Source organism: Rutidosis leptorrhynchoides, chromosome 2 (genome assembly GCF_046630445.1).
Source record: "Rutidosis leptorrhynchoides isolate AG116_Rl617_1_P2 chromosome 2, CSIRO_AGI_Rlap_v1, whole genome shotgun sequence".
NCBI classification, from domain to species: Eukaryota; Viridiplantae; Streptophyta; class Magnoliopsida; order Asterales; family Asteraceae; genus Rutidosis; species Rutidosis leptorrhynchoides.
The window spans coordinates 470,096,396-470,168,484 of NC_092334.1; positions in this window are offsets into that span (position 1 = coordinate 470,096,396).

The following is a 72,089-nucleotide window of genomic DNA, read 5'->3' on the forward strand; positions in this document are numbered from 1 at the left end:
AGATTGAAGCCATTGAAAAGTGGGAGACCCCAAAGACTCCAACGCAAATACGCCAATTTTTGGGTCTTGCTGGCTATTACAGAAGGTTTATTCAAGATTTTTCCCGGATAGCCAAACCGTTAACAACATTAACACACAAAGGGAAGAAGTATGAATGGATTTCTGAGCAGGAAGCCGCATTTCAATTATTGAAGAAGAAGTTGACTACATCGCCTATTCTATCGTTACCTGAAGGGAACGATGATTTTGTAATTTATTGTGACGCTTCGCGACAAGGTTTTGGTTGTATCCTCATGCAACGAAAGAAGGTTATTGCATATGCATCCCGACAACTGAAGATTCATGAACAAAATTATACGACTCATGATCTAGAATTGGGAGCAGTGGTGTTTGCATTAAAGATTTGGAGACACTACTTGTACGGGGTTAAATGTACTGTGTATACCGATCATAAAAGCCTTCGACATATCTTCAACCAAAAACAACTGAACATGAGGCAACGTAGGTGGGTCGAGCTGATAAACAACTATGATTGTGAAATTTGATATCATCCCGGGAAAGCAAATGTAGTAGCAGATGCTTTAAGCAGGAAGGAAAGAGAGCCAATTCGAGTACGAGCAATGAATATGAAGATTCCTACGAACCTCACTACCCAAATTAAGGAGGCTCAACAAGGAGCTCTTTCTGAAGAAAACTTTGGAAATGAGATGCTTAAAGGGTTAGATAAACAGCTTGTTACATGGGAGGATGGAACCCGATACTTCGCTGGACGCATTTGGGTACCGAAGTTTAAAGGGTTAAGAAAATTGGTTTTGGATGAGGCACATAAGACAAGATACTCGATACATCCTGGAGCTGGAAAGATGTATCAAGATCTTAAAGCACACTTTTGGTGGGCAAATTTGAAAGCTGATATTGCAACGTACATCAGAGAATGTTTGACTTGCTCCAAAGTCAAGGCGGAACATCAGAAACCGTCAGGTCTGCTTCAACAACCAGAAATCCCGGAATGGAAATGGGAATGTATTACTATGGATTTCATCACGAAGCTACCAAAGACTGCATGGGGTTACGACACCATTTGGGTAATTGTCGATCATCTCACCAAATCTGGACATTTCCTACCTATGAAGGAAATGGATAAGATGGAGAAATTGGTACGATTATATATGAAGGAAGTTGTTTCAAGACATGGAGTACCTATCTCCATTATATCTGATCGCGACAGTCGGTTTACGTCAAGGTTTTGGCAATTACTACATGAAGCTCTAGGGACTCGTCTGGATTTGAGCACTGTATATCATCCACAGACCGATGGGCAAAGTGAAAGGACCATTCAGACTCTTAAAGACATGCTTAGAGCATGTGTGATCAATTTCAGAAACGGATGGGATAAATATTTACCATTGACAGAATTCTCGTATAACAACAGTTATCATACGAGTATTAATGCTGCACCATTCGAAGCACTTTATGGAAGAAAGTGTAGATCCCCTATCTGTTGGAATGAAGTAGGTGACAAACAACTGACTGGTCCCGAGATCATACAAGAGACTACTGATAAGATTGTGCAAATCAAGGAGAGATTGAAGACCGCCCAAAGTTGTCAAAAGAGCTATGCTGATGTTCGAAGGAAGCCGTTAGAATTTCAGGTTGATGACATGGTTATGTTAAAGGTGTCACCTTGGAAAGGTGTGATACGCTTTGGTAAGAGGGGTAAATTGAACCCAAGATACGTAGGACCATTCAAGATCATCGAACGTATTGGACCGGTGGCTTATCGACTTAAGCTACCACAATAACTTGCTGGAGTACACAATACATTTCACATCTCGAACCTAAAGAAATGCCTTTCAAAAGAAGACCTCACTATTCCTCTTGAAGAAATCCAAATCGACGAGAAACTGCATTTTATAAAAGAGCCTGTCGAAATCATGGACTGTGAAGTCAAACAGCTCAAGCAAAGCAACATACCTATAGTTAGGGTTCGTTAGAATGCTCGAAGAGGTCCCGAGTTCACTTGGGAAAGAGAGGACCAGATGAAACAGAAGTATCCACATCTGTTTTCAAACACCGCCCATTAAATAGGTACTACTTCAAATTTCTGGACGAAATTTCTTTAACGGGTAGGTACTGTGATGACCCGGATTTTTCTGACAACTTGATTATACTATTTATATGATTTAATAATTTCGACATGATAAGCAATGAATTTTAATAAGTCTTGAACCTCCGGAAAGAATTTTATATAAGCAGTTGACCACCCTTTTATTCCTACGATTCACGAACGTCATAACTTGTATTAATTATATATATGTGTATATATACATATATTTAACTTAAAAATATGATAATTAAATATCTCATTAAGTATATTAACAAAGTATTATTTATATGTTACTATTTAAACGACGTAATTAACTTAAATTAAAATGTATTTACATACAATGTATTACGAGTGTAAATACATCCTTACAAGTATTGAATATACTTTATAATATACCAATACATATAAAGGATAGCTATACTCGTATTTCCGTTCAATTTCCTCAAGAATTCTACTCGCATTCATACGGTATTTTTACCCATATTATACACAGCTTCTAGAAGTATTTACTATTGGTATATACCAATAGAAATCTGCAATTATTTGTGTAATATGTCATCCATGACCTAATCAATTTAATATATCATCCATGAATTAATACATTTTAACTTATCTTAGATATTTTCACTAAAAACCAAATTTTCAAGCCTATAAATAAGCACCATTTCTAACTCATTTTTACACACACTTTCAAGAACTCTCTCAAGTTTTGTTCTACTACTTCTTTCCAGCAACTTAACATTCTAAACTTGAGGTAAAAACTCTACTTCAACTCTAGTTCAATTCATATGTTTATAGCTATCTATATAAGAGTTTATAAACTAGAACATAGTTTAGTTGATTCTAAACTTGTTTGAAAAACTAATTTAATCTTTCTAACTTAACTCTAATAAAACTTATTTATTTGTATTATGATATTATATTAAGTTAATATAAGAACTTATAACTTGTACATATGAAGAACACCTTGAAACTTAACATATATCCTTTAATCTCCATTCGGTAAAAAGCGGGCTGTTTTGAGTTGGGAATTAAAAACCTATCTTAGACTTTGAGTTCGAGGTTAAGACTTTGGAAATATGTTAATATATATAAATAAGGCTTTCAGTATTTTTTTCACGATTTTAGACAAAGTGGAAGTATTTGATCAAAAATCATATATTGGGTGGATGCCGGGATTTTTCCAAATCTGTCCACCAACACAAAAAGAGGGTAAAGCTCTAAAAATTACTACTTGTGATGAACTTTTCGAATTGGTTTTGTAAAATTTACTTCTTAAGGAATCCATAGCAATTTGATTCACTTTAAACATAGTTGTAATGAATATTTGGCGAGCAAAACAAAAATTGCTAAAATTAACGTTGTATGGACGAAATTTATATTATAAAAACTATATTAACCATATCCTTGTTAACTTTTCCTATATTCTATATATATTTTTACATGTAATCATTAGTATAACAAAATATTATAATCTTGGTTAATTCCGAGATTGTATATATATAATAATCTTGGTATGTTCCATGACAATACGTGCACAATACGTTTTGATAAATCCTAAGACAATACGTACACAATACGTCTTAGTTAATTCTAAGACAATAAGTATACCATACGTCTCTAGATTGATACAAGACAATACATACATAATACGCCGAGGGGTAATTCTAAGATTATATATATATATATATATATACCGATTAATGGACTTTTCGAACTATTTTGGACTACCAACATAAAATGTTAAAAAAATTATTATATAAGTATTCTATGAACTTTTTTTTTTCATATGTCGTATTATTATCTGAATCATTATTATTATTATAGGTTCGTGAATCCAAGGACGACGGCCATATTTTTAATAAGTTGAAAACTTATTATTAATATACTTTTACTACCGTGAGTATATAGTCCCATTTTTAAACTCTACAAATATTTTGAGATGAGAATACATGCATTTTATGTTTTACGCCATGGATACAAGCAATTAAAATATATTCTACGTTGAGTTGTACCACCTTGCATATCTTCCCTAATAGCTTGGTAACTAATATTTACATGTTGTAAGAACATGTAAGCGCGAATCCTATTGATAGATCTATTGGGTTTGACAACCCCAACCGGGCTAGTCGTTCTAGTATCGTAAACGGTTGCATAGTACTTCGTTTTTACTACACTTGTTACAGTGTAGGGAGATTTCATAATAAAGGGAATATGCCACATTAATGGTTAAGTATGGTTACCGAAGCGCTCAACAACTTATAGAATATCTTTATTGAAATATTTGTAACTATGAAATCTTGTGGTCTATATTTATATCAATGCTAGCTTTAAACCTATATATCTCACCAACCTTTGTGTTGACTGTTTAAGCATGTTTATTCTCAGGTCCTTAAGAAAGTCTTCCGCTGTCGCATTATCTGAGCAAGCTTTGCATGGAGTCTCATGCTTTTGTTTAAAAGAGGGTTGCATTCAAAAAAACTTTGGTTATGTATTATATTCAACTGTTATGTCACCTTTGTAATATTTGAAAATCGATGTATTATGGGGATTATTTTGTAAATAATCGCCCATATGTTTGAAACTCATATTATGTATAATAATGGTGTGCTTTTTATGAATCGAATGCAATATTTTCTAAAACGTATCATATAGAGGTCAAATACCTCGCTATGGGATCAATGAATAACATACTGCGTTTATAGTAATATGGACGGGTCGTTTCAAGAATGGTGTTGCAGAAAAAAGAAACAGAACTCTCATTGAAGTAGCAAGATCTATGTTGGCTGAGTCTGGGGCTGAAAAATTCATATTGGGCAGAAGCTGTGAACACTACATGTTTTACCCAGAATAGATCTTTAATAGTGAAAAGACATCAGAAATCTGCTTATGAAGTTCTCAAAGGCAGAAGACTGATAATGCTAAAAACGAACATATATTTCATAGCATTATCCCTCAAGAAAGACAAGCTTTTAGTTGCAATTGTTCTATTTACAAGTGATATTCGTTTAAAAAATAAAAGGAGAAGACAAAAGACAGATTCGATGAATTGAAGAGGCAAATGACCAAAAAGCTCAAAAGTACAAAGTACAATCAAAGTGGTTCAAATTATTGATGAGAAACGTCTAAAAGTTACAAGAGTACGAGCCGCAAAACGCAAAGTACAAGATATTAAATTGTACGCAAGGACGTTCGAAAATCCGGAACCGGGACCAGAGTCAACTCTCAACGCTCGACGCAACGGACTAAAAATTACAAGTCAACTATGCACATGAATTTAATATAATATATAATTAATTCTTAAAATTATATATATATATATTATATTATATATTAAAAACGTAGGCAAGCTAGTGAACAAAAGCACTTGGGCTGGATCCAGCTGGCCATTCGATCGTATGGCCTGGAAGAACAAAACCCATGCGATCGCATGGCCCCAAAAGTTGGGTCAGGTCCTATAAATTTCGCGTGTTTTGGCCGAATTTCATACCATTCATCAATCTCTCTCTCACAAATATATATATATATATATATATATATATATATATATATATATATATATATATATATATATATATATATATATATATATATATATATATATATATTTATAATTTTAATTTTAATTTTAATTTTAATTTAATAATAATAAGGGTATATTAGCGAATGTTGTAAGTGTGTAAGTCGAAATTCTGTCCGTGTAACGCTACGCTATTATTAATCATTGTAAGTTATGTTCAACCTTTTTAAATTAATGTCTCGTAGCTAAGTTATTATTATACTTATTTAAGCCGAAGTAATCATGATGTTGGGCTAAATATTAAAGACGGGGTAATTGGGCTTTGTACCATAATTGGGGTTTGGACAAAAGAACGACACTTGTGAAAATTAGACTATGGGCTATTAATGGGCTTTATATTTGTTTAATTGAATGATAGTTCGTTAATTTAATATAAAGATTTACAATTGGACGTAATTATAAATAACCACATACACTCGATCGGACACGATGGGCGGGATATTTTGCGTACTTTTGCGTACAAACGTATGCCATTTGGACTTTGCAATGCCCCCTGCAATCTTTCAAAGGTGCATGCTGGCGATTTTTCACGACATGATTGAAGAATGCATCGAAGTTTTCATGGATGACTTTTCAGTCTTCGGTGATACTTTTGAATCATGTCTAGTTAATCTTGAACGAATGCTTATTAGATGCGAACAATCAAATCTAGTACTTAATTGGGAGAAATGTCATTTCATGGTTAGAGAAGGTATCGTTCTTGGTCATAAAATTTCAAAGGAAGAAATTGAAGTGGATAGAGCTAAAGTAGATGTAATTACTAAACTTCCACATCCCACCAATGTTAGAGGAGTTAGGAGTTTTCTAGGGCATGCCGGTTTTTACTGACGTTTCATAAAAGATTTTTCTAAAATTGCCACTCCTATGAATAAACTCCTTGAAAAGGATGCTCCATTCATCTTTTCAGATGAATGCATCAAATCTTTTAATATTCTTAAAGAAAAACTCACTAATGCGCCGATCATGATAACGCCAAATTGGAATTTACCATTTGAACTCATGTGCGATGCAAGTGATTTTGCAATCGGAGCCATTTTAGGATAAAGGATTGAAAAATGATTCCAACCTATTTATTACGCTAGTAAGATGTTACAAGGAGCACAAACGAATTACACAACTACTGAAAAAGAACTCCTTGCTATTGTCTTTGCTTTTGACAAATTTCGTTCATATCTCGTTCTAGTTAAAACGGTAGTCTATACCGACCATTCTGCTCTTAGATACCTATTTTTGAAACAAGATGCCAAACCACGATTAATCTGTTGGATCTTACTCTTACAAAAGTTCGATATTGAAATCCGAGACAAAAAGGGAGCAGAAAATCTCACCGCTGATCATCTTTCTCGTCTTGAAAATCCCGAATTAGAAGTTCTAAATGAATCGGCCATACAAGATAACTTTCCCGATGAATATCTATTGAAGATAAATTATAATAAAATTCCATGGTTTGCAGACTATGCAAACTACTTAGTATGTGGATTCCTTGAAAAAGGGTTATCGTTCCAAAAACGAAAGAAATTCTTTACTGATATAAAGCACTATTTCTGGGAAGATCCACATTTGTTTAAAAGTTGTCCCGATGGAATAATACGCCGATGTGTATTCGGGGATGAAGCTAGTCAAATCTTAAATTATTGTCACACAGGACCAACAGGAGGGCATTACGGGCCTCAACTTATAGCAAGAAAAGTTTACGATGCTGGATTCTATTGGCCTACAATTTTCAAAGACGCACACCTTCTTTGCAAATCCTGTGATACTTGTGAAAGGGCTGGAAAAATAAATCAATGTGATAAAATGCCTCAAAATGTCATTCAAGTATGTGAAGTATTTGACATTTGGGGTATTGACTTTATGGGTCCATTTCCAAAATCTCATAATAATCTCTACATTCTCGTTCCCATTGATTATGTATCTAAATGGGCGGAAGCACATGCTCTCCCAACTAATGATGCACGAGTTGTAGTCAACTTCTTAAAACGTCTTTTTGCAAGGTTTGGAACACCGAAAGCTTTAATAAGTGATCGGGGTACTCATTTCTGTAATAATCAACTTGAGAAAGTTCTCAAAAGATATGGAGTAACTCACAAAATCTTAACCGCTTATCATCCACAAACAAGTGGACAAGTTGAAAATACCAACCGAGCATTAAAACGTATTCTAGAGAAACCCGTAGGATCAAATCCGAACTAATGGTCCATGAAATTGGAGGATGCACTCTGAGCTTTTAGAACAGCCTACAAAACTCCAATTGGAACCACACCTTTTAGACTCGTTTACGGAAAAGCATGTCACCTTCCAGTAGAAATTGAACACAAAGCATTTTGGGCTTTAAAGACATGTAATCTTGATTTACATGAAGCCGGACGTTTAGGGTTAAGTCAACTAAATGAATTAGAAGAATTAAGACATGAAACATATGAAAATTCGTTAATCTATAAAGAAAGAACGAAGAAATGGCATGATAAAAGAATCAGAAGTTCAAAAGAATTTAAAGAAGGAGACAGAGTTCTTCTTTTCAATTCATGATTCAAGCTATTTACTGGAAAATTGAAATCAAGATGTTCTGGACCATTCATAGTCAAAAAAGTTTTCCCATACGGAACAATAGAGTTAATAAATTCAAATGGGATTGAATTTAAAGTTAATGGTCACAGAGTTAAACATTACATACATGGTCCGATGCAAGTTGACAACGAAGTTAATCACAATTTCGACACCACAGCTAACTAAGTGTGGGGAGAATCAAGTCTTTTTAAGGGTAATATATGTTTCTGTTAGAGTTAGATATTTTGTTTTCATGTAGTTCTCGAGAATGGAATCCGAATGGTCTTTCCCTAGCAGACCCTAAAGAACTAGTCTTCTCCCTCTATTCTGAGTTTTTATTTTTTTTGGGTTTTACGAGATGAAGAATTCCTTTGATTTGAACCATTATCTACTACTACACGCTATGATTACTAAACGTAATAATGACAAACTTCCGAGTGAAGTGGTATCATTTATAAGAGGCAAAATGGACAGAGTAAGAAAAGAACTCCGAAAAGATCATCATAAGATACATTTTGGTAAAGGAAAATCAAATTCCGCAACAAAAAGAAGAGCACGACACCTTGAAAGATGTTATAAATGCGGAAAATGGTCACACGAAGGTAAATGTTCAAACAATCAAACATATTCAAATACCGAATTTGTTACTCTATGCAGAGAATGACCATTTATATGTTTAGAAGAAAAGATATTGAAGAATCGAGGTTACGCCTACGTAGCTATGGAGAACCAAATCACACGACTCTCCTATGAGTCGGCTAAAGCAGGTCTCTGAGAATTCTATCTCACAGGTAACTATGTACAGTTTTTATTTTTATTTTTATTTGCTTTTAACCTTTTGATAATAAACGCTGAATCGTTCGCTATAAAGTATTAAATTGGTATTCAATAAAATTAGGTATGCGTAACCGAAATTATTGATATCATACAAAAATTTATTACATAACTGCGAAATTTACCGTTTATTCTTAAGGTATAAATATCTTTAATCAATCAACCCAAAATATTTCAAAAATTAGTCAGGAGTAAAACTAGGTTATGGAACCGAAATTACTTTACCGAAAAGAGGGGCGTATATTTTTGAAAATATTTGATTGATTAAAGTGGGATAAAAGACCAAAAAGATTTTTAATTTTATTTTTACTATGTTTTTAAAATTAATATTGTAAATTTTTAAATCAATATATTTAAATTTGTAAATATTTGAAAAATTAATATTTTTAATATAAGTTTGTATGTATAAAAATATTAATAATGCGAATTTTTAATTTTATGTATTTTAAATTTAAGTTTGGTGTGAATTTAAAAACAAAAATTTACTTTATTTCATTAAGTTAAAAATTTGATATTTAAAATTCGTCGTGAGTTGAAGACTAGATCGTTGAACCAAAATTGCTTTACCCGAGGGCGGGACGAGAAATTTTATTATCATTATTTTTAATCTTATTTTATTTAAAGTATGCAAAAAAAAAAAAAACCTCAAAAATCTTTGCTTTTAAAACAATCGCTTTAAAAACGACAAAATTTAAATTTTGTCGAGGGACGGACTAGGTAAACATACCGAAACTACCTAAAGTAAAAGGAAACAAAATTTTAAAAAATTATTCATTTAAATTGTTTTATAAATAAAGATTTTATAAAAAAAATAATAATAAAAATGTTATGTATGTTTGTAGTTTATCTTATGTACACAACAGGGTAAAACATCACACTTTCAAAGACTGTCATTAAGTTCAGCAAAAGCTACTAATTTTGACGATAAAATGAAAAACAAATGTGATGTAACAACAAGACGGAATAAACAAATGATGTGCACCATTTATCATTCAACAAACAAACGCCAATATGTTTGAAAACTTTGGTAAAATTTAATCATTTTTCTACGCTAATCACCCTCAATAATTTAAATTGTTACTGATTTCTTGCAAATGAGGGCATTGCAAGATCTTAAGTGTGGGAAGGGGTTAAATTCTTTCGGATTTTTAAAATTTTTGACTTATACACTTGGTTACCATTAAAAAATACTAGTAACGCAGTAGTTGTATTAGAATCTAGTGCTCTCTGATAATAAAGAACAGCCCTAGTCTTATATACTGACTACCCAATTCTAGTAAAATTTTTCAAAATTTTCAAATAAATGAATTCAAAATCATGTTTATACATATTTATGAACGATAAAACTAGGTGTTAACACCGAAATTATTGTTACCTCGGAAAGGACATAAATTGAGAAATAACTCAAAATATTAGAATTTATTTAAAATGGAATAGAGGAAAATAAAAAGGTAAAGAAAGGAAAATAAAAGCCAAGTGTGGAAAAAATTTACCAAAGTTATTTAGAACATATGTCACATATTTTTGTACAAATAATTGAAGATACTTTTGTTTTGGACAAAATTAACTGTTTTACCCGATAAATTGTAATATATTTGAAAAAAAGATGGATCTACACGATGAATCAATTCCATCATTAAAAGGAAGTAAAGTCTTCCGAAAAAGACACGCGCTTCTTGATTTAGTTTAGGAAGTTGTCGTCCAGAGCAGTTGTAGAGTCTACGAAAAACCTTGAAAAGTTTTCTCAAAAATCAGCTGGAAATCCACGGACCTCAGCATCAAACAGGGTCGCCAAGTGGTCAGACTTATCCTAACCATGAGAGGATCTGTCTCGTACAATGGGGGGCACCGTGCAAATTAGCTTATAAGACTAATGAATCAGATCTCCAGAAAGGATAATCTCCTTAAAGATCAAAAAATCAGCTTTTAAGCCTGATATTACTCAATCCTTGAGATTGAGCTTAAAGATTGAGAATTACAAACTCATGGAATTCGATGATATCTAAACTTGAGCTTGAACGAGAAAATATTTTGATTAAAATTACAAACCGATTTGTTTTCTAAAAACCCTATTTTCAATGCGTTCATTACCATTGAACGTAAAATCCTAGGAATTCGCCTGGAATTCATTAGGTCACCTAAACCAAATCGGGTTTCAACCGTAAGAACGGTGGTTGCATAGCATGGTCGAAGACAGGACCTTGTGCCAGACCGAAAAATTATAGGGTGATCTTTACTATTGCTCCTACAAAGGATAGTAATTGCATCCGACACGTTATAGACCATAATCAAAAGCATGTCACGGGACATTGCCTTAACAGTTGCTTGTTCAACGCTTTCCTTTACAACCGAACGGTAGTTTACCGAAAGGTAATATACGGAGCAAGTAAACTGGACATGTTGCTTTCCCAATACAAGGTTAGCAAGTAGGTGACACAAAAGCATAAGTTTTGAGCTAAAATTTTCAAATCTGAAACCCACAAAACCCACAAAAACATTTTTCAAACATCGGTGAAGGGTTATTCAGGAAAACTTATCTAGGGTAAAAGCTAGATTGAATTTTCAAAAAGATCAAATGTTTTCATAAATATCCAATTTTCTAAAGGATCTAAATTTTTATAGTCACGTGGGACTGTAAACCACAACGTTACTATCATTGTTTATACCGCCAAATCAAAATCACTGATGTACAAAGTGTGAAGAATAAAGAAGTGATTCAAGTATGTTTTTATTTCAAGACTATATTGCTTGAGGACAAGCAACGCTCAAGTGTGGGAATATTTGATAATGCTAAAAACGAACATATATTTCATAGCATTATCCCTCAAGAAATACAAGCTTTTAGTTGCAATTGTTCTATTTACAAGTGATATTCGTTTAAATAATAAATGGTGAAGACAAAAGACAGATTCGACGAATTGAAGATGCAAACAACCAAAAAGCTCAAAAGTACAAAGTACAATCAAAGTGGTTCAAATTATTGATTAAAAACGTCTAAAAGTTACAAGAGTACGAGCCACAAAACGCAAAGTACAAGATATTAAATTGTACGCAAGGACGTTCGAAAATCCAGAACCGGGACCAGAGTCAACTCTCAACGTTCGACGCAACGGACTAAAAATTAAAAGTCAACTATGCACATGAATATAATATAATATATAATTAATTCTTAAAATTATATATATATTATATTATATATTAAAAACGTCGGCAAGCAAGTAAACAAAAGCACTTGGGCTGGATCCAGCTGGCCATACGATCGCATGGCCTGGAAGAACAAAACCCATGCGATCGCATGGCCCCAAAAGTTGGGTCAGGTCCTATAAATTTCGCGCGTTTTGGCCGAATTTCATACCATTCATCAATCTCTCTCTCACAAATATATATATATATATATATATATATATATATATATATATATATATATATATATATATATATATATATATATATATATATATATATATATATATATATATATATATATTTATATTTATATTTATAATTTTAATTTTAATTTTAATTTAATAATAATAAGGGTATATTAGCGAATGTTGTAAGTGTGTAAGTCGAAATTCTGTCCGTGTAACGCTACGCTATTATTAATCATTGTAAGTTATGTTCAACCTTTTTAAATTAATTTATCGTAGCTAAGTTATTATTATGTTTATTTAAGCCGAAGTAATCATGATGTTGGGCTAAATATTAAAGACGGGGTAATTGGGCTTTGTACCATAATTGGGGTTTGGACAAAAGAACGACACTTGTGGAAATTAGACTATGGGCTATTAATGGGCTTTATATTTGTTTAATTGAATGATAGTTCATTAATTTAATATAAATATTTACAATTGGACGTAATTATAAATAACCACATACACTCGATCGGACACGATGGGCGGGATATTTATAAGTACTAATAATCGTTCATTTAACCAGACACGGGAATGGATTAATAGTCAATGGACTTATTAAAACAGGGGTGAATTACATACAAGGAAAATTGGTGTAATTATAGTTTAAGTCCCCAATTAATTGGAATATTTGACTTCGGATATAAGGATAATTTGATGAGGACACTCGCACTTTATATTTATGACTGATGGACTGTTATAGACAAAAACCAGATGGACATATTAAATAATCCAGGACAAAGGACAATTAACCCATGGTAATAAACTAAAATCAACATGTCAAACATCATGATTACGGAAGTTTAAATAAGCATAATTCCTTTATTTCATATTTTATCGCACTTTTATTTACTGTCATTTTATTTATCGCACTTTTAATTATCGTACTTTTTAATTATCGCAACTTTTATTTACTGTCAATTTATTTATCACATTTTAATTTATCTCACTTTAATTATTGTCATTTACTTTACGCTTTAAATTAATTTATATTTATTTTAATATTTTACATTAAGTTTTAACTGCGACTAAAGTTTTAAAATCGACAAACCGGTCATTAAACGGTAAAACCCCCTTTTTATAATAATAATACTACTTATAAATTTATTTATATACAAATATAGTTTAAAATAAAATATAGCGTTAAACTTGGCTAGATCCCTGTGGAGCGAACCGGACTTCCTAAAAACTACACTACTGTACGATTAGGTACACTGCCTATAAGTGTTGTAGCAAGGTTTAGGTATATCCACTCTATAAATAAATAAATAACTTGTGTAAAATTGTATCGTATTTTATAGTATTTCGCAATAAAAATTTAACTATTTCGTATACACCTCTACGCACATCAAAGACCCTCAATTTCATTTCTTCATGTATTTGGCACTCCCTGTTTCATTCTAAACAATAGGGATCAGCTAGGCAAGTTTAATGCTAAGGCTGATGAAGGTATATTTTTAGGATATTCCAACATGTCAAAGGCATACAGGGTTTTCAATAAAAGAAGGGGCTGTTTTGAAGAATCCATGAATGTTACATTTGATGAAACTGCCCCTACTTCATCTTCTGGTCAAGAAGATGAGGAGTTACTGTTTAAAGAGCCAACTCAGCAAACTCTTAATGATGAAGAAGAATCAGTAGCAAATCCCTCACTAATCCATGTTGCTGGGTTCTATGATGATTAGATGAAACACTCTATTCCATCTGTGTCTAAACCAGGTGGACCTACTGGCTCTACAGAAGTGTTACAACTTGAGCATAGGTCTACTGGCTCTGAAGGATCTCAAGCTAGTACTAGTTACACTCATAATGAACAGCTGTCTCCCACTGCTGCTCATTCCTCTGAGCCAGCTGATGATCAAGATGTTGTGTGTTGCACAACAATCCCGCCTGTTCATAACACAAGATGGACAAAGGAGCATCCAATTGAACAAGTTATTGGTAATCTGGCAAGTGGTGTTAAAACAAGAAGACATGTAACCAGCAATTTCTGTATGTTGTAAATTTTGTATCTACCATTGAACCTACATGTCCTGAAGAAGCAATCAAAGATCCTAGCTGGGCAGGAGCTATGCAAGAAGATATCTCCCAGTTTGATAGGAATAAGGTTTGGACTTTGGTACCTCAACCTGATGATGAAACTAAAAAGATTATTGGTACCAAGTGGGTTTTCAAGAACAAGATGGATGAAGATGGGATTGTAATCAGAAATAAAGCTAGATTGGTAGCTCAGGGCTTTAAACAGGAAGAAGGATTGGATTATGGAGAGACATATGCACCAGTGGCTAGGATGGAAGCTATTAGATTGTTTTTGGCATATGCTGCTAAGATGAACTTTAGGGTATTCCAGATGGATGTTAAGTCTACGTTTCTAAATGGGAAGCTGCAAGAAGAAGTCTATGTCAAACAGCCTCCTGGTTTTGTAAGCAGTAAATATCCAAACCATGCCTACAAGTTAGACAAAGCTCTATATGGTCTAAAACAGGCACCAAGAGCATGGTATGAGACAATTCATGTGTATCTCACTGGTATAAGTTTTAAAGTTGGAACAATTGATATCACTCTATTCTCAAAAGAGATAGATGGTGATCTCTTGCTGGCACAGATATATGTGGATGATATTATTTATGGATCTAAAAATGAAAAACATTGTCAAGATTTTTCAAAACTTATGTCAAAGACATATGAAATGAGCTTACAAAGAGATTTGCAATACTTTTTAGGATTGTAAATTAAACAACTTGATGATGGAATTTTTATAAGTCAAGATAAATATATCAAAGATATGTTAAAGAAATTTGGTCTGACCTGTTTAAAAGATATAGGGACCCCAATGGCAGCATCTATTAAAATAGATGTTGATCCCAATTGTGAACCAGTCAATATCACTGAATATAGAGGTATGATTGAATCCCTACTTTATCTTACAGCCAGCAGACCAGATATTATGTTTGCCACATGTCTCTGTGCCAGATATCAAGCTGATCCTAAAGAGTCACACTTGCTAGCAGTAAAAAGGATATTTAGGTATCTGAAAGGTACTACTAAACGTGGTCTTTAGTATCCCAAAGACCAGGATTTTGAGCTAATTGGGTATTCAGATGCTGACTTTGCAGGGTGTAAAATAGACAGGAAAAGTACTACTGGTGGTTGCCAGTTACTGGGTGGTAGGCTAGTCAGCTGGATGAGCAAAAAGCAAAATACTGTGTCCACATCTACTGCTGAGGTAGAATATCTTTCTGCTGGTAGTTGTACTGCTCAAGTACTATGGATGCAAAGCCAGCTGAAGGACTATGATGTTCATGTTACAAAAACTCCAATCTACTGTGACAACACAAGTGTTATTGCTATTACCAACAATCCTGTGATGCATTCTAGAACAAAGCACATTGACGTTCGATATCATTTCATAAGGGATCATGTTCATAAAGGAGATGTGGAGCTACATTTTATTTCAATAGACCAGCAGTTAGCAGATCTCTTTACAAAGCCCTTAGATGAGAAACGTTTTAACTATCTCATCTCTGAGCTGGGTATGCTTGAACTTTAAAATAAAAGGCAACTTTGTTGGTGTGCTGGCTCTACAACATGTAGGGCAAACCAGTAAGTCACAAATTCTTTCACTTACTGCCTACATGTCAAACAGTCAGCACATCAAGGTCTTTTATATCATGGTTATTCAATGTTCAAAACGAAATAATAAATAGCTCACAATACTTAAATGATACCTTAAATCTAAAACTAATTTACTCCCAATGATTTAAAATTAAATTCATTACATATTAAATGTCACAAGAATTTTTGTATTTAATACAAAATTTATTTTATAGTTTTCAACTTCATTTTTGAATTGAAAACTGCTGCATTTAATGCTTAATGAGAGGTATGAGTGTTCAAGACAATTATACGTCATGTCAACAGTCTGTGTCCCGTCGAAAACGTGCCAGTCTGTCACATCTGCCCACGCGCCTGTAGATGACAGTTGCCATTTTCTCTCTCCTGCACTTTTTTCACCAATCCGAAAGGTTAAATAAGGCAACCGGTTTCTCATAATAACCTTCGGTTATTAACTCTTTGATTTACCTTTCCAAAACACACTCTTATCACTAAATCCCTAAATTTTCAAATCATTCATAAATTCATCTTCAACAAAATCATCAATGGCAGACCAACAACAATCACCACCCACCGAGAACCAACCGGAGGAACAACAGCAACAACAACTAGAACAACAACCTCCTCCAGTCATAGAGGAACAGGTTGAACAGGAACCATTGTTCAATCTTCACCCGAACCTGATCAGGACTGCTAATGCACCAGACCATGCACTGATTCGCCTTTCCAGAGGCAATGCCGCACACGCTCTCTCTATTCCCAAGTCTAAAGCCAACATTGGCTATGAGGCTTTGATCGAGTACATCAGGCGATGCCCCTTGGCGAGATCCATCACCGGAGTTCCTTCTCGCCTCTATCCGGCCTGTTTAGAGAGATTCTGGTATACTGCCACCATGGCCACCACTCAACAGAATGCTCCTTGTATTCGTGGCATGGTGACTGAAACCCTAAACTGCTCGATCACTATTGATGCCATCCGTCGTGCCCTTCAATTACCCGGTGGTCCATTTGTTAATTCACTGATGAGCGATGATTTCAGGAGGGAAGTGCTGGAGACAATCGGATATGCTGGTCCAATTGCTCATACGCCGCTAAAGAAGAACATGCCACCACTGTGGTATTACTTTTTTGGGCTGCTGACCCAGTGTATCAGCCAAAAGTCCGGTAGTTTCGATCAATGCTCAGACTTTGAGCTCAAAATTGGTCATAGTTTGTTGTTCAATATGAACATTGACTACGCAGCTGAGATCTACCTCAGCTTAAGGGACATGGTGCTAGCACCCAAACGAACACACTTAATCCGATTTCCAAGATTCTTGAGACTGGTTTTTGAAAATGAGCTGGGTGAAGCTTACCATCAGATCGCTAATGAATCATTTGACCTGCCTCTAAAGCAAGGGGGATGCCAAAGGATAAACCTACTGCTCCATATGCTGCTTTGATGCCAACAATGCTTGAGTATCTCGCTGCTCAAGGTGGAGTTACCCAAACGACTGCCTCTGGTGTTGCACCAGCTGAGGGGGAGGGACCTTAGCGAAAGCCAGCTGTAAAAAGGAAGAAGCCAGCTACCTCAACTAGTACAGCCACCGTCTCACATACTGGTAAAGCAGTAGTTGTATTAGAATCTAGTGCTCTCTGATACTAAAGAACGGCCCTAGTCTTATATACTGACTACCCACTTCTAGTATTGGAATTCGTTGCTTAACTGTTTCTTGGTAACAGGCAAATCCAAACAAGCTAAAGCTGGATCCAAGCACACCACATGAGGGATTGCCCCAGTCTCAACTGCTACTTCTGAAAAGAAAACAGCAGAAATCTCTAACTTAATTAAAAATCTTTTAACTACTGAATTGAAAAATGAAAATGGAGTTAAAGGTATAACCTTGGCTCCCAAGCTGACTGGTTTTAAAACTAGTGTTAAGAAGAGTAGCAACCCATACTCTTCTAACCAGGCACTTCCACATTTTTCTAAATTGAACATCATGCAATATCCTCTACTGACAGTACAATCAGCAGAGAACATAAATGACCCCCAAAGCAGTCTTGAGCTTGTTCCTCATAGTGTTGAATCAGCTCCGGCCACTGCACAACCTAAATGTTACTTGGATCATGTTAAGAGTCTCACTCCTACATCATTACCAGCCAAAACTCTTACACTATCTGGGTCAACATGTGTTGCCAATGAGTCAGCAGAGTCACAGTTGTACTTACAGACACCTAACTCTGTCTCAATTGAAGGGCTGACTAAATCACCAGTCTGTCCCAGAGACCAACAACAGATGCAATTGTTGAGTCAAATTTATTTGGTTCTATAGTTGTTAATATAAAATGTTCTTTTGTTTCAGTTCTTAGCAGGGTAGATGAACATGCAGAGGGGGAGTAAGAAAAGGATGTAATTGTTTCTACTGATGAGCTCTTTGTTTCTACTACTGGTGTTGGTACTACTAATTTGTCTACTGGTGGTACTGATACTCGTACTGTTGTCTCTACTACTGCTGGCTCTACTGGAGACAATGTGGCTGCTGGTTCCACTGCTCTTACTGATAATGAGGAGCTAGCTACTGCTAATATTTTTGCTACACCTCCTACTGTCTCTGGTATTACTACTTCAACCACTGATTCTGAAGTGGTTGAGGAGATGATAATGGAACCTCCTCCTGTACTTGAAAAGGTCATTGATAATATTGTTAAGGAGGTTCTTGATGTTGATGCTGCTGCCACTACCACTATTACTCCTCCAACTGCTACTACTACTAAAGTGGTTACTGGTAGTGGCTCACATGATGATGATGATTCTTCCTGTCCTTCATTTCTTCAGTGTGTTGGCTATGTTCCAAAAGAGTCATCCGCTGCTGCTACTGGTTCTAAGGAACCCATTTTGGATGCTGGTACCTCTGCTACTGCCACTACTAATTCTTCTCAGGCTACTGCTTCTGCTTCTGCTGTGAAGAAACCATATGTGTGCCAAATACCAGATCCTGATGAAGTTGTACCTAACTTCATCTATAGGGGAGCATCTATCTCTCCCAGAGTTGCCTTGTTGGTGGATCAGCTGACTATTGATCTTCAAATTGCCTTAGTGTCAGCCAGCAAATTACCTAGAGAAGAGCTGACTGAACTACTGTCTCAGCTTGATCGACCAGCAAGAGAAGAGGTATATGAGAGGTTGGCCATGTTACAACAAGTTAATGAGCAGCCATACTACCATTACTTTGGTATGGCTCCAGCTGCTTCTCCATGGCCTGGTACTTGGAGGTCTCTCAAGTTCATCATCGATCCTACTACAGGTAAGTGTGTGATGCAGAATGTCCCTGATTTCCCAGTACCTTCTGATTCTTCAGCTTTTTCCTCATCATCTTCTTCATTTGATGGTGATGCTAATAAAGGTGCTGGTAAGGGTGAGCCAGTCACTCATGATAATGTGACTGGCTTCAAAGATAAACCAGTGGATCTAACTGATGATGCTGATAATGATGCTGACAAGGATACCAGTGGTTCTAAACCTTCGGGTGAAGGTAAAAATGATGGTGATCATGGTGATGAGTCAGATTTTGACCTTCCACCTCCACCACCCCACGGAGGTAGTCCTATTGTCGCTGCTAGTGATCGCCCCTCAACCAGCAGTTTTGATGCTAATGAGGTGGCTGCCATCTCCACGCTGGCTGTCTATCGAACAGTAGCCATGATCACACCAGATCTACAATGCGCCATCCGCACTACTCTTGTTAATAGAATGACTGAAGCCATATGCAGAGCTGGGGAGGTTACAACTTCATCTATTGAAGTCCAGCTCAGACAAGTATGTGCTTTTACAGATCTTGCGGTGGAAGCCATTGTCAAACAACATGAAGAGGAGGAGGATCTCAAAAGTCGAATCATCTCTCATAATGAGTTTGCTAATCATATTGCCCGTCTTCAAGCTGATTTGGATGCTGCTAATCGTATAATTCTTTTTCTTAATGAAGAAAATAGGGTATTGGAAGAGAGATTGGATTCACAGGAACAGCAAATGGCTACTATGATTCCTGCCTCAGCTTATGTACAAGTGGTGGAGGTAATGCAACGAATGGTTGCTCTTCAAGCTGATGTTAGGGCTGATGTCCAACAAATGGCCATGGGTGTTGCTAGGAATGAATTTCGATCTTCAAACTTCTGCCTCAGACAATATGGCGTAGATCCTGGTGCCCATCTATCTCCTGCTGATGCTGACTGGAACAGATTTGCTTATTCTGTTCCTGAGTCTGATAGTGACCTTGATGCATAAGTCTCCTCAGCTCTTGCTTCTGCCCCTGCTGATGACAAAAAGGGGGAGAAGAAGTCTAAAAAGTAATCTAAAAAGAGAAAATAATCTGAGGGGGAGCACGAGCATGAAAAGGCTCCAAAACATCAAAGGAGGGATGGTGATGGTGGTGATGGTACTGGTCAAGGTTCTGGCACTAAGCCCAGCAATACTCATACTGAAGCAGGTGTCCAGGAAGCTGGTGAATCTTAACCCAGTGTGTCTGCCACATCTGTGGATGATATTGGTTCTGGCAGTAAGCCCAGTGATGTTTCTGAATTGGCTATTGCTGAATCTTTTGCTGTCTCTCAAACCATTGAACGTAAAATGAAAAGAAAACTGGAGAGACATTAGAAGAAATATCAGGAACTAGATGCTGCTTTCAACGATAAATTTGAGGTGTATGCTGCTCTGAAACAACATAAAATTGAGCATGTACGATCCCTCGATACTGAAAAGCGTGAAATTCATGATGAACTACTCAGCATTGAAGAACACAAAAGGGCTGCTTTGAAAAGAAATGCTAAGTTCATGATCAAATATTATAGAAAGAAAGCAAAGTTGTATGCTGAGCGAGCAGACAGAATTAAGAAGATGACACCTGAACAGATGAGAGATTACTTAGCTTCTACTGAGTCAGGAGGAGTGAGAGCTGATATATTCATGAAATGGCTAGATGCATTGTTAGAAACCAGCCATTCCTCTCGACCAGCATCTTCTGCTCAGCCAGCTACACAACAACAGCCAGCAGAAATTATAAACCTTGATGACAATGATACTCAGGGGGAGCACTTAGCAATTGTTCCATATCTGCCTCCACAAGAACCAGTATCAATATAAGAACCATCAGCTGAACCCATACCAATCGACAAAAAAGGGTGAAATCTGCTCCTAGGGACAACTAGCCCTTAAGGAAAAGACCTCTATTTGAGGAAGCTGATGAAGATACTATGGCAGTTGTGCTAGCTGATACTAATCAGTCAGCTAGTACTGCAGATACAGCAAGGAGTGCTGTGATAGAAGACCCAGCCAGTAGTGTGCTGCTGGGTGAAACAAGTGTTGAATACCCAACCAATGGGGCTGAGCTGGGTGTTAAACAAGATACTGATACTGTTGATCCTGCTGATTTTACAGTCTGGGGCAGAGGAGATCATCTGTTTGTTCAATCACCTATCTCTCCCCGAACTCTTGCTTATTTTGACAGAACACAGGATGAACGTATTAATCAGTTCTCAGTAAGTTCTTCTGGCATAACAGAATCAATCATGTATCCTCCATCTTCCTCAAAACGTCATGATAAACACACAACTTGGGAAGATGACTCAGTTGCCCAAGGTAAGCCAGATCTAAGAAGGATGAATCCAGATGAAAGAGAGGCTTACAGGCTGGAGATCACTGTACCTAAATTGCTTGAGCAAAGACAAGCAGCTATTTCTGAAAGGATACGCCAAGTTAGATTACTGCATCATCCTCTTGATCAGCAATTTTACATCACTGCCTTAACTTATGGCATTAAAATTGGCGTGTATCTAAATAAAAGTGGTCAAAGGCTACATACTTGAAATGTCCCGTTCATATTGATTATAAACGTTCCATATTAATTGATTTCGTTGCGAGGTTTTGACCTCTATATGAGACGTTTTTCAAAGACTGCATTCATTTTTAAAACAACCATAACCTTTATTTTATCAATAAAGGTTTCAAAAGCGTTACGTAGATTATCAAATAATGATAATCTAAAATATACTGTTTACACAAGACCATTACATAATGGTTTACAATAGAAATATATTTGATAATGCTAAAAACGAACATATATTTCATAGCATTATTCCTCAAGAAAGACAAGCTTTTAGTTGCAATTGTTCTATTTACAAGTGATATTCGTTTAAATAATAAAAGGTGAAGACAAAAGACAGATTCGACGAATTGAAGACGCAAACGACCAAAAAGCTCAAAAGTACAAAAGACAATCAAAAAGGTTCCAATTATTGATAAGAAACGTTTCGAAATCACAAGAGTACAAGATTCAAAACGCAAAGTACAAGATATTAAATTGTACGCGAGGACGTTCGAAAATCCGGAACCGGGACCAGAGTCAATTCTTAACGCTCGACGCAACGGACTAAAAATTACAAGTTAACTATATATATAAATATAATATAATATATAATTAATTATATTAATTATATATATATTATATATATATATTTAAAACCGTCGGCAGCAGGAAACTCCAAGGGTGTAAACTGTAAATACCTCTCCGCGACTCGCGGAGTTTTAAGGGTATTTGGCCGCGAGTCGCGGAGCCCCAAATTTCAAGTCTGGCTATAAATCAACCCGAATTCTGATCAAAATCATCATCATTTTTTTCTTCTCATTCATACGAAGTAATATATATTTATATTTATAATTTATATTTTAATTTTAATTATAATTCTAATAATAAGGGTATGTTAGCGAATGTTGTAAGGGTGTAAGTCGAAATTCTGCCCGTGTAACGCTACGCTATTTTTAATCATTGTAAGTTATGTTCAACCTTTTTATATTAATGTCTCGTAGCTAAGTTATTATTATGCTTGTTTAAAACGAAGTAATCATGATGTTAGGCTAATTATTAAAATTGGGTAATTGGGCTTTGTACCATAATTGGGGTTTGGACAAAAGAACGACACTTGTGGAAACTAGACTATGGGCTATTAATGGGCTTTATATTTGTTTAACTAAATGAAAGTTTGTTAATGTTAATATAAAGATTTACAATTGGGCGTCCCTATAAATTACCATATACACTCGATCGGACACGATGGGCGGGGTATTTATATGTACGAATAATCGTTCATTTAACCGGACACGGGAATGGATTAATAGCCACTAGAATAATTAAAACAGGGGTGAAATTACATTCAAGGGTAATTGGTGTAATTGTTAACAAAGTAGTAAAACCTTGGTTTACACGCAGTCGATAACCTGGTGTATTCATTAAACAAAGTATTAAAACCTTGTTACAATTCGAATCCCCAATTAGTTGGAATATTTATCTTCGGGTATAATAATAATTTGACAAGGACACTTGCAATTTATATTTATGACTGATGGACTGTTATGGACAAAAACCAGACGGACATATTGAATAATCCAGGACAAAGGACAATTAACCCATGGGCATAAAACTAAAATCAACACGTCAAACATCATGATTACGGAAGTTTAAATAAGCATAATTCTTTTATTTCATATTTAATTTCCTTTATTTTATATTTAATTGCACTTCTAATTATCGCACTTTTATTTATTGTTATTTTATTTTATCGCACTTTTAATTATCGTACTTTTTAATTATCGCAATTTAATTTTATCGCATTTTTATTATTCGCAATTTCATTATCGTTATTTACTTTACGCTTTAATTTAAAGTCTTGTATTTATTTAATATTTTACATTAGGTTTTAACTGCGACTAAAGTTTTAAAATCGACAAACCGGTCATTAAACGGTAAAAACCCCCCTTTATAATAATAATATTACTTATATATATATTTGTATTTTTATAAAAGTAAACTAATATAGCGTTGAGCTTTGTTTAAAGATTTCCCTGTGGAACGAACCGGACTTACTAAAAACTACACTACTGTACGATTAGGTACACTGCCTATAAGTGTTGTAGCAAGGTTTAAGTATATCCATTCTATAAATAAATAAATATCTTGTGTAAAATTGTATCGTATTTAATAGTATTTCCTAGTAAAATATAAGCTATTTTATATACACCTCGTTCGACATCAAGTATTTTTGGCGCCGCTGCCGGGGAACATCTTAAAAGCCGGAAGCGCAACGCTAATATAAAAAAAAAAAAAAAAAAAAACAAGATTTTTAGTTACTTTTATTAAAAATTTGCTTTTGTAGAAATACGTTTTAATTATTCAAAAATATAAAAAACAAAAATATAAGCATTTTTAAGATTTTGTTAAATATTTAAGTTTTATAAGTTTCTTTATTTTTATTTTAGTTTATAAAAATATAAGTTTTAATTTTAATATCTTTTATTTAATTAAAAAAACAGAAAACAAAATAAAAAGAAAAAAAAAATAAAAAGAAAAACGCGTAAAAAGACAAAGCTGTCAACTGAATTCCTGAACCCCGCGACTTGCGGGGTTTTCCTCTTTATTTGCCGCGACTCGCGGAGACCCTCTGACACACGGACAAAAACCCTAATCACGGGTTATTTTTAATTATTATTATTATTAAAACCTAAATATTATTATTATTATTAATTTTAGTTTTATTTTTACTTTTTACTTTATATTTATGTATTTAGTATTAATTAAGTTTTTATTAAATTGTAAAATTAATAGTTTAGTAAAATAAATAATATAAAATAATATTTTTATAAAAATTGTACTTTTTACAATTTTTTGTATATTTTTATATTTTGTACCTTTTTAATCGTTGTAGCGTAACTTTTGTATTTTTAGCTCATATTTAATTTTAAACTTAGTTTTAGCTATAGTTATTTTTACTCCTAGATTTTTAGGCTTTGCCGTAGAATTCCTTAAGTGCTTTTTCTTTAGACTAAGATTTAAGTGCTTTAGAATTTTGCGACGCCTTTTTAAGTTTTAGTTTCTTTTTAAGTTATTTCCATTTGGAATTTAGTTTTTCCTTGTAAGCTTTAATATTTTTAGACCTTTTACTATGTATCAATTATCATTCCAATTAGTAATTTCAATTTGCGATTATAATTTTAAGTTAGTTGTAGTAATAAGGTTAAATTAGTTAAGTATTTTTAAGTTTTTATAAGTTTCTTTTATTTTTCCGCCACCTTTTATTTTTCAACCATATTTTTTTCTTTTTCGACCTTTTTCGACGAACTCTTTTTCTCTCTTATTTCTCGCTATTCTAGTTTTAGGACTTAGAATTTTTTCTACTTCTTATCTAAATTTCTTAAAATTACGAAAATTTATTTTAAGTGGTTAAATTGATAGACATCAAAATTTTCTGGTTCGTAGTAATAGTTGGATTTGTACGTGGACCGGGTTATTGGAGCCAAACAGTCCTCAATTATATTGAGACCAAACGAATCCTGCCCCTCTGCTGCATCTTTTGGCTATTCGAAACGTGGGCAAAATCAGAAAAGTCTATTAATTGGATAACTTATTATAATTTTTCTTTCCTTTTTAAAACTAATAAGATATTCAGTGAATGCACCGAGCAAGACGTTCACCACCTTTTGTACGTTCACCACCTGTAACTCGATCAAGACATCGTTTAACAAATATAACCGCCGTTGATTTTTCTTTAGAATCGTCATCCAGTCGACCAAGTACTTCAGTTCAAAATACCGATAATCCATTTTTTGAACCCGACCTCACAATTGAGAATCCAGAAAATATTCAGGAACGGTTCATAGATCCTGAACCATTAAACTTTCCTCCGGAACCACCAATCATTCAAACAGAGATTGTTGAGGAACGAACTATTAAATCAGAATCATCTAGTGATACCGATTCAACAAATTCAATTATGGAGAATCTGGAACCTTTAAGTATGGAAGACCGAATGAGAGCTAAACGCACTGGCCAAGGTCACGCAATTACTCATCCAGACATTAATGCGCCAGATTATGAAATCAAAGGACAAATTCTACACATGGTGACTAATCAATGCCAATTTAGTGGTGCGCCGAAGGAAGATCCAAATGAACATCTACGTACCTTTAATAGGATCTGCACACTATTTAAAATCCGAGAAGTGGAGGATGAACAGATATATCTCATGTTATTTCCCTGGACTTTAAAGGGAGAAGCCAAAGATTGGTTGGAATCGTTACCTGAAGGGGCGATCGATACATGGGATGTTTTAATTGACAAATTTCTTAAACAATTCTTTCCTGCATCAAAAGCCGTAAGACTTCAAGCAGAAATTGTTACGTTCACACAGAAGCCAAATGAAACTCTATATGAGGCGTGGACAAGATATGGAAAATTGTTAAGAGGATGTCCGCAACATGGTTTAGACACCTGTCAAATAGTACAAATATTCTACCGAGGATGCGACATCACTACAAGAAAAGACATAGATATAGCAGCTGGTGGTTCTATTATGAAGAAAACCGAAACTGATGCTTACAAAATTATTGATAACACTGCTTCCCACTCACATGAGTGGCACCAAGAAAAAGACATCATTAGATCATCTAAAGCAGCTAGAGCCGATTCTAGCCATGACTTAGATTCCATTTCCGCAAAGATAGATGCTTTCGAGAGACGAATGGAAAAAATGACTAAAGATATTCATGCTATACGAATTAGTTGTGAGCAGTGTGGAGGACCACATTTGACAAAAGATTGTCTCAGTATTGAATTAACAATGGAACAAAGAGAGAATATTTCATACATAAACCAAAGGCCTGGAAATAATTATCAGAATAATTATCAACCGCCAAGACCGATTTACAATCAAAACCAGAATTATAACCGAAATATTCCATACAACAACCAACAAGGTCCTAGCAATCAACAAGTATCCAATAATACTTACAATCAGCAAAGACCAAATTTTCAAAACAAACCACCACAACAAACCGAAGATAAAAAGCCGAATTTAGAAGATATGATGACGAAGCTAGTTGAAACTCAAACGCAGTTTTTCACATCTCAAAAACAAACCAATGAACAAAATGCTCAAGCATTTAGAAATCAACAAGCTTCTATTCAAAATCTGGAACAAGAAGTAAGTAACCTAGCAAGGTTAATAGGTGAAAGAAAACCGGGAAGTTTACCTAGTGATACAAATGCTAACCCCCGGAATGAAACAGCTAAAGCTATTACCACAAGAAGTGGTACGACACTTAAATCACCTGAAATACCTGTAACTTCTGATGAAACTATTCCTACTCCACAAGAACCACAACCTGATCAAGATAAGGAAAAAGAACCGGTAGTTGAAAAGGTTAATGAAGATAACACAGTTAAGGATAAACCTTATGTTAAACCATACCAACCACCACTTCCTTATCCGAGTAAAATGAAGAAGGAAAAACTTGAAGCCGAGCAATCCAAATTCTTGGATATGTTTAAACAGATAAATGTAAATCTTCCTTTCATTGATGTGATTTCAGGAATGCCAAGATATGCTAAATTCTTGAAAGATCTAATCACGAATAGAAAGAAAATGGAAGAACTCTCGGCTGTTACTATGAATGCTAATTGTTCAGCAGTGCTGTTGAATAAGATACCAGAAAAACTATCTGATCCAGGAAGTTTCACAATTCCATGTTTTCTGGGTAGCCTTAGTTCAATAGAAGCATTGGCTGATTTAGGTGCTAGTATAAATCTAATGCCGTATTCACTATACGCTAAACTAGACCTTGGAGAATTGAAACCAACCAGAATAAGCATACAACTAGCCGATAGATCAATAAAATATCCTAGAGGGATAATGGAGAACATGCTAGTTAAAGTTGGTACTTTAGTATTTCCAGTAGATTTTGTTGTTTTAGACATGGAAGAAGATTCTCAAGTTCCTCTCATATTAGGAAGACCATTCTTAAACACGGCTAAAGCAATGATAGACGTGTTCGGTAAGAAACTGACCCTAAGTATAGAGGATGAGAGTGTTACCTTTTCAGTTGATAGAGCAATGCAACAACCACAATCTGCAGATGATACATGTTATTATATTCAAACTATAGATGCACATGCAGAATTATTAGAAGAATTTCCAGAATTACAAGGAACGGGAGAATGTTCTTTAGGAGAAGGTAATGAACCAATTGATGAAGCTGAAATGTTAGCTACACTTATAGCTAATGGATATGAACCAACAACAGAAGAAATTCAAATGCTAAAAGAAGAAGACAGATATCGATATAAATCATCGATAGAAGAACCTCCGAAATTAGAGTTAAAGCCACTTCCAAACCATTTGGAATACGCTTATTTACATGGTGAATCTGAATTACCTGTAATAATATCGTCTTCTCTTACTGAAAATGAGAAATCACAACTCATTTCTGTGTTGAAAGCTCATAAACCAGCCATTGCATGGAAGATTCATGATATTAAAGGAATAAGTCCTTCGTATTGCACACATAAAATCCTTATGGAAGAAGGTCATAAAACGTATGTGCAACGCCAACGAAGACTAAATCCTAATATGCAAGATGTAGTTAAGAAAGAGATTATTAAACTGCTAGATGCAGGTTTAATTTATCCAATCTCTGATAGTCCATGGGTAAGCCCAGTTCAATGCGTGCCTAAGAAGGGTGGCATGACTGTCATCACAAATGAGAAAAATGAGCTTATTCCTACTAGGACTGTAACAGGATGGCGTGTATGTATTGATTATAGAAAATTAAATGACGCCACCAGAAAAGATCACTTTCCCTTACCTTTCATAGATCAAATGTTGGAAAGATTAGCCGGAAATAGTTACTACTGTTTTCCAGATGGATTTTCCGGATATTTTCAAATTCCAATAGCACCCGAAGATCAAGAGAAAACCACATTCACGTGCCCTTATGGTACTTTTGCTTACAAAAGAATGCCATTTGGACTTTGTAACGCCCCTGCAACCTTTCAAAGGTGTATGATGGCGATTTTTCATGACATGATAGAAGAATGCATGGAAGTATTCATGGATGACTTTTCAGTCTTCGGTGATACATTTAAATCATGTCTAGTTAATCTGGAACGAATGCTAATTAGATGCGAAAAATCAAATCTAGTACTTAATTGGGAGAAATGCCATTTCATGGTTAAAGAAGGCATCGTTCTTGGACATAAAATTTCAAAAGAAGGAATTGAAGTGGATAGAGCTAAAGTAGATGTAATTGCTAAACTTCCACATCCCACCAATGTTAGAGGAGTTAGGAGTTTTCTAGGGCATGCCGGTTTTTACCGACGTTTTATAAAAGATTTTTCTAAAATTGCCACTCCTATGAATAAACTCCTAGAAAAGGATGCGCCATTCATCTTTTCAGATGAATGTATCAAATCTTTTAATATTCTTAAAGAAAAACTCACTAATGCACCGATCATGATAACACCAAATTGGAATCTACCATTTGAACTAATGTGCGATGCAAGTGATTTTGCAATGGGAGCCGTTTTAGGACAAAGGATTGAAAAACGATTTCAACCTATATATTATGCTAGTAAGACATTACAAGGAGCACAAACGAACTATACAACTACTGAAAAAGAACTCCTTGCTATTGTCTTTGCTTTTGACAAATTTCGATCATATCTCGTTCTAGCAAAAACGGTGGTCTATACCGACCATTCTGCTCTTAGATACCTATTTTCAAAACAAGATGCTAAACCAAGATTAATCCGTTGGATCTTACTCTTACAAGAGTTTGATATTGAAATCCGAGATAAAAAAGGAGCAGAAAATCTCGCCGCTGATCATCTTTCTCGTCTTGAAAATCCCGAATTAGAAGTTCTGAATGAATCAGCCATACAAGACAACTTTCCTGATGAATATCTATTGAAGATAGATTATAAAGAAATCCCATGGTTTGCAGACTATGCAAACTACTTAGTTTGTGGATTCCTTGAAAAAGGATTATCGTACCAAAGACGAAAGAAATTCTTCAGTGATATAAAACACTATTTCTGGGAAGATCCACATCTGTTTAAAAGTTGTCCCGATGGAATAATACGCCGATGTGTATTTGGAGATGAAGCTAGTAAAATTTTAAACCATTGTCACACAGGACCAACAGGAGGGCATTATGGGCCTCAACTAACAGCAAGAAAAGTTTATGAAGCTGGATTCTATTGGCCTACAATTTACAAAGACGCACACCTTCTTTGCAAATCCTGTGATGCATGTCAAAGGGCCGGAAGAATAAGTCAACGTGATGAAATGCCACAAAATGTCATCCAAGTATGTGAAGTATTTGACATTTGGGGTATTGACTTTATGGGTCCATTTCCAAAATCTCATAATAATCTATATATACTCGTAGCCATTGATTATGTATCTAAATGGGCGGAAGCACAAGCTCTCCCAACTAACGATGCACGAGTTGTAGTCAACTTTTTAAAACGTCTTTTTGCAAGGTTTGGAACACCGAAAGCTTTAATAAGTGATCGGGGTACTCATTTTTGTAATAATCAACTTGAGAAAGTTCTTAAAAGATATGGAGTAACTCATAAAATCTCCACTGCATATCATCCACAAACAAGTGGACAAGTTGAAAATACCAACCGAGCTTTAAAACGTATTCTAGAGAAAACCGTAGGATCAAATCCGAAGGAATGGTCCATTAAATTGGAGGATGCACTCTGGGCTTTTAGAACAGCCTACAAAACTCCAATTGGAACCACACCTTTTAGACTTGTTTATGGAAAAGCATGTCATCTTCCAGTAGAAATTGAACACAAAGCATTTTGGGCTTTGAAGACATGTAATCTTGATTTACATGAAGCCGGACGTCTACGATTAAGTCAACTAAACGAATTAGAAGAATTAAGACATGAAGCATACGAAAATTCGTTAATCTATAAAGAAAGAACGAAGAAATGGCATGATAAAAGAATCAGAAGTTCAAAAGAATTTAAAGAAGGAGACAGAGTTCTTCTTTTCAATTCACGATTCAAGCTATTTCCTGGAAAATTGAAATCAAGATGGTCTGGACCATTTATAGTCAAAAGAGTTTTCCCATACGGAACGATAGAATTGATAAATTCAAATGGGATTGAATTTAAAGTTAATGGTCACAGAGTTAAACATTACATACAGGGTCCGATGGAAGTCGACAACGAAGTTAATCACAATTTCGACACCACAGCTAACTGAGTGTGGGGAGAATCAAGTCTTTAAAGGATAATATGTATTTCTGTTAGAGTTAGATTGTCTGTTTTCGTGTAGTTCTCGAAAATGGAACACGTATGGTCTTTCCCTAGCAGACCCTAAAGAACTAGTCTTCTCCCCCCATTCTGAATTTTTATTTTTTTAGGTTTTTACGAAATGAAGACTGCCTGTGAACTAAACCATGGTCTAATGCTACACGCTTTGATCACTAAAAGAAATAATGACATACTACCGAGTGAAATAGTATCAGTAATCAGAGAAAGAATGGACGGAGTTAGAAAAGGATCCAGATGCGAAGATAATAAGTTACAATTTGGTAAAGGAAAATCAAAATCCGCAGCGAAAAGAAGAGCACGACACCTAGAAAAATGTCACAAATGCGGAAAATGGTCACATGGAGGTAAATGTTCAAATAATCAAACTTATTCAAATACCGAATTTGTTACTTTATGCAGAGACGGACCGTTCATATGTTTAGAAGAAAAGACAATGAATGCTCGAGGTTACGCCTATGCAGCCATGGAAAACCAATTAAACCGACTATCTTATAAATATAATAGATCATATAACTAAGAAATCTATTTCACAGGTATGTCTGTACAGTTTTTATTTTTATTTTTATTTTTAACCTTTTGATAATAAACGCTAATTTGTTCGCTAAAAAGTATTAAATTGGTATTAAATAAAATTAGGTTTGGCGACCGAAATTATTGATATCATTCAACAATTTATTACATCACTGCGAAATTTAACGTTTATTCTTAAGGTATAAATATCTTTAAACAATCAACCCAAAATATTTCAAAAATTCGTCATGAGTTAAATTAGGTCTTGGAACCGAAATTACTTTACCGAAAAGAGGGGCGCATATTTTTGATAATATTTGATTGATTAAAGTGGGATAAAAAGACAAAAAGATTTTTAATTTTATTATGTTTTTAATCTTAATATTTAAATCTTAAATTAATATTGTAAACTTTGTAAAAACAATATATTTAAAATTATAAATATTTGAAAAATTTATATAAGTTTGGTATGAATTTATAAATTTATAAATTAAGTTTGGTGTGAATTTTTAAAATATTAATTTTTAATTTTATGCATTTTAATTTTTGAGTTTGGTGTGAATTTTTAATATTAATTTTGAATTTTATATTTATGTTGTGTGAATTTAAAAACAAAAATTTACTTTATCTCATTAAGTTAAGAATATGATTTTTAAAATTCGTCGTAAGTTGAAGACTAGGTCTTTGAACCGAAATTGCTTTACCCGAGGGAGGGACGAGAACTTTTATTATCATTATTTTTAATCTTATTGATTTAAAGTATGCCAAAAACATTAAAAAACCCAAAAAAATCTTAGCTTTTAAAACAATCGCTACAAAAAGACAACTTTTAAAATTTTGTCGAGGGACGGACTAGGACATCAATCCGAAACGACCTCGTCCTAAATAACAAGGGAAACAAAATTTTAAAATTAATTTCTTAATTGTTTTATAAGTTAAAGATTATAAAAAAAAAAAAAAAAAAAAAAAAAAAAAGGTAAACTCCGCGACTCGCGGAGTTTGCAGTGCAAACCTCCGCGACTCGCGGAGGGACAAAATTACAGAAAAAAAAAATAAAACTAGCCGCACGATCAGTTCACTCCCACAAACAAAAACACAGCAAAAATACTGCGAAAACACCTCGAAAAAACCCGAAAATCACCCCCAAAAATCTCAATTTTTAACCGTTAATCACCAAATTTTTTGCTAAAATCATGTTGAGAAGGATGATATCTAAGAACTACTCAAGAAAAACGGTAAATTTCTACACCTAAACACCATTTAATTCGAATTTTAGTGTTCTTGAGCTATTTTTCCCCAATTTGATTTTGATGCTTTTTAGTGTAATTAGACTTAAATTGTTTATGTATTATGCTTGTATAACCTAGATTGATGCTGTTTAACATGATTAGAAGCCTTAAACTTCAAATTTTGAATAATCTAGGGTTTGTGTTCTTGAGCAATTTGGGGCTTTTTGATATAAACAGGTTATGGCCGATTTTTGTCATGAATTATTGCTAAATTGAGTAGTGTAACATGTCTAGGTAGTTAAAAGATCCAAACTTTGAGCCTAAACATGATTTTGAGAATTAAAGTGGACTTTTTCAAGTCCAAAATTCATGAACTTGATTTTTGAAAGATAATGCCATTTGAGACTTGTTTATTTGCTAGTAATGATTATTTTGACATGTTATTTGAGTTGAATGCTTATGAACTTGGCGAAAATTTTCGTATATGCTTATTTGAAAAAGTGTAGATTTGATAAAAATGTGAAAATGAGCTTAAGTTTGATATAAATTGATAAGGTCATTGTAATTATTTTGATTGATGATTTTGCTGACACTAATGCATATTTGGATGCACAAAATTTGTGTTTGATGTGTTTTGCAGAATGAAAGGGGTGAATCTTCATCCCAAGCCCGTCATGCTCCTGCTGAGAACTTGGAACAACAGGAGGTAGATAACTACTACAAGCAGGATGTACCTCATCCAGTCATGACCTTTTCAGATATGCACTTGGAACAGTTGCACCCGAACCTGAGATTTGACAGACTTTGGATAGATTATCCAAAATATCAACGGGGTTTGCATACTCTTCATTCCAAGGTTGTTGAGGTACCAAGGGTCATAGAATGGGGACCCTTGGAAGCTGTAGAATTGGCCGGGCCAATTAGGGAATTACTGGTACAGAGGTATGGTAATTCTTATTTTAATGACTGGATATGTTTATTCACCATACGCAGACCTGTATATAAAGTATGGTGTGAAGAGTTGTTATGTAGTATAGAGTTGAATGATCGGGTAGCTAGTTTAACCGATCGTTCTTTTATTAGATTTTTGTTAGGCGGTTCGATGCGCCACATGTCTTTACTGGACATGGCTCAGGCTTTACGTATATATACGCCTGAGGAATTAGCGTCTGCCGATTGTAGAGGATTGATACTAAACGGTAGGAAAATAGATGAGAATTTTGATACACACGGTGTGTGGAGTCAAATGACAAGCCACCACCGTTTCAAAGGGGGAAACTACTCTTATTTGGATATAGATAGAGCCGAATTAAGAGTAATACATAGGTTTTTAGCTAATTCGATTACACAAAGGGGTAAAAACAAAGAAAAGGTAAATGAACAAGATTTGTTTTACCATATGTGTATTCGAGACCCACACAGCGCTGTAAGTATACCATATTGTGTGGGTTATTATTTATCAGCTATGGTTCGAGGGATGCGTCCACATAGCATAATAGGAGGTGGTATTTTTATTACTTTGATTGGTGAATATCTCGGTGTGGATATAAGTCGGGGGGGATTATTAGTAGAAGAGCCGGAACCCCGCGACACTATAGGTTTAAATGTATACCATGGTGCGAAAGTGTTGAAGCGGCGAAATAACGCCGCAGTACGATACAATGGTAGACATCCACAGGTAGAGAGAAACCAGGAACAAGGTAATGTAGGAGGGGGGAATGAGATGCAAGAAATGCATAGGTTTATAGCTTCTCAGGAATACGAAAATGCTAGACAGAGAGCATTTGAAGATTGGCAAGTTCATCAGAACCAGATCATAGCGCATTGCCAACATATAGGTAGAAACTATATTCCTACTCCGAAACCCGTCTTCCCTCCTTGGTCGATAGAGATGCAGCCACCATATCCTACGTATGACCCTGCCGAAGCATTCTATAGCACTTATGGTTATGCGTGGAACCCCTATTGGTACCAATATCATCCTTAGTTTACTTATTTTGTTTTATTATTTTGTAATTTGTAATTATTGATATGTTTAATACTTTTGTTAATATTGTAATCATTTTTATAATTATCTAACTTTTATTCTTAGATTTTAATAATTTTTGAATGTGGGGTAATATACCAAACTTCAAAAATATGTATATATGTTTGCAATTTATCTTATGTACATAACAGGGTAAAACAACGCATTTTCAAAGACTGGCATTAAGTTCAGCAAAAGCAAGTAATTTTGACGACAATGATGCAAAATATATGTGAAATAACAACAAGACGGAATGAACAAATGACGTGCACCATTTATCATTCAGCAAACAAACGCCAATATATTTGGAAACTTTGGTAAAAAATTTAATCATTTTCACACAAATCACCCTCAATAATTTAAATTGTTACTGATTTCTTGCAAATGAGGGCATTGCAAGATCTTAAGTGTGGGAAGGGGTTAAATTCTTTCGGATTTTAAAAATTTTTTATTAAACACTTGGTTACCATTAAAATACTAGTAAAGCAGTAGTTGTATTAGAATCTAGTGCTCTCTGATAAAAAAGAACAGCACTAGTCTTATATACTGACTACCCAATTCTAGTAAAATTTTTCAATTAAATGAATTCAAATCATGTTTATACATATTTATGAACGATAAAACTAGGTTTTAACACCGAAATTATTGTTACCTCGGAAAGGACATAAATTGAGAAACAAACTAAAATGTTAAAATTCATTTAAAATGGAATAGAGGACGATAAAAAGAAAAATAAAAAGCCAAGTGTGGGAAAATTTACCAAGTTATTTTAAACATATGTCACATATATTTGTAACAAATAACTGAAAATACTTTTGCTTTGAACTAAACTAAACTGTTTTACCCGATGAAAGAAAAGAAGAGATGGATCTACACGATGAATCAATTCCATCATTAAAAGGAAGTAAAGTCTTCCGAAAAAGACACGCGCTTCTTGATTTAGGTCATGAAGTTGTCGTTCAGACCAGCTGTAGGTTGACGAAAAATCTAGAAAAGTCATCACTAAAATCAGCAGGAAATCCACGGACCTCAGCATTAAACAGGGTCGCCAAGTGGTCAGATTTATCCTAACCATGAGAAGGATTTATCTCGTACAATGGGGAGGCACCGTGCAAATTAGCTGGATAAGACTAATGAATCAGATCCCCAGAAAGGATAATCTCCTTAAAGATTAAAAATCAGCTTTTAAGACTGATATTACTCAATCCTAGAGATTGACCTTAAAGATTGAGAATTACAAACTCATGGAATTCAATGATATCTAAACTCGAGCTTGAACGAGAAAATATTTTGATCAAAATTATAAACCGATTTGTTTTCTGAAAACCCTATTTTCAATGCGTTCATTACCATTGAACGTAAAAACCTAGGAATTCACCTGGAATTCATTAGGTCACCTGAACTAAATCGGGTGTCAACCGTAAGAACGGTGGTTGCATAACATGGTCAAAGACAGGACCTTGTGCCAGACCGACAAATTATAAGGGTGAGCTTTACTATTGCTCCTACCAAGGATAGTAATTGCGTCTGACACGTTATAGACCATAATCAAAAGCATGTCACGGGACATTGCCTTAAACAGTTGCTTGTTCAACGCTTTCCTTTACAACCGGACGGTAGTTTGCCGAAAGGTAATATACGGAACAAGTAAACTGGACGTGTTGCTTTCCAAATACAAGGTTAGCAAGTGGGTGACACAAAACCGCAAGTTTTGAGCTAAAATTTTCAAATCTGAAACCCACCAAACCCACAAAAATATTTTGCAAACACCGGTAAAGGGTTATTCCGGAAAACTTATCTAGGGTAAAAACTAGATTTAATTTTCAAAAGATCAAATGTTTTCATAAAGATCCAATTTCCTTAATGGATCTAAATTTTTATAGTCATGTGGGACTGTAAACCATATCGTTACTACCATTGTTTATACCGCCGTATAGAAATCACTGATGTACAAAGTGTGAAGAATAAAGAAGTGATTCTAGTATTTCAAGACGATATTGCTTGAGGACAAGCAACGCTCAAGTGTGGGAATATTTGATAATGCTAAAAACGAACATATATTTCATAGCATTATTCCTCAAGAAAGACAAGCTTTTAGTTGCAATTGTTCTATTTACAAGTGATATTCGTTTAAATAATAAAAGGTGAAGACAAAAGACAGATTCGACGAATTAAAGACGCAAACGACCAAAAAGCTCAAAAGTACAAAAGACAATCAAAAAGGTTCCAATTATTGATAAGAAACGTTTCGAAATCACAAGAGTACAAGATTCAAAACGCAAAGTACAAGATATTAAATTGTACGCGAGGACGTTCGAAAATCCGGAACCGGGACCAGAGTCAATTCTTAACGCTCGACGCAACGGACTAAAAATTACAAGTTAACTATATATATAAATATAATATAATATATAATTAATTATATTAATTATATATATATTATATATATATATTTAAAACCGTCGGCAGCAGGAAACTCCAAGGGTGTAAACTGTAAATACCTCTCCGCGACTCGCGGAGTTTTAAGGGTATTTGGCCGCGAGTCGCGGAGCCCCAAATTTCAAGTCTGGCTATAAATCAACCCGAATTCTGATCAAAATCATCATCATTTTTTTCTTCTCATTCATACGAAGTAATATATATTTATATTTATAATTTATATTTTAATTTTAATTATAATTCTAATAATAAGGGTATGTTAGCGAATGTTGTAAGGGTGTAAGTCGAAATTCTGCCCGTGTAACGCTACGCTATTTTTAATCATTGTAAGTTATGTTCAACCTTTTTATATTAATGTCTCGTAGCTAAGTTATTATTATGCTTGTTTAAAACGAAGTAATCATGATGTTAGGCTAATTATTAAAATTGGGTAATTGGGCTTTGTACCATAATTGGGGTTTGGACAAAAGAACGACACTTGTGGAAACTAGACTATGGGCTATTAATGGGCTTTATATTTGTTTAACTAAATGAAAGTTTGTTAATGTTAATATAAAGATTTACAATTGGGCGTCCCTATAAATTACCATATACACTCGATCGGACACGATGGGCGGGGTATTTATATGTACGAATAATCGTTCATTTAACCGGACACGGGAATGGATTAATAGCCACTAGAATAATTAAAACAGGGGTGAAATTACATTCAAGGGTAATTGGTGTAATTGTTAACAAAGTAGTAAAACCTTGGTTTACACGCAGTCGATAACCTGGTGTATTCATTAAACAAAGTATTAAAACCTTGTTACAATTCGAATCCCCAATTAGTTGGAATATTTATCTTCGGGTATAATAATAATTTGACAAGGACACTTGCAATTTATATTTATGACTGATGGACTGTTATGGACAAAAACCAGACGGACATATTGAATAATCCAGGACAAAGGACAATTAACCCATGGGCATAAAACTAAAATCAACACGTCAAACATCATGATTACGGAAGTTTAAATAAGCATAATTCTTTTATTTCATATTTAATTTCCTTTATTTTATATTTAATTGCACTTCTAATTATCGCACTTTTATTTATTGTTATTTTATTTTATCGCACTTTTAATTATCGTACTTTTTAATTATCGCAATTTAATTTTATCGCATTTTTATTATTCGCAATTTCATTATCGTTATTTACTTTACGCTTTAATTTAAAGTCTTGTATTTATTTAATATTTTACATTAGGTTTTAACTGCGACTAAAGTTTTAAAATCGACAAACCGGTCATTAAACGGTAAAAACCCCCCTTTATAATAATAATATTACTTATATATATATTTGTATTTTTATAAAAGTAAACTAATATAGCGTTGAGCTTTGTTTAAAGATTTCCCTGTGGAACGAACCGGACTTACTAAAAACTACACTACTGTACGATTAGGTACACTGCCTATAAGTGTTGTAGCAAGGTTTAAGTATATCCATTCTATAAATAAATAAATATCTTGTGTAAAATTGTATCGTATTTAATAGTATTTCCTAGTAAAATATAAGCTATTTTATATACACCTCGTTCGACATCAATATTACATCGACATATGTTTCTTGAATGCAGTTTTTACATAATATCATACAAACATGGACTCCAAATCTTGTCCTTATTTTAGTATGCAACAGCGAAAGCTCTTAATATTCACCTGAGAATAAACATGCTTTAAACGTCAACAAAAATGTTGGTGAGTTATAGGTTTAACCTATATATATCAAATCGTAACAATAGACCACAAGATTTCATATTTCAATATACATCCCATACATAGAGATAAAAATCATTCATATGGTGAACACCTGGTAACCGACATTAACAAGATGCATATATAAGAATATCCCCATCATTCCGGGACACCCTTCGGATATGATATAAATTTTGAAGTACTAAAGCATCCGGTACTTTGGATGGGGTTTGTTAGGCCCAATAGATCTATCTTTAGGATTCGCGTCAATTAGGGTGTCTGTTCCCTAATTCTTAGATTACCAGACTTAATAAAAATGGGCATATTCGATTTCGATAATTCAACCATAGAATGTAGTTTCACGTACTTGTGTCTATTTTGTAAATCATTTATAAAACCTGCATGTATTCTCATCCCAAAAATATTAGATTTTAAAAGTGGGACTATAACTCACTTTCACAGATTTTTACTTCGTTGGGAATTAAGACTTGGCCACTGGTCGATTCACGAACCTAAAACAAATATGTACATATATATCAAAGTATGTTCAAAATATATTTACAACACTTTTAATACATTTTGATGTTTTAAATTTATTAAGTCAGCTGTCCTCGTTAGTAACCTACAACTAGTTGTCCAACGTTAGATGTACAGAAAAAAATTGATATATATTATCTTGAATCAATCCACGACTCAGTGTATACATATCTCAGTATTGATCACAACTCAAACTATATATATTTTGGAATCAACCTCAACCCTGTATAGCTAACTCCAACATTCACATATAGAGTGTCTATGGTTGTTCTGAAATATATATAGATGTGTCAACATGATAGGTCGAAACATTGTATACGTGTCTATGGTATCTCAAGATTACATAATATACAATACAAGTTGATTAAGTTATAGTTGGAATAGATTTGTTACCAATTTTCACGTTGCTAAAATGAGTAGTTTTTACCAATTTTGTTTTGCTCGCCATTTCTTCGTTTCTAATCTGTTTTGAGTGATTTAAGCGGCCACGGTTTCGTATTGAACTTGACTTTATGAAACTAAATAGAAAAGGTATAGGTTTATAGTCGGAAATACAAGTTACAAGTCATTTTTGAAAGAGGTAGTCATTTCCGTCGAAAGAACGACATCTTGATGACTGTTTTGAAAAACATACTTTCACTTTGAGTTTAACCATGATTTTTGGATATGGTTTCATGTTCATAAGAAAAATTATTTTCCCAGAAGTATAGCTTTTAAATCAAAGTTTTTCATAGTTTTTAATTATCCAAACCAAAACAGCCCCCGGTTGTAACTACGACGGCGTAAATCCGGTTTTATGGTGTTTATCGTGTTTCCGGGTTCTAAATCATTAAGTTAGCATATCATATAGATATATAACATGTGTATAGTTTATTTTAAAAGTGTAGTTAGAAGGATTAACTTTATTTGCGAACAAGTTTAGAATTAACTAAACTATGTTCTAGTGATTACAAGTTTACCACTTCGAATATGATAGCTTTTCATGTATAAATAGAATGATGTTATGAACATCATTACTACCTTAAGTTCCTTGGATAAACCTACTGGAAAAGAAAAAAATGGATCTAGCTTCAACGGATCCTTGGATGGCTCGAAATTCTTGAAGCAGAATCATGACACGAAAACAAGTTCAAGTAAGATCATCACTCGAAATAAGATTGTTATAGTTATAGAAATTAAACCAAAGTTTGAATAAGAGTATTACCTTATATTAGAAAGATATCTTACTGTAAATAAGAAAGATTTCTTCAGGTTGGATGATCACTCTACAAGATTGGAAGTAAGCTAGCAAACTTGGAAGTATTCTTGATTTTATGAAACTAGAACTTGTAGAATTTATGAAGAACACTTAGAACTTGAAGATAGAACTTGAGAGAGATCAATTAGATGAAGAAAATTGAAGAGTGAAAGTGTTTGTAGGTGTTTTTGGTCATTGGTGTATGGATTAGATATAAAGGATGTGTAATTTTGTTTACATGTAAATAAGTCATGAATGATTACTCATATTTTTGTAATTTTATGAGATATTTCATGCTAGTTGCCAAATGATGGTTCCCACATATGTTAGGTGACTCACATGGGCTGCTAAGAGCTAATCATTGGAGTGTATATACCAATAGTACATACATCTCAAAGCTGTGTATTGTACGAGCACGAATACGGGTGCATACGAGTAGAATTGTTGATGAAACTGAACGAGGATGTAATTATAAGCATTTTTGTTAAGTAGAAGTATTTTGATAAGTGTATTGAAGTCTTTCAAAAGTGTATGAATACATATTAAAACACTACATGTATATACATTTTAACTGAGTCTTTAAGTCATCGTTAGTCGTTACATGTAAGTGTTGTTTTGAAACCTTCAGGTTAACGATCTTGTTAAATGTTGTTAACCCATTGTTTATTAAATCAAATGAGATGTTAAATTATTACATTATCATGATATCATGATGTATTAATATATCTTAATATGATATATATACATTAAATGTCATTACAACGATAATCGTTACATATATGTCTCGTTTCAAAATCATTAAGTTAGTAGTCTTGTTTTTACATATGTAGTTCATTGTTAATATACTTAATGATATGTTTACTTATCATAATATCATGTTAACTATATATATATATATCCATATATATGTCATCATATAGTTTTTACAAGTTTTAACGTTCGTGAATCGCCGGTCAACTTAGGTGGTCAATTGTCTATATGAAACCTATTTCAATTAATCAAGTCTTAACAAGTTTGATTGCTTAACATGTTGGAAACATTTAATCATGTAAATATCAATTTCATTTAAATAAATTTCGTCCCGAAATTCTAGAAATAGATGCGCGTATTTCTTCTTCATCTGATCTTCACGCTCCCAGGTAAACTCGGGTCCTTTACGAGCATTCCATTGAACCTTAACAATCGATATCTTATTTTGTTTAAGTCTCTTAACCTCACGATCCTTTATTTCAACGGGTTCTTCAATGAATTGAAGTTTTTCATTGATTTGGATTTCGTCCAACGGAATAGTGAGATCTTCTTTAGCAAAACATTTCTTCAAATTCGAGACGTGGAAAGTGTTATGTACATTCGCAAGTTGTTGAGGTAACTCAAGTCGGTAAGCTACTGGTCCGACACGATCAATAATCTTGAATGGTCCAATATACCTTGGATTTAATTTCCCCCGTTTACCAAATCGAACAACACCTTTCCAAGGTGCAACCTTAAGCATGACCATTTCTCCAATTTCAAATTCTATGTCTTTTCTTTTAATGTCGGCGTAGCTCTTTTGTCGACTTTGGGCGGTTTTCAACCGTTGTTGAATTTGGATGATCTTCTCGGTAGTTTCTTGTATTATCTCCGGACCCTTAATCTGCCTATCCCCCACTTCACTCGAACAAATCGGAGACATGCACTTTCTACCATAAAGTGCTTCAAACGGTGCCATCTCAATGCTTGAATGATAGCTGTTGTTGTAGGAAAATTCTGCTAACGGTAGATGTCGATCCCAACTGTTTCCGAAATCAATAACACATGCTCGTAGCATGTCTTCAAGCGTTTGTATCGTCCTTTCGCTCTGCCCATCAGTTTGTGGATGATAGGCAGTACTCATGTCTAGACGAGTTCCTAATGCTTGCTGTAATGTCTGCTAGAATCTTGAAATAAATCTGCCATCCCTATCAGAGATAATAGAGATTGGTATTCCATGTCTGGAGACGACTTCCTTCAAATACAGTCGTGCTAACTTCTCCATCTTGTCATCTTCTCTTATTGGCAGAAAGTGTGCTGACTTGGTGAGACGATCAACTATTACCCAAATAGTATCATAACCACTTGCAGTCCTTGGCAATTTAGTAATAAAATCCATGGTAATGTTTTCCCATTTCCATTCCGAGATTTCAGGTTATTGTAGTAGACCTGATGGTTTCTGATGTTCAGCTTTGACCTTAGAACACGTCAAACATTCTCCTACATATTTAGCAACATCTGCTTTCATACCCGGCCACCAAAAATGTTTCTTAAGATCCTTGTACATCTTCCCCGTTCCAGGATGTATTGAGTATCTGGTTTTATGAGCTTCTCTAAGTACCATTTCTCTCATATCTCCAAATTTTGGTACCCAAATTCTTTCAGCCCTATACCGGGTTCTGTCTTCCCGAATATTAAGATGCTTCTCCTATCCTTTGGGTATTTCATCCTTTAAATTTCCCTCTTTTAAAACTCCTTGTTGCGCCTCCTTTATTTGAGTAGTAAGGTTAGTGTGAATCATTATATTCATAGATTTTACTCGAATGGGTTCTCTGTCCTTTCTGCTCAAGGCATCGGCTACCACATTTGCCTTCCCCGAGTGGTAACGAATCTCAAAGTCATAATCATTCAACAATTCAATCCACCTACGCTGCCTCATATTCAGTTGTTTCTGATTAAATATGTGTTGAAGACTTTTGTGGTCGGTATATATAATACTTTTGACCCCATATAAGTAGTGCCTCCAAGTCTTTAATGCAAAAACAACCGCGCCTAATTCCAAATCATGCGTCGTATAATTTTGCTCGTGAATCTTCAATTGTCTAGACGCATAAGCAATCACCTTCGTTCGTTGCATTAATACACAACCGAGACCTTGCTGTTGTTGTTGTTGCGGTTGTTATCGTTGTTGGGATGATTGTTGTAGTTGTTGTTGTTGTTGTTGTTGTTGTTGTTGTTGTTGTTGTTGTTGTTGTTGTTGTTATTGTTGTTGTTGTTGTTGTTGTTGTTGTTGTTGTTGTTGTTGTTGTTGTTGTTGGGCCGTTTGTTGTAGTTGCGATTGATGTTGCGATTGTTGGGATAGTTGTTGCGATTATTGTTGTAATTGCTGTTGTTGTTGTATTAGTGATTCTTATCACCGTTTTCCTCCCACTTTCTTTTGACTTGCTTCACATTGGCCTCTTCAGCCGCCTGTTCTTTAATTCTTTCCTCAATATGGTTCACTAGTTTGTGAGCCATTCTACATGCCTGTTGTATGGAGGCGGGCTCGTGTGAACTTATATCTTCTTGGATTCTTTCTGGTAATCCTTTCACAAACGCGTCGATCTTCTCTTCCTCATCTTCGAACGCTCTCGGACACAATAGGCACAATTCTGTGAATCGTCTTTCGTACGTGGTAATATCAAATCCTTGGGTTCGTAACCCTCTAAGTTCTGTCTTGAGCTTATTGACCTCGGTTCTGGGACGGTACTTCTCGTTCATCAAGTGCTTGAATGCTGACCACGGTAGTGCGTAAGCATCATCTTGTCCCACTTGCTCTAGATAGGTATTCCACCATGTTAACGCAGTACCTGTGAAGGTATGCGTAGCGTACTTCAATTTGTCCTCTTCAGTACACTTACTTATGGCAAACACCAATTCGACCTTCTCGGTCCATCGTTTCAATCCGATCGGTCCTTCGGTTCCATCAAATTCCAAAGGTTTGCAGGCAGTGAATTCTTTGTAGGTGCATCCTACACGATTTCTTGCGCCGTTAGCTGCATTGCTAGATTCGGAGTTATTGTTGGTATGTAGCGCAGCCTGTACTGCGGCTATGTTTGAAGCAAGAAAGGCACGAAATTCCTCTTCGCTCATATTCAAGGTGTGTCGAGTAGTCGGTGCCATTTCCTTCAAAATAGTTAAATGAAACGAGTTAATCATATAGAATATCAAGAGTAGTCAATAGTATTTCGTAGCGTAATATGAACTTATTTATAAAAGCTCTTTCTTCATATTAGCGTTTTATACTCTTTAATTCGGGTAGTACCTACCCGTTAAGTTCATACTTAGTAGCTAACATACCATTTCAACTACTACAATTCTATATGAAAAACTAATCACAAAAAAAAAAAAAAAAATCATATCCAAACCTTTATACAATAACTTGCAAACTTACAATACCACTTTTTTTTTTTTACATATAGCATGAAATATAGCACATAAAACTTTGATACAAAGTAGTTGCGAAGATAATTCTAGTTAATAAATAAGGCGTTCAACAAAGGCAATAAAGACACGTAATTCATACGTCCAGAAACAAGTCATGCATTCTGGTTTTACTAATACCACTTCCCATCCTTGGTTTTGTGGAACATAACCGTTGTGACCGATAGTAAGACAATGTGTTGTAACGTCGTCAAAAGGATGAAGGTTACGTAATGACCAACAGTCTCGTAATAACCTAAAAACCTCATTTCTTACCCCAATTACCGACTCCGTCACTTGTGGGAAAGTTTTGTTTAATAGTTGTAGCCCGATGTTCTTGTTCTCACTTTGGTGAGAAGCGAACATTACTAACCCGTAAGCATAACATGCTTCTTTATGTTGCATGTTAGCCGCTTTTTCTAAATCACGAAGTCCTATATTCGGATATATTGAGTCAAAATAATTTCTTAACCCGTTGCGTAAAATAGCATTTGGGTTCCCCGCAATATATGCGTCAAAGTAAACACATCGTAACTTATGGATTTCCCAATATGATATCCCGCATCTTTCGAACGAAAGCCTTTTATAAATCAAGGCATTCTTGGAACGTTCTTCGAATGTCTTACAAACTGATCTCGCCTTAAATAGTTGTGCCGAAGAATTCTGACCGACTCTAGACAAGATTTCATCAATCATGTCTCCGGGTAGGTCTCTTAAAATATTGGGTTGCCTATCCATTTTGTGTTTTTATACTGTAAAATAGACAAGAGTTAGATTCATAAAAAAAAATACTTATTAATACAAGCAATTTTTTACATATATCATAAAGCATAAGCACACTATATTACATATATTACACCACACGAATACAACTATCTTATTCCGACTCGCTCATTTCTTCTTCTTCGGTTTTGGTTCGTTTTGCCAAGTTTCTAGGGATATATGATGTTCCCCTAATACGAGCCGTCGTTTTCCACATTGGTTTAGAAAAACCTGGTGGTTTAGAGGTTCCCGGGTTATTGTCACAACTTAAGAAATACGGGTGTTGATGATACATATAAAGTTCATCGGGTTTGGAATCAAATTTATCTATTTTATGCCCTTTCACTTATTGTTCTCTTTTGCCTTATTAAATTGTGTCGGGGTAATTTCTATAACATCATCGAAATTCTTGTTGGGATCCGATTCATCGGAGAATTGGTAATCCTCCCAATACTTTGCTTCCTTGGCGGAAACACCATTGACCATAATTAACTTTGGTCGGTTGGTTGAGGATTTTCTTCTACTTAACCGTTTTATTATTTCCCCCACTGGTTCTATTTCTTCTTCCGGTTCCGATTCTTCTTCCGGTTCCGACTCTTCTTCCGGTTCCGATTCTTCTTCCGGTTTCGACTCTTCTTCCGGTTCCTCTTCGGGAACTTGTGAATCAGTCCACGAATCATTCCAATTTATATTTGACTCTTCATTATTATTAGGTGAGTCAATGGGACTTGTTCTAGAGGTAGACATCTATCATATAATATCAAACGCGTTAAGAGATTAATATATCACATAATATTCACATGTTAAAAATATATAGTTTCCAACAAAATTTGTTAAGCAATCATTTTTCAAGTAAACACGGTCGAAGTCCAGACTCACTAATGCATCCTTACAAACTCGATAAGACACACTAATGCAAAATTCTGGTTCTCTAAGACCAACGCTCGGATAACAACTGAAATGTCCCGTTCATATTGATTATAAACGTTCCATATTAATTGATTTCGTTGCGAGGTTTTGACCTCTATATGAGACGTTTTTCAAAGACTGCATTCATTTTTAAAACAACCATAACCTTTATTTTATCAATAAAGGTTTCAAAAGCATAACGTAGATTATCAAATAATGATAATCTAAAATATACTGTTTACACACGACCATTACATAATGGTTTACAATAGAAATATATTACATCGACATATGTTTCTTGAATGCAGTTTTTACATAATATGATACAAACATGGACTCCAAATCTTGTCCTTATTTTAGTATGCAACAGCGGAAGCTCTTAATATTCACCTGAGAATAAACATGCTTTAAACGTCAACAAAAATGTTGGTGAGTTATAGGTTTAACTTATATATATCAAATCGTAACAATAGACCACAAGATTTCATATTTCAATATACATCCCATACATAGAGATAAAAATCATTCATATGGTGAACACCTGGTAACCGACATTAACAAGATGCATATATAAGAATATCCCCATCATTCCGGGACACCCTTCGGATATGATATAAATTTCGAAGTACTAAAGCATCCGATACTTTGGATGGGGTTTGTTAGGCTCAATAGATCTATCTTTAGGATTCACGTCAATTAGGGTGTCTGTTCCCTAATTCTTAGATTACCAGACTTAATAAAAAGGGGCATATTCGATTTCGATAATTCAACCATAGAATGTAGTTTCACGTACTTGTGTCTATTTTGTAAATTATTTATAAAACCTGCATGTATTCTCATCCCAAAAATATTAGATTTTAAAAGTGGGACTATAACTCACTTTCACAGATTTTTACTTCGTCGGGATGTAAGACTTGGCCACTGGTCAATTCACGAACCTATAACAAATATGTACATATATATCAAAGTATGTTCAAAATATATTTACAACACTTTTAATACATTTTGATGTTTTAAGTTTATTAAGTCAGCTGTCCTCGTTAGTAACCTACAACTAGTTGTCCAACGTTAGATGTACAGAAAAAAATTGATATATATTATCTTGAATCAATCCACGACCCAGTGTATACATATCTCAGTATTGATCACAACTCAAACTATATATATTTTGGAATCAACCTCAACCCTGTATAGCTAACTCCAACATTCACATATAGAGTGTCTATGGTTGTTCCAAAATATATATAGATGTGTCGACATGATAGGTCGAAACATTGTATACGTGTCTATGGTATCTCAAGATTACATAATATACAATACAAGTTGATTAAGTTATGGTTGGAATAGATTTGTTACCAATTTTCACGTAGCTAAAATGAGTAGTTTTTACCAATTTTGTTTTGCTCGCCATTTCTTCGTTTCTAATCCGTTTTGAGTGATTTAAGCGGCCACGGTTTCATATTGAACTTGAATTTATGAAACTAAACAGAAAAGGTATAGGTTTATAGTCGGAAATACAAGTTACAAGTCATTTTTGAAAGAGGTAGTCATTTCCGTCGAAAGAACGACATCTTGATGACTGTTTTGAAAAACATACTTTCACTTTGAGTTTAACCATGATTTTTGGATATGGTTTCATGTTCATAAGAAAAATAATTTTCCCAGAAGTATAGCTTTTAAATCAAAGTTTTTCATAGTTTTTAATTATCCAAACCAAAACAGCCCCCGGTTGTAACTACGACGGCGTAAATCCGGTTTTATGGTGTTTATCGTGTTTCCGGGTTCTAAATCATTAAGTTAGCATATCATATAGATATATAACATGTGTATAGTTTATTTTAAAAGTGTAGTTAGAAGGATTAACTTTATTTGCGAACAAGTTTAGAATTAACTAAACTATGTTCTAGTGATTACAAGTTTACCACTTCGAATATGATAGCTTTTCATGTATAAATAGAATGATGTTATGAACATCATTACTACCTTAAGTTCCTTGGATAAACCTACTGGAAAAGAAAAAAATGGATCTAGCTTCAACGGATCCTTGGATGGCTCGAAATTCTTGAAGCAGAATCATGACACGAAAACAAGTTCAAGTAAGATCATCACTCGAAATAAGATTGTTATAGTTATAGAAATTAAACCAAAGTTTGAATAAGAGTATTACCTTATATTAGAAAGATATCTTACTGTAAATAAGAAAGATTTCTTCAGGTTGGATGATCACTCTACAAGATTGGAAGTAAGCTAGCAAACTTGGAAGTATTCTTGATTTTATGAAACTAGAACTTGTAGAATTTATGAAGAACACTTAGAACTTGAAGATAGAACTTGAGAGAGATCAATTAGATGAAGAAAATTGAAGAGTGAAAGTGTTTGTAGGTGTTTTTGGTCATTGGTGTATGGATTAGATATAAAGGATGTGTAATTTTGTTTACATGTAAATAAGTCATGAATGATTACTCATATTTTTGTAATTTTATGAGATATTTCATGCTAGTTGCCAAATGATGGTTCCCACATATGTTAGGTGACTCACATGGGCTGCTAAGAGCTAATCATTGGAGTGTATATACCAATAGTACATACATCTCAAAGCTGTGTATTGTACGAGCACGAATACGGGTGCATACGAGTAGAATTGTTGATGAAACTGAACGAGGATGTAATTATAAGCATTTTTGTTAAGTAGAAGTATTTTGATAAGTGTATTGAAGTCTTTCAAAAGTGTATGAATACATATTAAAACACTACATGTATATACATTTTAACTGAGTCTTTAAGTCATCGTTAGTCGTTACATGTAAGTGTTGTTTTGAAACCTTCAGGTTAACGATCTTGTTAAATGTTGTTAACCCATTGTTTATTAAATCAAATGAGATGTTAAATTATTACATTATCATGATATCATGATGTATTAATATATCTTAATATGATATATATACATTAAATGTCATTACAACGATAATCGTTACATATATGTCTCGTTTCAAAATCATTAAGTTAGTAGTCTTGTTTTTACATATGTAGTTCATTGTTAATATACTTAATGATATGTTTACTTATCATAATATCATGTTAACTATATATATATATATCCATATATATGTCATCATATAGTTTTTACAAGTTTTAACGTTCGTGAATCGCCGGTCAACTTAGGTGGTCAATTGTCTATATGAAACCTATTTCAATTAATCAAGTCTTAACAAGTTTGATTGCTTAACATGTTGGAAACATTTAATCATGTAAATATCAATTTCATTTAATATATAAAAACTTGGAAAAGTTCGGGTCACTACAATACTGATGAAGAGAAAGCTCAATTTCATGAGGCTCAGCAACTGGGTATGGATCTAAGGCAATATCGCGATGCTCATAGAACTGTTGAGGGCAGGAAAATGATTGAAACAGCAAAATTTCTGAACATTACTGCCGATGACTATCTTTTGGGTCTAGAAGTTGAAAGGAAAAGAAGGGAGGATGCTCATGCTGAATTTGCTGAGAGGCTAAGGCTTCAGGAGGAAGAAGCTAAGTTGGCTGCTGATAGAAAGCAAGAGGCTGAGTCTGTGACGACCCGGAAATTTCCGATCAAATTTAAACCTAACCTTTATATGTTTCTGACACGATAAGCAGAATTTGTAATGTTGAATCTCAAAAAGTTTGGAACTACATTCATGTAATCAATTACCCTTTGACCGTGTTCGACGATTCACGAATAATTATGTGTATATAGATATGTATATATAATATATAATATTAACTGAAAACATTAACAAAGTATTAGATATATGATACTTTACATGAACGTATTTGTTTCAATATATTTATCGACAGAATTAATAGATAATATCAAATGATTGAATTATCAGATACATTATGATATGATTACGGGCCAATGTTATGAGGTCCACTTTGATTTAAGAAATCTATTCTTTTTGACAATATTCGGAAAATGGTAAAGTGATCTATAAGTAAGAACGTGGAGTGTAAATAACTTAGATGTTGGATATCGACAAGTTAAGTAACTCGGCATTTTTCAATAAGATGATTTCATACGTTTATTAAACCTTTGGACTTTATCCCATGCTTCACCAACAGACTGTAATTTAAAAACTTGAAACCTATTATGAATATATATAATTCTACTTTTCTAAAATGTTTTATGATATAACGATTTAAATTAATATTAAATATATTTATACGCGTATTATACGTACATAGTTTTATACTTTTACTATACTTTAACTTTACCTTTACTTTACTTTTACTTTACTTTTCTTTACTTTAACTTTAAAAATTCACTTTAATAATTCATACTTTAATAATTCACTTTAATAATTCATACTTTAATAATTCACTTTAATAATTCATACTTTAATAATTCACTTTAATAATTTATACTTTAATAATTCACTTTAATAATTCAAAAATCTATTATAAATAAAATTCAATAGGTTTCATTATTTCATAGAAACTTGAAAATATATTTCTCTAAACTCTCTCAATCGAATTACATATATATATTTACTTAGTATTATTTCAAGATATTATTAGTATACATAAAATACTACGACGGAGTTATATTCAGACGATTTCAAAATAAGTTTTCAAACGGGATAGAGCTAAGAAAATTATGGGTTATAGCTATGGAGATTATGGGTATTGTTCGAGGGTATTGCTCGTGAGGTCAACCTAACGTTTATCATTTTCATTGCGTCTACGTACTTTCCTGCAATATTGAATCACAATATTGATATGTGAGCATTCATATCTTATCTTTTATATATTAATAGTGTATCCCTGACTAGTGCTCGAGTATATATGATTATGCATGTTTGTATGCTTAGTTTCGTAGTTAAATAGTTTATGATAAATCATGAATTTGATACATATGCTACTAAGATAAGGTATATGATATGCATGTCATTGAAAAGCTAAAGAAAAATTAATAACTTTTCATTTAGAAATCGTGTGGGTTCGATGAACGGATTAAAAGATATGGTCAACTGAATTATTATTAATTTTAATATTATTATTAAAACAATTATTATAATTGTTATCAGTTGATGTTATTACTAAAATTATCTTTATTACTAAAAATTAATATTTTTATTGAAACTATCATTTTATTATTTTTATCATTATTATTATTATTATTATTATTATCAATATTATTTTATCAAATAAATATGCGTACAAAGATATTTTTACCACACGTAATATAATTACATTAATAATACATACCACTATGTTTTTATGATAATAAGTGAATTTTATAAATTTTATTACTTGAGATATATAAAAGTATATTTTTATCATATATGAATTTAAATATAAATTTTTATTTATTAATAAATGACTTGTATTATTTAGTATAATAAGATCTGATAAATATATTTAAATATATAAAACGACTATATATAAGTTATATAATAAACATGTATAGATTTTGGAAGTCATTTTGGGTCAAGTTGACTTTTGTTGACTTTTGCATGTCGGTCTCGAGCATTAGGATTGTGATACACTACGACTTGACCTAAATTGTTAGACAGATATTGACCAACATATAAATATATATACTTAATATAGGTTCGTGAATCCGAGATAAACCCTGCACTTGTTCAGTGCCGTCATATACATAATTGCTACGAAATACAGTATTGTGAGTTTCATTACTCCCTTTTTATATATATTTTTGGGCTGAGAATACATGCACTGTTTTATAACTGTTTTATGAAATGGACACAAGTACTAAAAACATATTCTACGTTGAGTTGTACCACTTTGCATATTTTTCCCTAATAGCTTGGTAACTACCATTTACATGCGGTATTGTAAACGCGAATCCTGTTGATAGATCTATCGGGCCTGACAACCCCAACCGGACTGGACGACCAGTATTCAACGGTTGCACAGTACTTCGTTTCAGTGACTACACTTGGTATAGTGTAGTGAGATTTCATAATAAAGGGAATATGCGACGTTGATTAAATGTTAAGTATGGTTACTAAGTGCTCAACCACTTAGAATATTTTTATTAAAACGTTTATGTATATGAAATCTTGTAGTCTATTACTATTACGGAAATGGTTGATTATAATAAACTAATGAACTCACCAACCTTTTGGTTGACACTTTAAAGCATGTTTATTCTCAGGTATTAAAGAAATCTTCCGCTGTGCATTAGCTCATTTTAAGGATATTACTTGGAGTCATTCATGACATACTTTGAAAGACGTTGCATTCGAGTCGTTGAGTTCATCAAGATTAATATTAAGTCAATTATAGTTGGATGTAATATGAAATGGTATGCATGCCGTCAATTTTAGATGTAAAGAAAGTTTGTCTTTTAAAAACGAATGCAATGTTTGTAAAACGTATCATATAGAGGTCAAATACCTCGCGATGTAATCAACTATTGTGAATCGTTTATAATGTATATGAACGGGTCCTTTCAGTTGGTATCAGAGCGGTGGTCTTAGCGAACCAGGTCTTGCATTAGTGTGTCTAACTGATAGTTGTTAAGATGCATTAGTGAGTCTGGACTTCGACCGTGTCTGCATGTCAAAAAGTTTGCTTATCAATTCTAGTCGGAAATCATCTACTTATCATCCTTAGGAAATTACCTACTTATCATCTTAAGTCTAGACGCGTTTTCCTGCATTTATTGCATAATAGTGTATAGACGGATTCTTATCTTAGCACATCTATTACTGTGAACTTTGACTGACATCTTTTCAAAGATTATCCGTAATTTACGGAATTTTGGTATTATATATACATATGCAAATTATGTAATTGAAGAATACCAAATCTAAATTCTACGATCTATTTCATACCAAAAATTCTTTCCCTGATCCTACGAGATGAATCCCTCAACCAGTTCGAATTCCTCAGATTCCGACAGCTATTCCGATATGGATATCTACCTGAGCTCCGAAAGTAGTATCACCAGAATGGATCAACCAATTTCCCATCATCTATTTTGGATGAATTGAGGATGGGTCCATAGTCAACTTAACCATTGGAGACAAGAAGAAGGTGATCCCTTCCATCCACCACATTGCCCTCTTGGCGATGAACCTGAAGCACTTACCAGCGAACCTGTTCGAGACACCATTTTCTCACTCATTGCTAGAGTATCTCGTCATGATTATACACTATCCCATATTGCGAATCTTATTCATCCGCTCGTTCCAACCGCCAATCATCCCAGTGTACTAGCAGAAATTAACGAACTTCGCGCCCGAGTAGTGGCTTTGGAACACATGGTGCAAGGATTACAAACACCATCAGCAGCACCAGCAGCATAACCAATACCGCCAGTAACATCCACATCGCAAGCCTCAATACCATAAGCTTCAGCAGCATCACCAGCAGTTACCGGCAGTATCATCAGCATCAACAATATCGTCAGCACCACCATCACTGTCAGTACTGTCAGCATCATCAGCACTAGCAGCACCTATAACATCACAAGTTTCGTCAGTTCAAGAATCGTCGTGGATGTCATCATTGATCAACAACGAGTATTTTGTATCAATGAGTTATGAAGTATTAACTCATTCTTCTGAAGAAATTATATATATATATATTTTTTATATATATGAATGTTGAAACTATAAAAATCTTTCGTACTAAGCTATTGAATATGAATTGAAAAAGGGTAGATACTACGCAGTTAAATTCATATTACTAATATGCTCTGATGTACATCCTTCGTTAACAACCTAACCATCGTAACTGCAATCTTTGATTCAATTAAATGAATTCGGTTTCATAATAAACCAAGTGTATCATTCAATAACATGTTTGATTTTACACTTTCATCTTCAATGTACTCGAAACTTACTGGAAAACAACATTCGTATCTTGTGAAGTTAGCAAGAGTTCTATGAGCATCAGCATAATTCACTAAGGAAATATCTATAAGAATAAATATTGAAGTATTGATTACATTAGCGAAATACTCCGCGAAGATTATGTAATCTCTAATGTTTTAGAGATTATTCTTTACTAATCCAAGCCGAAAATCAAATGAGCTTAATATGATATTAACTCATTAAATCTGTATTACATCTGAAGAAAATATACATACATATATTTTCATAAAGACTGTAATGAAAAATTCTTGTTCAAAATATTATTTGTGACATTTTTTTTAACGGGTAGGTAATACCCGAGAGATATATAAATGCACAATTAATATATTACATTCTTCGATTCTAATTCAGTAAATCATCAACTATACTCCCTATTTTCACAACAGTATACCTTTTTTTATAAGAAATCAAAACAACCATACTCATTCAAATTCAATCACCCATTCTAATTTTTGAAATCTCAGAATGCAACTCGAGATATAAGCAAAACCATCACTCTTAGATCCTTACATTTTTTCAAAGCTATACTTTGACTTCAAAACTGTGATAGAACATCACTTTTAATTGTAACACTCAAAAGGATACGAGAATCAATCGAGATTTATGACGAATTTATCCTTTGGATATTGACAACGACAAGCTGCATTTAAAACGCTTTGAAATTTCGGAAGACACTTCAAATAAGGAACAATCGAGATGATGATCCAATCACACATTACCCGAAGTCTTGTACCTGAAAAAATTCCCGAATCCAGAGTCATAGTTTAACACGTACTCGCGTTGAATTCTTTAGCATTTATTAGCAAAAATCACCTTAGGATTCTTTTCAAAGTAGCCAGTTTTGTCACAGCTCTAACAAGTCAACTTCGACTTTTCAGTAAAAATAATTTTATTATAACTTCGATAGATACGCTGCCCTTTCACCATCGTTACTGGAGAACCTTTCATATCTCACCACATTAGCAGTAAACTTATCAACAACTTCATTAACCTTCGACTTAAACCTCTCTAAAAAGTCACTATACTTATTCATTGAAACTCCATCTCTTACTCATCCGCATCTTGCAACAAGAATTGCCATACCAATTACTGAAAATCAGCAATCAGTATTTTGAAATTTCGCAGCATTTCTAATTCAATAGTTATATATACATATAACGTCTATCTCCTAAACTTACACACTTCGAATGTGAAGTTTCTGAAAAATATCTCAAACTGTGAATTAGTTCTCGAAATGCTAATGAAGCAGCAGAAACTGTAAACGACTTTAACAGTCAAAAGTTTGATGACAAAGAATAATGTGTTGGTAAAGCCCAGAAAAAGAGAAAAGTTGGTACTGAACAATGGATTGAGCAGACCGTGAAGGAGACCAATGACAAATACAAGGACCAAAGTCTGTATTTAAAGAATCTTGATGATTCTGTTTCTGACGAAGTCATTAACGAATACCTTGCTCCTGACTCTAAATCTTTGCGGACCTTATTCTTCATCATCATCTTATCTTAAATATTATAAGATATCTTCGTATCTCTCATTATACATATTCTCCATATTTCTGGAGATATTTTCACAACTATTCTTATCTGAGATCATTTATCTCTCCATAATATTTGCAACATAAAAGAAACGGTGTTGGTTTCTAAATTCTAAAAAAATTCAAATATGAATGTTTTGAAGTAGTGTTGGGAACTGAAGCATGAGTTAGTATAATATAATGACACTTGATCAACGTGATTATATTACAGTAATTCATGCTGAGTTTCTAATGGAACGTGATGATTCACAGAACATACCGTCATCATGTGCCATTTACACGACTCTTACATTCTACCAAATCTCCAAACATATTAAGAACATATCTTCTTGATAGTTCTATCTTTCTGGATATTCTGGTAATTTGCCAAATCAAGATCGTACCATTACGATTTCCTTCTTAGAACATTAACTATGTTCATCCAAAACTTCATACCTACTAATTCTGGATCATTATTCGCTTGACTTAAAGCTGGGAAGAGACAACAAAGTATGAAACTCCGAAATGTAAGGGAGAATATAAAGTCCAATAACAACACATAAATTACAAACCGTGTATATCAATGTTTATCGCAACATAAAGACACGGAAGAATTAAAAACACTATAACTCCAAGGGCGAAGTAGAAGAAAACATATTCCTCCGGTGGAAGTTGGAAAAGGAGAATGATTGTTGCGATAGTAAGGATAAGGACAAGGATTAGAACTGGATTAAGCATTTTCGCAATCTTTTGAAATTGGAATTGAGTATAGAAAACTAATGGAATGGAAAAGGTAAATATATAAGGGAAATATCAGACGTAGTGATCGGGAGAGATCATCACATTTAATTAAAGAGATCCTAATTTCCTTAAATCTCGAAGAAACAGATCTTATAGATTTCCAAGATTTTTTTTTTGAATCCCTTGAATTCCGGAATTCAACCATGACTACGTCAAAAATTATGACGAAACTTATTTTCCTCATTCCACTATTTGGTGATAGCTTCACTCATACACTTCGAGTAATCGGATCATTTTATCCATATTACTCTATGGTAATAAAATCCTATCTGTCAACACATATCCGTCATGAAAACATTTTTATAGTTAGCCATGACGACCTCGATCAAATTTCGGGACGAAATTTCTTTAACGGGTAGGTACTGTGACGACCCGGAAATTTCCGATCAAATTTAAACCTAACCTTTATATGTTTCTGACACGATAAGCAGAATTTGTAATGTTGAATCTCAAAAAGTTTGGAACTACATTCATGTAATCAATTACCCTTTGACCGTGTTCGACGATTCACGAATAATTATGTGTATATAGATATGTATATATAATATATAATATTAACTGAAAACATTTACAAAGTATTAGATATATGATACTTTACATGAACGTATTTGTTTCGATATATTTATCGATAGAATTAATAGATAATATCAAATGATTGAATTATCAGATACATTATGATATGATTACGGGCCAATGTTATGAGGTCCACTTTGATTTAAGAAATCTATTCTTTTTGAAAATATTCGGAAAATGGTAAAGTGATCTATAAGTAAGAACGTGGAGTGTAAATAACTTAGATGTTGGATATCGACAAGTTAAGTAACTCGACATTTTTCAATAAGATGATTTCATACGTTTATTAAATCTTTGGACTCTATCCCATGCTTCACCAACAGACTGTAATTTAAAAACTTGAAACCTATTATGAATATATATAATTCTACTTTTATAAAATGTTTTATGATATAACGATTTAAATTAATATTAAATATATTTATACGCGTATTATACGTACATAGTTTTATACTTTTACTATACTTTAACTTTACCTTTACTTTACTTTTACTTTACTTTTACTTTACTTTAACTTTAAAAATTCACTTTAATAATTCACTTTAATAATTCATACTTTAATAATTCACTTTAATAATTCATACTTTAATAATTCACTTTAATAATTCATACTTTAATAATTCACTTTAATAATTCATACTTTAATAATTCACTTTAATAATTCAAAAATCTATTATAAATAGAATTCAATAGGTTTCATTATTTCATAGAAACTTGAAAATATATTTCTCTAAACTCTCTCAATCGAATTACATATATATATTTACTTAGTATTATTTCAAGATATTATTAGTATACATAAAATACTACGACTGAGTTATATTCAGACGATTTCGAAATAACTTTTCAAACGAGATAGAGCTAAGAAAATTATGGGTTATAGCTATGGAGGTTATGGGTATTGTTCGAGGGTATTGCTTGTGAGGTCAACCTAACGTTTATCATTTTCATTGCGTCTACGTACTTTCCTGCAATATTGAATCACAATATTGATATGTGAGCATTCATATCTTATCTTTTATATATTAATAGTGTATCCCTGACTAGTGCTCGAGTATATATGATTATGCATGTTTGTATGATTAGTTTCGTAGTTAAATAGTTTATGATAAATCACGAATTTGATACATATGGTACTAATGTAACATCCGTGTTACATCCGTCCCACATCGGTTGGAGAGGGGAACGAAGCATGCCTTATAAGGGTGTGGATACCTTTTCTAGCATGACGGGTTTTGGGACCACAAGCGCAACAGATCTCATGAGAACTCTGCAGTTAAGCGTGCTCAGGCGAGAGCACTACCAGGATGGGTGACCTCCTGGGAAAGTGCTCATCGTGTGTGGTCGCCAAGAAAAATCCGTGAGCAACCTACGGGGGAGACAAGGGTACGTCCCTATCTCTGCAAAGCGGACAATATCATGCTACGGGGAACGTTTTACCTGGGGTGTTACAGATGGTATCAGAGCCAGGCCCCGGACCAAACGTGCACAGCGAGGACGCTGTGTCCCATTAGGGGGGAGGATTGTAACATCCGTGTTACATCCGTCCCACATCGGTTGGAGAGGGGAACGAAGCATGCCTTATAAGGGTGTGGATACCTTTCCTAGCATGACGCGTTTTGGGACCACAAGCGCAACAGATCTCATGAGAACTCTGCAGTTAAGCGTGCTCAGGCGAGAGCACTACCAGGATGGGTGACCTCCTAGGAAAGTGCTCATCGTGTGTGGTCGCCAAGAAAAATCCGTGAGCAACCTACGGGGGAGACAAGGGTACGTCCCTATCTCTGCAAAGCGGACAATATCATGCTACGGGGAACATTTTACCTGGGGTGTTACAACTAAGATAAGGTATATGATATGCATTTCATTGAAAAGCTAAAGAAAAATTAATAATTTTTCATTTAGAAATCGTGTGGGTTCGATGAACGGATTAAAAGATATGGTCAACTGAATTATTATTAATTTTAATATTATTATTAAAAAAATTATTATAATTGTTATCAGTTGATGTTATTACTAAAATTATCTTTATTACTAAAAATTAATATTTTTATTGAAACTATCATTTTATTATTTTTATCATTATTATTATTATCAATATTATTTTATCAAATAAATATGCGTACAAAGATATTTTTACCACACGTAATATAATTACATTAATAATACATACCACTATGTTTTTATGATATTAAGTGAATTTTATAAATTTTATTACTTGAGATATATAAAAGTATATTTTTATCATATATGAATTTAAATATAAATTTTTATTTATTAATAAATGACTTGTATTATTTAGTATAATAAGATCTGATAAATATATTTAAATATATAAAACGACTATATATAAGTTATATAATAAACATGTATAGATTTTGGAAGTCATTTTGGGTCAAGTTGACTTTTGTTGACTTTTGCATGTCGGTCTTGAGCATTAGGATTGTGATACACTACGACTTGACCTAAGTTGTTAGACAGATATTGACCAACATATAAATATATATACTTAATATAGGTTCGTGAATCCGAGACAAACCCTGCACTTGTTCAGTGCCGTCATATACATAATTGCTACGAAATACAGTATTGTAAGTTTCATTACTCCCTTTTTATATATATTTTTGGGCTGAGAATACATGCACTGTTTTATAACTATTTTACGAAATGGACACAAGTACTAAAAACATATTCTACGTTGAGTTGTACCACTTTGCATATTTTTCCCTAATAGCTTGGTAACTACCATTTACATGCGGTATTGTAAACGCGAATCCTGTTGATAGATCTATCGGGCCTGACAACCCCAACCGGACTGGATGACCAGTATTCAACGGTTGCACAGTACTTCATTTCAGTGACTACACTTGGTACAGTGTAGTGAGATTTCATAATAAAGGGAATATGCGACGTTGATTAAATGTTGAGTATGGTTACCAAGTGCTCAACCACTTAGAATATTTTTATTAAAACGTTTATGTATATGAAATCTTGTAGTCTATTACTATTACGGAAATGGTTGATTATAATAAACTAATGAACTCACCAACCTTTTGGTTGACACTTTAAAGCATGTTTATTCTCAGGTATTAAAGAAATCTTCCGCTGTGCATTAGCTCATTTTAAGGATATTACTTGGAGTCATTCATGACATACTTTGAAAGACGTTGCATTCGATTCATTGAGTTCATCAAGATTAATATTAAGTCAATTATAGTTGGATGTAATATGAAATGGTATGCATGCCGTCAATTTTAGATGTAAAGAAAGTTTGTCTTTTAAAAACGAATGCAATGTTTGTAAAACGTATCATATAGAGGTCAAATACCTCGCGATGTAATTAACTATTGTGAATCGTTTATAATGTATATGAACGGGTCCTTTCAGAGTCCCTCAAGCTAGCCAAAGCTATTGTTAAGGAACAAGATAAAGCTCTTGATGAACTAGAAGCTGCTGAGAAAGCACCTGCTACTGCTCCTATAGAAACTGAACGAACAATAGAGCTATCTCATCGCTATTATAGGAGTAAATATGGTGATGTACTGACTAGGAGATCAAATCCCAGCAAGATCATCAAAGTGCACAGAGACACAAAAAGAGCTTTCAGTATCAGCAGGGAAGATAACATTCAAGAGAGGGTAGACTACACCGAATTGAGAACCTTTGGATTCAGTAAATGGATGGAGATATTGGAATACTTCATTGGTAAGGCTAAAAGTGGTATTAAAGATACATTGAAGCCTGAACTCCAAGAGCTCTTCAATAAAGCAACAAAATTTGGGAATGTACCAGTAGTAAATGTAGAAGAAGTACTTTCTCAAAAGCATAATGGAAAGAAATCTACTGGTGAAGGCCCACACAGAAGAGATCCCATCATTCTACCTCCTCATGTTCCAGTTTATGACCCTGCTGAGCTGCCTTACTTGATTCCTGAAGCCTGAGCTGCCTGGAAAGTGAAAGAAGAAGACCTATCTGGTGATGAACTAGAAAGGGATAAAGATAGAGATAGATAGCCTTCTAGTGCTCAAATTGTATCTTTTGTTACTTCATTTTTCATTATGATGTTTTGTAATTACTGTATATACTCTGTTGTAATGAAAATAAAATGAGTTTATCTTCAAAATCATATCAAGTTATAAGATATAGATAACTCAGCAAAAGATCCCAAAAACAAACTTAAAAGGGACAAATTTACTGTCTATCTTTCATTAGGTTCCTCAGCGCTGGCTTTAGTGTTTTCTCTAAATGTCATAAGTTTTGTCATCATCAAATAGGGGGAGATTGTTGAGTCCCCAAAATAATTATGGATTTAATTATGACAAAACTGTAATTTATTTGCACTAAAATGTTATGTGCAGCCAGCACAAGTTTGTTTATGTATAGGCAACAAATATAGCTGTGTCAAGTGTTCAGTATGCTTCCTAGTCTACTAGCACAAGGTATAGTGTATTCTTCGAATCAGCACAGGATGAGTACCCAGCAATTCAAGAATATCAAGTGACTCAGCATAAGAAGAACCAGTAAACCTGGTAAGCAGCATAGAACACAAGACAACCATGCTCCATTACAAGCATGGTGGTTTTCTGAGTGGTCTACATCAATTGTACTATTCAACAAAAGTCAAAGACAAAGTTGAACAGAAAAGGACATGCGTCGGTGGCTGAAAAGTGACCTTACAAGACCACGTGGGAATGCAGAAGTTTAACACATGTGCAGACATGTGCTATACTTTGTCAATACCTAGGGAACACAACATTCTATTTGTTTAAACGAATAGTGGTGCCCAACCAAATTGGGGTGTTCCTCCAAATAGCTACCAAAGAGGAAAGAGGAGAGCACGCTCTCTGATGCAGTTGTTCCCACAAGTACAGACATCCTATGTACCAGTGGACAATAGAACCATTACACGGTTAATAGGACTACTATAAATTGTTGTATCCACTATTGTAACAACTAGTGGTGTGAGTTTTGTTATTTAAAGTCCAAAACGTGTAATAGCTTTAAGTTCATCCTCATAGCTATACTTAGGTAAATCTGTATCAACCAACTATCATTCCGCCAAGGATAGTTGTAATTCTTTATGATTTAATCAATAAAGAATAACAGTTGAAAAATTACCTTTGACTCTATTTAAATTACATGCTTGAATACTAAACTATGTTTAATTGGTTAGTTAATTTAAAGATTTTGTATTCACCGCCCTCTACAAAACTCCTGTTGTTATTCAAGGGACCAACACTAAGTAATCTTAAAATTAAGCACATAGTGATAACATAGCCTTAAACTAAGACTATGTAAGTTTTACTTGCAAAGTGTCATTTGCAAGATTAATGTATAAGCATACATTAATGTCCAACACATGTACAAGGAAAGAGCAACTCTTAGTTGGGATTTGGTGACCATCCTAAGAATGTCTAGATATATTTTAGATGTACATATTTTCCTAAAACACTTATGTGTTTTCCTTAATCAAGACTTAATCGTCATTAAGGTGTCATTAGGCGTGATTAACCAAGATTAGTGTTCCAGTGACCAAAACTCCTTTAGGAATGTAGGAGGCAACTATCCTAATCATGTTTGAACAGGTTTCGTGAATTATAGATGCCTGGAAGTGGTCAAACATTTTTCGATCAGAATTTGGACAGTAGGTTTCTACGATTGATCCACGGTCAGCCGTAGAGTCAACCGTGCATCTCAAGTTTCGTAAATCTGAGTGCAAGTCTCCACGTTCTGACCTGCGATTGACTGTGGTTTAGCCTTGTACCTGTTTTTCATTTTAAGCTTTCTTTGTGTGTTGGTCTTTTGCTAGAGCAATTGTGGCTTAGTGAACTTGTTTATTTATGTCAAGATGTCTACCATCACCTTTAACTATGTGCATATGTCATCATCAAAACACTTATTGTTATGGGTTAAGATTTATATAGTCATTAAGCATAATCCCATGTTAATCCACATTCTCCCCCAACAAAACATATCATCCACATAAAGACATATGATGACATATCTAGTTCCTGTGTGTTTCACATAGACACACTTGTCACATTCATTTATTTTGAACCCACATTCTAGCATGACGCAATCAAACTTTTGATGTCATTGTTTTGGAGCTTGTTTCACTCCATACAATGACTTGAAAAGCTTAGAAACTTTCTTTTCGTAGACCGGAGACACGAACCCTTTGGGTTGCTCCATATAAATCTCTTCTTCAGGATTTTTATTAAGAAAAGATGTTTTTACATCCATTAGGTCAAAAGACACGTTTTACTCTCGATCTAACCCTAAAAATAACCACCTAATTAACTTCATCGCAGATTTAAGCATTTATTTGCTTGGTAGATCAAGTGATTACGAAGACAGTGCAAGAAGAATAGAAGAAAAATGACTTAAAACTAAGAAAATAGAGCATAACAGTGAATGCCAAATTACGATCCCGGTGCCTAAGTTACGATCAAGAAACTGACTCAAGAATGGCTTGAAAGACCCTGATGAGTGGCCCCATGCAAAATGAACGGCCTTAGTGAACGACCCTCCATGAACGAGTGTGTTGAACTATGTGGCTTCCGAACGAGCTTGGTGATTGCACCTTTTGAACGACGTAAGTGAACGACATTATGCCATCTGAACGCCTGTTTTGAATGACCCAAGTGAACGGCCCCATGCCATCCAAATGCCTATTTTGAACGGCATTTCAATGTGATTTTTGCTTATTTAAGTTCAATAATTTATCATTCCACCACACTCTACTTTCTCTCACTAGAAAGTTAGTTACTTTCGGAGCCTTCTCACCTTTAGATTAGACACATATTTAGAGGCAAACGCGGAAGTTTGTAATTTGAGTAGAGTGCGTCTAGGGAATGTCAAATTTTTTGGCAATCAATACTTTATTTGAATACGGTGAACGCTTTCCTTTAATTAATGTTATGGCTATGTTATTTTAAATTGATTTCATCTTATCCATATTTATGTGTTATAATTGTTCGTATATTGAATATTTATCTAAAACTTTGTGGGTTGTTATGCCAAAACTTTGTCTGACTTAGAAGTCTAATTCGCGATCACCCTTTCCAATTTTCCACTTGACCATAACCTAGTATTATGACTTGATCACTTCTAATTAAGATAAGTAGGTATATGTGTTAATCACCATCATTAGATTCAGAACCTACAAATAGATAACATTTGTAAATTGAATAGTAGTTATCTGTTCAAACGAACTTTCCACTTTAAGATTGTGGTCGACGTATGAACCAGAGTTCCATCCAACACTATAACTTATCAAAAGACATGGTCCGCGCCAGAAGCATAAGTCTTGTGATGATGTGAATGATCCGGGGTTGTGTAATTCCATAAAAAATGAGAGACCTCTAGTCTAATTAGTAGTACCTTATAATATTTCACATCTGTTATGTTTAAGCGTAGCTAGGTATTTAGTGGAAATCTTAGTAGAAGTTAAGGTGTCTAGGATTAAAGAAAAACCAAATCCATTCTTCGGTATGACACTTTATTCATGAGCCTATGATTCAATTTATAAGGTAAGGTCGTTTCAATGAGTTAAGATTAGCATTGGGAGTTAGAATATTGTTTTGGTCAGAATCTTCAAAATCTAATCCCAAGTGACAAATCATATATGCCTTAAAATCCATTTGATAGGGGTTTATAGTTCATCTTAGTTACAGACACTTCAACTTTGATTAATCGTAAGCTCAAGATATTGCATCCACACTTTTACTTGATATTTTTTATTTACTACTTTCTTTTAGATACTGTTTTAATCTATCTTTCTCTTAAAATAAAAAATCATCTTACTTGCTATAGGGTTGACACTAGACGATACTTTGATCCCACGTTATTGTCAAACGTAAAAAAAATATGACATCATACCATACTTAGCACTTGCTCGTTAAGAATAGGCAAGTAAGTGAATTAAACCCAGAATCCGACTAAATATAAATTAAAAACCCCTAGTCACTTTTGGTATTCTTGTTTGATGTTTTGCGATCTAAGGACGTTGCATTAAAATATATCGTTCATTTAAGGCATATCATGAGGGATTGAGTTTTTTGGCATCGCTGACGGGAATTCTCTAGTTTATCAAGTGATTACCGTTTTTATAAAAATATCTGAAAATTGAGTGGTGTCTAGAAAGTCTACTCGGACCTTATTAGTTGGATTTTTCAAATAATCTTTTGACCAAAAGGATCCTTCCTCTCTGCTAGTTATGCATGACATTTGGTTTGAAAGATAGATTGTGTGAAGAATTGTTACTTATTTATCAGAAAATTTATCAGTATATGATTTGATTTCGTCTTTAATAATAAATAATAATAATAAATAATAAATAATATAAAAATAATAATCATGGTCTTGATTTCTATAGATTTTGTTGTCACACTTAACCGACTACGAAGAAAATGAGGAAAGAATCAACTCCCCCACGACTTCGAAAATCAGAGAAGTTTTCCTCTATAAAGGCAACGAATCAAAGAAGTAAATTTCATTAAATATGGAAGTGAAACCTGACAAGTCTCATCAGATGATTGAAACTTCTGATGCTTGTAGTTCAAGAAGCCATATAACCTCCAACTTAGAGATTCTATCTCTTTTGAAGAAATGTTACTCTCAGAACGAACATGATTTACGACCCTTTTCATGCACCCAATGGAGGATTCAGCCTCAACGGACTTATTCATATGGAAGACGAAGAGAAGGAAGAATATCCAACTATCTTCAAATATCCATCCTTGATCACTTATCCCCAAGATAATCCTTCCTATCAAAATATGGATAATAAAATCACTCCCCACCACGAGAAACTCATTTGATCCTAACCAAAGATTAAATGTCTATAGAGAATTTGTGAGGCACTCACCTCTTATGATTTCCTTTTCTCGTAGGTTCACTTACATACCACTTTCCTTTTGTTTTACTGGTTTGAGGATTACATACCTCTTTCCTTATGTGCTCCACTAATTTTTATATTCTTATATGGGTATCACGAGTTTCCTATAATGTTACAGCTACGCACTTGTTCTTGCGGAATTGGTTGCGGTGATGTTTGCTCTACCGCTGAACAAACCGCGTCCTGATTCTCTGACCTTATTGTTGCGATACCCAAAGGCGTTGGAAATATTACCAGGCCGTAAACCGTGGACGGAGTTACCTCCAAGTTTTGTAATGTCGTATGACCCACTAATGCGTTATAACGGGAGTAAGAGCGCATTACAGGAAACTCAACTGCTGTGCTCCTTGTCATTTCTTTGTTATCATCATCCACAAACTCCAATTCTAACTCAATGAACTCTAATGGCCATGCGGACTCACCTGAGAACCTAGACAATGTAGTTGTTGGTGAGGCCAAACGCGAATGTATTGATCCTGGCAAAAACCCGAAACAATGTTCATACATAATGTCGACACCACTACCCGTGTCTACGTGAATTTTCTTAATAATGTAGCTACAACACTCGATGCACCATTTTATCGTTATTAGCGCATCATATGGATCTTGCGTGCTTGTCGTAAATAGGATGGGAATGTTTTCCGATTCCTCCAATGCTTCTGCTTTCCACCTCTGACCGACCTTGCAACTTGTTACCATACTAATGACTTTATTAACTACCTTATCCTTTTATTCGCTCTTCTTTTTCAAAGGGTACTCTTATCTGGCTGCGGCTTATCACCTGACGGTTTTACAGCTTTTTTTAAGTGCCAACGCTTTTCTTTGTTGAGCTCAGCAATGACTCTTTCGATCAACTGCCTACACTTATTTGTATCATGATCCTAATCATCATGAAATCACAAAACTTACTTTGGTCTTTTTCACATGCTCTAGAAGTGATGCGGGTGTAGTAAACGCTTGACATATTGGTTATGTGGCTTGTACTTCCCTCAGGGTCTTTTTGAGGTCTCAAATTAGCGCATAACGATCATTATTATTGCTCTTGCCTTTGTATCTACCACTTTCCCTATTGTTTCCGTATTTACGATATTTGATGTTGTTGCTTTGTAAATACCGCCGTGAGGTGGGCCGTTGTTATTGTACCTCTTACCAGACCCTGATGGTTGCCCTTGGTCTTGATGTGGATCATCATCATTATTTCTGTGATAAGAAAAACTCTTGCCACAATTCTGCGTTAAATCTTCTTGCCACCGCATGTGATCATGTTCTTCCTTTATTGCTTCTGCGTATGTAAAAAACATGATGATGTAATCGCTACCACAAAGATAAGTGTCTGTCAGTATCAATCCAGTGAGTAAACCCAAACACCTTTTAGCTTTCTGGCATGCCTAGAATCTTTGCTACTTCTTCTGTATATATGTCTATAATTTCACCCAAGGATTCCTTTGACCTTTGTTTAATATCATGACATTCCACGACATTGATTGTGAACTCATATTACCTTTAGAAATTGATGATGATCGCCAAAATTTTTTGTCAAAAACATGAAAGAAAACGATTGATAAACAAAATAGTAAGGAAACGTGTAATAGATTATGAAAACGTCTGATCTTGTGTATTGTTCTATACTCGGTCCTACAGATGGCGCCAATTGATCAAGTATAGTTTCACGGAGTTAGGGTAAACATACGCTTAAGTGCAATAATAGGGTTTAAGGACAAACATAATTTGAACCTCCAGCGTTAGTCATAGATAATCCCGAACCACCGACGTTAGTCATGGATAACCCATATAGGAATCATAAGGATTCCAATAGGGTGGCCGAACGTTAGCCCACCAATGACCCAACATAATAGGTCAAGTGGCCAGAAGACATGAAGGGTTTAAAGTTCCTAGAACATACATGAAAGTCTTGAAAATCGTGAGTATCGTAGAATGCTTTTTCGTATGATGAGTATGCTAAGTTACGTATGTAATGTGGTGCCTCTTAGGGTTTTTGAGCCATATATTTATAGGCTAGTAATTAGGATTTTAATAGGATTCTGTCCCTAAATAACTGTAATCCTTTCCGTAACCAATTTTCATTAGTTAAGAAAAACGAATCGTGGATTTGATATTATCGTTTCCTTGGTCAACAAGGTAACCGTTAGACCTAGTCAAAAGACCGTATCTAATGGTATAGGCGCAGAGGATGCGCGGCTATACCATGTATGAGTTATAGGCGCACAAAATTAATAGTTTGGTGCACAGACATAGGACTTGTGTGCGTAAGTCGCATAGGAATGCGAGTATGCACATGATTACTCTCAAAAGAATCTGGAGAGGAAATCGTTTGCAAATACCGAGAAGAATTTATTGAGATGAAATTTGATCTAGAAATATATTAGATATTTTGCTGCATACGGGTTTTAAGGAATTATCTCCCATACTTGTTAACCGATACGTCGTAACCATGATATTAAGACTCAAATTCTAGAAAAAATCGAGATCCGAACCTTATTTCAAAAACTCGAAACCAAGATTATGTCTAATTTGATCATGCATGTATGATCTTCAAACTAGTAAGAGTTTTCCCCGCTTCAACCGAGGAAAGGATAGATCAAATTCCTTTCTTTCTATTAAATTTCTTTCCAGAAAGAAAGGAAGTCTATCTGGAACTCGTAAGAATCTTCACCACGTCAAAATTTTCTTTCACCTATCCACACTCCACAGAATATTATTATCCAAGAAACATCAGAACTCGTAAAACCACTATTGGAGACCCTGACGCTGTGGAGGATGGAAATTTCCTAAACCTGGTTTCAAGACTCTTACTCTTCCTAATTATAACGATGAAGGCCAAGAGACATATATCAAATGAACTTGCGGGCATAGCCCAAGAGTTCACCCCACATCCTTGAGTCATGGGATATAGGGAGAGCTCATGAGTTCGATCTTTAGGGAAGCCTCTGATTTCTTTTAACCAATTGAACACTAATAGTGGTGGTATATATTAACATTATATGGAGGTTTTATCGGACCGCTCGATGGGATAAAGGCTCGACCGTATGCCCATATGGATTGTGGTTCGATGTCCCCTGGTTAGTGGTTCGGGTTTTCACCTAAACGTGTGTGTGGGTGACATATGAGAGTATTCAATGTCAAATTATCGTTAAAAAAAAAAAAGAATATCAAATGTTAAAAGGGTTAGAAAGGCATTCATTTAACTCATGTACGACATCCGAGACTTAGGAAGACAAGAACTAACACTCTTAGCAAATTTCAAAGATTCTCGCTACATTCAGGCAAGCTACATTTTATAATGAAAAACTAACCCATACATTACATCAACTATATATATTTGACGCAGAAAAAAAAAAAAGTTGTAGGTGTTACGTAGTGACAACCGTCGTGAATCTAGTATCCAAAGTACGTAGTTTTGGATTACTTGTATTGTTTCACGCCCCAAACTGAATTGTGTGGTTTGGCATATTTAGGATTAAAGCTCGAAGTTCACAAGCAGCTTGATTCTCAGCACGTATCAAAGCGTTAAGCGTTAAGATCCTCCATTTGCATTTTTTTCACAACAAAATTAATTGGATATCTTTTCATCAATGACAAGCTTCTTGTTTTTATACACAAAGTATAGGATCATTTGAATGATTCCAAATGTGAATCCAAGTACACTCGGAATCTTTAAAAATACGTCAAAAGGATACATTCAGAAACAATTTCTTTTTATTGGTGAATATACAAAACACTTGTGTCGTAAATTCAATGTCATACCGCAATATTTAAGTCGCCTAGTAGTAGGTTATAAAAGAACCACATAACAGCGCTGAGTGTGAGTGCTACCGATATAAATATTGGCAAGTACTGTACACTTTTTGTTTTAATCACTTAACGCCAGTGTTGTAAAAACGGCCGACTTAGCCGACGCGTCGGCCGATGCGTTGTTTTTTTGGGTACTTCGTCCCGTTTTTTTCTAAAAACGACTCAAAAGACGGTCAAAGCTAAAAGTTCGATTAAAGTCCGTCAAAAACGGTCAAAATCAGTCAAATTTTCGTCAAGATGTGAAATGTTTTAAAATTAGAGCTTGTTTTCATTTTTTGGGCCACTCTTTTCTCCGTGTCCTTGCTGATTATGTACTCGGTAACATTAATTGAGTTTGAAGTTTGATTGTTTTTAAATTCAAGTTCTCATTTAAGAAATTTATGGTAAATAATCAACTATTTTATACATATATAAATATATATTTAAGAAATTATTAATAAAGTCAACGTTGTTCAACGATCGATGCGTCACCGACGCGTCCCCGACACGTCCCCGACTCGGCCGACGCGTCCTTTTTAGGTCTCCACCGATGCGTCCCGACTCGCGACTTTTACAACCTTGCTTAACGCTGCATCAGCAGCAAAAAAAAAAAAAAAAAATAAAATAAAAATAAAATTTGTTATGTAACACCCCAAACTTCTTTGGAGATACTATTTATTATTATTGTTATTAGTTGACTTAAATTGTTAGAAAAAAGGACCTATTGTGCAAGACTAAGTGGGGAGATAAAATTGTAAAAAATGACTAAAACATGTTTTTTGATTAATCCACAAACCTTCCATTTCTTTTTTAGTGAAGTTTTTTTTAGAGATAGAGAGGAGATTGTGGTGGGTGGTGATTTTATTGGTGATTTTAGTGTCATCCAACATATATTTTAGTGAATTGGGATTTACTTGAATGCAAGAGTTAGCTTGTTATATTTAACAATGGGTTCGGAGAGTGTTGAGTAGACGCCCGTAAAGAGTTGACTACTAACTGTCGCGTAAATTGCGGAGTCAAGGGGGCTGCACCCCATTCCACTGTCAGTTTTCCAAAAAAAAAAAAAAAAAAAAAAATGTTTATGGCATTCTGCATTCATAATAACAACACAGAAAACACACAGATTCTCTAATTCGTGGTTTTGATTTCTTCTTCCCTAGAAACAAAATCGTTCTTGTCTTATCTCAATTAAGATTTCGTGTAAACCCGAGACTTGTGAGGGGAATACTTAATTAGGAAAATGTTTCACGATTAAGGTACCAATCTGATTATCTGTTTTCATTCCTATTTTCGTACAAACTAATTAAATATTTTTGTTGATAATCATGTCTGGTAAATCGCTCGGAGAGATGACATCCAAATTTGCAAATTTGGATAAGTTTGATGGTGTTGATTTTCGTAGATGTCAACAGAAGATGCGTTTTCTACTTACTACATTAAAGGTTGTTTATGTTCTGTCTACCCATGTGCCAGAAGTTTGTGAAGATGAAATAGTGGAACAAATCAGGAAAAGAAACAAGTGGGACAACGATGACTACATCTGTCGTGGACCCATTCTTAATTGTAAGTCTGATTCTCTTTTTTATGTCTATCAATCTGCTAATTCCGTAAAGGAACTTTGGGATTTATTAGAATCCAGATACATGACTGAAGACACTTCTAGTAAGAAGTTTCTTGTCGGTAATTATAACAATTACAAGATGGTAGATTCAATGTGTAACGACCCCAAATCCAATTACCAAAAATGAAGCAGTTTTGTTTTTTTTTTATAAGTTAGGTCCCAATATTCCGTTCATA